Source organism: Oncorhynchus masou, unplaced genomic scaffold, assembly GCF_036934945.1.
Source record: "Oncorhynchus masou masou isolate Uvic2021 unplaced genomic scaffold, UVic_Omas_1.1 unplaced_scaffold_1450, whole genome shotgun sequence".
In the NCBI taxonomy this organism is placed as follows: domain Eukaryota; kingdom Metazoa; phylum Chordata; class Actinopteri; order Salmoniformes; family Salmonidae; genus Oncorhynchus; species Oncorhynchus masou.
In genome coordinates, this window is record NW_027004476.1 from 67238 (window position 1) to 139326 (window position 72089).

General features: G+C 45.7%; 1 protein-coding gene across 3 annotated transcripts; it reads left to right on the forward strand.

The window, feature by feature from the left end:
• The first annotated feature begins 4195 nt into the window (after window positions 1-4195).
• On the forward strand, window positions 4196-51209 carry LOC135530885 (serine hydroxymethyltransferase, cytosolic-like). 3 transcript variants are annotated; one of them, XM_064959057.1, is made up of 12 exons: window positions 4196-4266; window positions 10275-10389; window positions 18640-18785; window positions 21307-21422; window positions 25481-25641; window positions 36626-36707; window positions 38034-38246; window positions 40200-40313; window positions 43941-44063; window positions 47669-47785; window positions 49863-49973; window positions 50084-51209. In XM_064959057.1, exons 2-12 carry the CDS (start codon window positions 10291-10293, stop codon window positions 50254-50256), a joined length of 1455 nt encoding a protein of 484 aa, XP_064815129.1. In that variant the 5' UTR covers window positions 4196-4266; window positions 10275-10290; the 3' UTR covers window positions 50257-51209. The 3 variants fall into 3 exon arrangements, with proteins under 3 accessions (XP_064815129.1, XP_064815131.1, XP_064815130.1); XM_064959059.1 differs by lacking the exons at window positions 4196-4266; window positions 10275-10389; window positions 18640-18785 and adding an exon at window positions 19117-19135; XM_064959058.1 differs by lacking the exons at window positions 4196-4266; window positions 10275-10389; window positions 18640-18785; window positions 21307-21422 and adding an exon at window positions 22723-22780.
• The last annotated feature ends 20880 nt before the right edge of the window (window positions 51210-72089 follow it).

Below are 72089 nucleotides of genomic sequence, written 5' to 3' on the forward strand. Positions count from 1 at the left end.
CCACCATCTGACTGCTATAGTCTACCACCATCTGAATGGTTATGGTTATGGGTCTGAATTAATAACTGCTATAGTCTACCACCATCTGAATGGTTATGGGTCTGAATGCTTATGGGTCTGAATTAATAACTGCTATAGTCTACCACCATCTGAATGGTTATGGGTCTGAATTAATAACTGCTATAGTCTACCACCATCTGAATGGTTATGGGTCTACCACCATCTGAATGGTTATGGGTCTGAATTAATAACTGCTATAGTCTACCACCATCTGAATGGTTATGGGTCTGAATTAATAACTGCTATAGTCTACCACCATCTGAATGGTTATGGGTCTGAATTAATAACTGCTATAGTCTACCACCATCTGAATGGTTATGGGTCTGAATTAATAACTGCTATAGTCTACCACCATCTGAATGGTTATGGGTCTGAATTAATAACTGCTATAGTCTACCACCATCTGAATGGTTATGGGTCTGAATTAATAACTGCTATAGTCTACCACCATCTGAATGGTTATGGGTCTGAATTAATAACTGCTATAGTCTACCACCATCTGAATGGTTATGGGTCTGAATGGTTATGGGTCTGAATTAATAACTGCTATAGTCTACCACCATCTGAATGGTTATGGGTCTGAATGGTTATGGGTCTGAATGGTTATGGGTCTGAATTAATAACTGCTATAGTCTACCACCATCTGAATGGTTATGGGTCTGAATGGTTATGGGTCTGAATTAATAACTGCTATAGTCTACCACCATCTGAATGGTTATGGGTCTGAATTAATGGTTATGGTTATGGGTCTGAATTAATAACTGCTATAGTCTACCACCATCTGAATGGTTATGGGTCTGAATGGTTATGGGTCTGAATTAATAACTGCTATAGTCTACCACCATCTGAATGGTTATGGGTCTGAATGGTTATGGGTCTGAATTAATAACTGCTATAGTCTACCACCATCTGAATGGTTATGGGTCTGAATGGTTATGGGTCTGAATTAATAACTGCTATAGTCTACCACCATCTGAATGGTTATGGGTCTGAATTAATAACTGCTATAGTCTACCACCATCTGAATGGTTATGGGTCTGAATTAATAACTGCTATAGTCTACCACCATCTGAATGGTTATGGGTCTGAATGGTTATGGGTCTGAATTAATAACTGCTATAGTCTACCACCATCTGAATGGTTATGGGTCTGAATTAATAACTGCTATAGTCTACCACCATCTGAATGGTTATGGGTCTGAATTAATAACTGCTATAGTCTACCACCATCTGAATGGTTATGGGTCTGAATTAATAACTGCTATAGTCTACCACCATCTGAATGGTTATGGGTCTGAATTAATAACTCTATAGTCTACCACCATCTGAATGGTAATGTGTCTGAATGGTTATGGGTCTGAATTAATAAGTCTACCACCATCTGAATGGTTATGGGTCTGAATTAATAACTGCTATAGTCTACCACCATCTGAATGGTTATGGGTCTGAATGGTTATGGGTCTGAATTAATAACTGCTATAGTCTACCACCATCTGAATGGTTATGGGTCTGAATGGTTATGGGTCTGAATTAATAACTGCTATAGTCTACCACCATCTGAATGGTTATGGGTCTGAATTAATAACTGCTATAGTCTACCACCATCTGAATGGTTATGGGTCTGAATGGTTATGGGTCTGAATTAATAACTGCTATAGTCTACCACCATCTGAATGGTTATGGGTCTGAATTAATAACTGCTATAGTCTACCACCATCTGAATGGTTATGGGTCTGAATGGTTATGGGTCTGAATTAATAACTGCTATAGTCTACCACCATCTGAATGGTTATGGGTCTGAATTAATAACTGCTATAGTCTACCACCATCTGAATGGTTATGGGTCTGAATGGTTATGGGTCTGAATTAATAACTGCTATAGTCTACCACCATCTGAATGGTTATGGGTCTGAATTAATAACTGCTATAGTCTACCACCATCTGAATGGTTATGGGTCTGAGTTAATAACTGCTATAGTCTACCACCATCTGAATGGTTATGGGTCTGAGTGGTTATGGGTCTGAATTAATAACTGCTATAGTCTACCACCATCTGAATGGTTATGGGTCTGAATGGTTATGGGTCTGAATGGTTAGGGGTCTGAATTAATAACTGCTATAGTCTACCACCATCTGAATGGTTATGGGTCTGAATGGTTATGGGTCTGAATTAATAACTGCTATAGTCTACCACCATCTGAATGGTTATGGGTCTGAATGGTTATGGGTCTGAATTAATAACTGCTATAGTCTACCACCATCTGAATGGTTATGGGTCTGAATGGTTATGGGTCTGAATTAATAACTGCTATAGTCTACCACCATCTGAATGGTTATGGGTCTGAATGGTTATGGGTCTGAATTAATAACTGCTATAGTCTACCACCATCTGAATGGTTATGGGTCTGAATTAATAACTGCTATAGTCTACCACCATCTGAATGGTTATGGGTCTGAATTAATAACTGCTATAGTCTACCACCATCTGAATGGTTATGGGTCTGGGTCTGAATTAATAACTGCTATAGTCTACCACCATCTGAATGGTTATGGGTCTGAATTAATAACTGCTATAGTCTAACACCATCTGAATGGTTATGGGTCTGAATTAATAACTGCTATAGTCTACCACCATCTGAATGGTTATGGGTCTGAATTAATAACTGCTATAGTCTACCACCATCTGAATGGTTATGGGTCTGAATTAATAACTGCTGAATGGTTAGCCTACCACCATCTGAATGGTTATGGGTCTGAATTAATAACTGCTATAGTCTACCACCATCTGAATGGTTATGGGTCTGAATGGTTATGGGTCTGAATTAATAACTGCTATAGTCTACCACCATCTGAATGGTTATGGGTCTGAATGGTTATGGGTCTGAATTAATAACTGCTATAGTCTACCACCATCTGAATGGTTATGGGTCTGAATTAATAACTGCTATAGTCTACCACCATCTGAATGGTTATGGGTCTGAATGGTTATGGGCTGAATTAATAACTGCTATAGTCTACCACCATCTGAATGGTTAGTCTACCACCATCTGAATGGTTATGGGTCTGAATTAATAACTGCTATAGTCTACCACCATCTGAATGGTTATGGGTCTGAATTTAACTGGGTATAGTCTACACCACCATCTGCTATAGTCTACCACCATCTGAATGGTTATGGGTCTGAATTAATAACTGCTATAGTCTACCACCATCTGAATGGTTATGGGTCTGAATTAATAACTGCTATAGTCTACCACCATCTGAATGGTTATGGGTCTGAATTAATAACTGCTATAGTCTACCACCATCTGAATGGTTATGGGTCTGAATTAATAACTGCTATAGTCTACCACCATCTGAATGGTTATGGGTCTGAATGGTTATGGGTCTGAATTAATAACTGCTATAGTCTACCACCATCTGAATGGTTATGGGTCTGAATTAATAACTGCTATAGTCTACCACCATCTGAATGGTTATGGGTCTGAATTAATAACTGCTATAGTCTACCACCATCTGAATGGTTATGGGTCTGAATGGTTATGGGTCTGAATTAATAACTGCTATAGTCTACCACCATCTGAATGGTTATGGGTCTGAATTAATAACTGCTATAGTCTACCACCATCTGAATGGTTATGGGTCTGAATTAATAACTGCTATAGTCTACCACCATCTGAATGGTTATGGGTCTGAGTGGTTATGGGTCTGAATTAATAACTGCTATAGTCTACCACCATCTGAATGGTTATGGGTCTGAATTAATAACTGCTATAGTGGGACCTAAGGTACAATAACTGATCCTATTGGTCTGTTATAACCGTCTGTCTTTGACAGGGTGGGACCAAAGGTACTATAGTATCTATCATATCACTATAACAATTTAAATACTGTTCTGAATGTTCCATGTTGTATCATAATAATAATTTCATAATTCAACTATTTATAGGCACTTTAATCAATATATTTGTACAGTACGGTATTATTTCATCACTGTCTATCAGTTTCATTGGACAGTTCAGATGTTTCTGTTATGTGTTTTTATTGGCTAACAGCGAGAAAGGGGGCGTGGACATCACGTCTCTCTGTACACTGATTGGTTTCTAGGTTTCGCGGACTTTGTATTCCTAGTAAACTCAATTTGCATGTTTGTCTTTCTCCAAACGTCCGATTTCCGACGGTGACAGCTGCACAGCCGAGCGACCCGGTGGGTACCCAGCAAAATAACTATTTCGTTGTTATATTTACGCTTTTTGTACACTATTCACTAATAAAATAGCTCGATTAGCGTGTGGTTTTTGGGGTGACGTTTGACACTTTGGCTAGCTAGAAACTCATAGCTAAGTTAGCTATGATACAATGTGTAACTTTTTCTTGAATATGTGAGTAACTATTTTTGTTTAAATGTATTATGCATTAACTCAAAAATGTTCTATTTAGTCAAATCGGCTCGTAATATCGGAAATGTAGTGAAACCGCATGTCACAAGACAGCTGAACCTGCGGGCTGACTTTAGGGTCAGTGCTATGCGGGATCCTCGGGACGGTCGTACTCTGTTATAATTATTTAAGAATTACAGGAATAGATTTGTTCATCGCTCTCTGCTTAGTTTGGCAGCCGCTCTCTGCTCAGTTTGGCATCCGCTCTCTGCTCAGTTTTGTAGCCGCTCTCTGCTCAGTTTGGCAGCCGCTCTCTGCTCAGTTTTGTAGCCGCTCTCTGCTCAGTTTGGCAGCCGCTCTCTGCTCAGTTTGGCAGCCGCTCTCTGCTCAGTTTGGCAGCCGCTCTCTGCTCAGTTTTGTATCCGCTCTCTGCTCAGTTTTGTAGCCGCTCTCTGCTCAGTTTGGCAGCCGCTCTCTGCTCAGTTTGGCAGCCGCTCTCTGCTCAGTTTGGCAGCCGCTCTCTGCTCAGTTTGGCAGCTGCTCATGTGGGAGTTACCGGTGTACTTCACGGTTTTACACGCGACGCAGCGCTGTGGTTCGACACGCGACGCAGCGCTGTCCGTTACCTACTTGTTATTCACACTCTACGGTAGCCGACTGGTAAGAGCGTTGGACTTGGAACTGAAAGGTTGCAAGTTCGAATCCCCGAGCTGACAAGGTACAAATCTGTCGTTCTGCCCCTGAACAGGCAGTTAACCCACTGTTCCTAGGCCGTCATTGAAAATAAGAATTTGTTCTTAACTGACTTGCCTCGTTAAATAAAGGTACACAAAAAAAACTCGCAGTCACTCACCGCTGTCATCAAACTAACCACAAGTTCTCATCAAATGGACTCATGTTAACCACAAGTTCTCATCAAATGGACTCATGTTAACCACAAGTTCTCACTGAGCTCAATTGTCATGAAACCCAAAGACAGCGATGAGTTTCTCTCTTTCATACAGATGTGAGGAGCGTCCACACTGTGTTTTGTGTGCCGGGAAGTGCTTAGTAATGAGTCTCTGATAACGAACACATTTAATAAAACGACACGTCCTGATCAAACATCCACACCATGATGGTAAACCCAGAGAGTTATTTCAGAACAGGACAGAATGATTCAGGAAACTGGGCTTCGACTGTGGACCAGTCAGTCAACTAGCAAGACATTGTCATTTTATAACGGGTGATGATCAGCAGAAATAAGGGACTAACTAACTAACTCTCAGTAGAGGTGACTTCCTCTTTCTAACAATCCCCTGGTCTTGTACACAGATAATATCTAACATTCACCGACGCCAGCTGCTGATAGTTCAACCCTTAGTAACAGAACAGATATAATATGATCAGGCCTACTGTACATCTGACTGTAGAAATGACTGTTGAAAACTAGTCTCGGTTGGAACTGTTGCTGTTAAAATACAATAATAATTGTTATTCTGAACTGGAATAAACTGATTGAAGCAAGATGCTTCTTGAGGCAAACACGAAGTTTGAGAGATCTCCAGGGTTATCTATCCCTGAGAGAATGGGTTTGGAGACCAGATAGATCTCCAGGGTTATCTATCCCTGAGAGAATGGGTTTGGAGACCAGAGATCTCCAGGGTTATCTATCCCTGAGAGAATGGGTTTGGAGACCAGAGATCTCCAGGGTTATCTATCCCTGAGAGAATGGGTTTGGAGACCAGAGATCTCCAGGGTTATCTATCCCTGAGAGAATGGGTTTGGAGACCAGAGATCTCCAGGGTTATCTATCCCTGGGAGAATGGGTTTGGAGACCAGAGATCTCCAGGGTTATCTATCCCTGAGAGAATGGGTTTGGAGACCAGAGATCTCCAGGGTTATCTATCCCTGAGAGAATGGGTTTGGAGACCAGAGATCTCCAGGGTTATCTATCCCTGAGAGAATGGGTTTGGAGACCAGAGATCTCCAGGGTTATCTATCCCTGAGAGAATGGGTTTGGAGACCAGAGATCTCCAGGGTTATCTATCCCTGAGAGAATGGGTTTGGAGACCAGAGATCTCCAGGGTTATCTATCCCTGAGAGAATGGGTTTGGAGACCAGAGATCTCCAGGGTTATCTAATGGGTTTGGAGACCAGAGATCTCCAGGGTTATCTAATGGGTTTGGTTGTGGAGACCAGAGATCTCCAGGGTTATCTATCCCTGAGAGAATGGGTTTGGAGACCAGAGATCTCCAGGGTCATCTATCCCTGAGAGAATGGGTTTGGAGACCAGAGATCTCCAGGGTTATCTAATGGGTTTGGAGACCAGAGATCTCCAGGGTTATCTACCCCTGAGAGAATGGGTTTGGAGACCAGAGATCTCCAGGGTTATCTATCCCTGAGAGAATGGGTTTGGAGACCAGAGATCTCCAGGGTTATCTATCCCTGAGAGAATGGGTTTGGAGACCAGAGATCTCCAGGGTTATCTATCCCTGAGAGAATGGGTTTGGAGACCAGAGATCTCCAGGGTTATCTAATGGGTTTGGTTGTGGAGACCAGAGATCTCCAGGGTTATCTAATGGGTTTGGTTGTGGAGACCAGAGATCTCCAGGGTTATCTAATGGGTTTGGTTGTGGAGACCAGAGATCTCCAGGGTTATCTAATGGGTTTGGTTGTGGAGACCAGAGATCTCCAGGGTTATCTAATGGGTTTGGTTGTGGAGACCAGAGATCTCCAGGGTTATCTAATGGGTTTGGTTGTGGAGACCAGAGATCTCCAGGGTTATCTAATGGGTTTGGTTGTGGAGACCAGAGATCTCCAGGGTTATCTAATGGGTTTGGTTGTGGAGACCAGAGATCTCCAGGGTTATCTAATGGGTTTGGTTGTGGAGACCAGAGATCTCCAGGGTTATCTATCCCTGGGAGAATGGGTTTGGAGACCAGAGATCTCCAGGGTTATCTAATGGGTTTGGTTGTGGAGACCAGAGATCTCCAGGGTTATCTATCCCTGAGAGAATGGGTTTGGAGACCAGAGATCTCCAGGGTTATCTATCCCTGAGAGAATGGGTTTGGAGACCAGAGATCTCCAGGGTTATCTAATGGGTTTGGTTGTGGAGACCAGAGATCTCCAGGGTTATCTAATGGGTTTGGTTGTGGAGACCAGAGATCTCCAGGGTTATCTATCCCTGAGAGAATGGGTTTGGAGACCAGAGATCTACAACAGGAAGTTTTTTATTTTTCCTGACTGACTGAGAACCCACTCACACAGTTCTGGGTTGTTTGTCTACAACAGGAAGTGGTCTCCTGACTGAGAACCCACTCACACAGTTCTGGGTTGTTTGTCTACAACAGGAAGTGGTCTCCTGACTGAGAACCCACTCACACAGTTCTGGGTTGTTTGTCTACAACAGTTCCAACCTAGACAGATATGTAAGAGTGTTTTTAATGGGGGAAACTAAACACGTATAGATATTTATATGGATATTTAATGTAATTGTTATTTGTTTTAGGCATAAGGGCAATGAAATGTACCGAAATGTATGTATAGTTGCATATTTTACTAAGCTTGGGTCCCAGAAAAACAGAACTTCTAATTTGGGTGCCAGGCTGAAGAAGTTAAAGAACCCCCTGCTTTACACGCTACCACACAGAATGGGTGACTTTATCCAGCGAGGTCAGTTAGCTGACGGGCCTCTGTAAGTTGGACAAACAAGATAACAGAAGTCATGAGTCCAGCTGCTGTTGCATCAGACACAGAGTGGCAGTGACAGCACCCTATTCCCTACATAGTCCACTACTTCCACCAGGACCACACCAAATGGCACCCTATTCCCTACATAGTGCACTACTTCCACCAGGACCACACCAAATGGCACCCTATTCTCTACATAGTCCACTACTTCCACCAGGACCATACCAAATGGCACCCTGTTCCCTACATAGTGCACTACTTCCACCAGGACCACACCAAATGGCACCCTGTTCCCTACATAGTGCACTACTTCCACCAGGACCACACCAAATGGCACCCTGTTCCCTACATAGTCCACTACTTCCACCAGGATCACACCAAATGGCACCCTGTTCCCTACATAGTCCACTACTTCCACCAGGACCACACCAAATGGTACCCTATTCCCTACATAGTCCACTACTTCCACCAGGACCATACCAAATGGCACCCTATTCCCTACATAGTCCACTACTTCCACCAGGACCATACCAAATGGCACCCTATTCCCTACATAGTCCACTATTTCCACCAGGACCATACCAAATGGCACCCTATTCCCTACATAGTGCACTACTTCCACCAGGACCATACCAAATGGCACCCTATTCCCTACATAGTCCACTACTTCCACCAGGATCACACCAAATGGCACCCTATTCCCTACATAGTGCACTATTTCACCAGGATCACACCAAATGGCACCCTATTCCCTACATAGTCCACTATTTCACCAGGACCATACCAAATGGCACCCTATTCCCTACATAGTGCACTATTTCACCATAACCATACCAAATGGCACCCTATTCCCTACATAGTGCACTATTTCACCATAACCATACCAAATGGCACCCTATTCCCTACATAGTCCACTACTTCCACCAGGACCATACCAAATGGCACCCTATTCCCTACATAGTCCACTATTTCACCAGGATCACACCAAATGGCACCCTATTCCCTACATAGTCCACTATTTCACCAGGACCATACCAAATGGCACCCTATTCCCTACATTGTCCACTACTTCCACCAGGACCACACCAAATGGCACCCTATTCCCTACATAGTCCACTACTTCCACCAGGACCACACCAAATGGCACCCTATTCCCTACATTGTCCACTACTTCCACCAGGACCACACCAAATGGCACCCTATTCCCTACATTGTCCACTACTTCCACCAGGACCACACCAAATGGCACCCTATTCCCTACATAGTCCACTACTTCCACCAGGACCATACCAAATGGCACCCTATTCCCTACACACTGTTCTAGTGATAACCTGTCTAATTAAAGCCCTGAATACCAGATAACCTGACTAAATATAGCCCTGAATACCAGATAACCTGACTAAATATAGCCCTGAATACCAGATAACCTGACTAAATGTAGCCCTGAATACTAGATAACCTGACTAAATATAGCCCTGTTGGTTTAAACATGGCTGTTCTAGTGATAACCTGACTAATTAAAGCCCTGAATACCAGATAACCTGACTAAATGTAGCCCTGAATACTATATTTTCCCAACAACTGATATTTAGAGGGGTTGACAAAAGATACTGTTGAATCTTATTTGGTATAGCTTAACTAACTAACTAACTAACTAACTGACTGACTGACTGCCTGCCTGCCTGCCTGTCTGTAGATCAGTACCAGTGGTCATGTCTCATAGCTTAACTAACTAACTAACTAACTAACTGTCTGTCTGTCTGTAGATCAGTTCCAGTGGTCATGTCTCATAGCTTAACTAACTAACTAACTAACTAACTAACTGTCTGTCTGTCTGTAGATCAGTACCAGTGGTCATGTCTCATAGCTTAACTAACTAACTAACTAACTAACTAACTAACTAACTGTCTGTCTGTCTGTAGATCAGTACCAGTCGTCATGTCTCATAGCTTAACTAACTAACTAACTAACTAACTAACTAACTAACTGTCTGTCTGTCTGTAGATCAGTTCCAGTGGTCATGTCTCATAGCTTAACTAACTAACTAACTAACTGTCTGTCTGTCTGTAGATCAGTACCAGTGGTCATGTCTCATAGCTTAACTAACTAACTAACTAACTAACTAACTAACTAACTAACTAACTAACTGTCTGTCTGTCTGTAGATCAGCACCAGTCGTCATGTCTCATAGCAACGGTACCAGTCACCATGTCAGTAAGGAAGTGTGGGAGTCTCACAACAAGATGATGCAGGAGCCACTCAGCTCCAACGACTCTGAGGTACGTCACACAGGTGTGTGTGTGTGTGTGTGTGTGTGTGTGTGTGTGTGTGTGTGTGAGGCTGACTCGTTGCTGTTGATGACATCGCTTTTATGTTTCCTCGTTCCGAATATACATCTAAAGGGGTTAATATACATCTAAAGGGGGTTTCAGCCAGGTACTACAGGCTGGGTTAATATACATCTAAAGGGGTTTCAGCCAGGTACTACAGGCTGGGTTAATATACATCTAAAGGGGTTTCAGCCAGGTACTACAGGCTGGGTTAATATACATCTAAAGGGGTTTCAGCCAGGTACTACAGGCTGGGTTAATATACATCTAAAGGGGTTTCAGCCAGGTACTACAGGCTGGGTTAATATACATCTAAAGGGGTTTCAGCCAGGTACTACAGGCTGGGTTAATATACATCTAAAGGGGTTTCAGCCAGGTACTACAGGCTGGGTTAATATACATCTAAAGGGGTTTCAGCCAGGTACTACAGGCTGGGTTAATGTACATCTAAAGGGGTTTCAGCCAGGTACTACAGGCTGGGTTAATATACATCTAAAGGGGTTTCAGCCAGGTACTACAGGCTGGGTTAATATACATCTAAAGGGGTTTCAGCCAGGTACTACAGGCTGGGTTAATATACATCTAAAGGGGTTTCAGCCAGGTACTACAGGCTGGGTTAATATACATCTAAAGGGGTTTCAGCCAGGTACTACAGGCTGGGTTAATATACATCTAAAGGGGTTTCAGCCAGGTACTACAGGCTGGGTTAATATACATCTAAAGGGGTTTCAGCCAGGTACTACAGGCTGGGTTAATATACATCTAAAGGGGTTTCAGCCAGGTACTACAGGCTGGGTTAATATACATCTAAAGGGGTTAATATACATCTAAAGGGGTTTCAGCCAGGTACTACAGGCTGGGTTAATATACATCTAAAGGGGTTTCAGCCAGGTACTACAGGCTGGGTTAATATACATCTAAAGGGGTTTCAGCCAGGTACTACAGGCTGGGTTAATATACATCTAAAGGGGTTTCAGCCAGGTACTACAGGCTGGGTTAATATACATCTAAAGGGGTTTCAGCCAGGTACTACAGGCTGGGTTAATATACATCTAAAGGGGTTTCAGCCAGGTACTACAGGCTGGGTTAATATACATCTAAAGGGGTTTCAGCCAGGTACTACAGGCTGGGTTAATATACATCTAAAGGGGTTTCAGCCAGGTACTACAGGCTGGGTTAATATACATCTAAAGGGGTTTCAGCCAGGTACTACAGGCTGGGTTAATATACATCTAAAGGGGTTTCAGCCAGGTACTACAGGCTGGGTTAATATACATCTAAAGGGGTTTCAGCCAGGTACTACAGGCTGGGTTAATATACATCTAAAGGGGTTTCAGCCAGGTACTACAGGCTGGGTTAATATACATCTAAAGGGGTTTCAGCCAGGTACTACAGGCTGGGTTAATATACATCTAAAGGGGTTTCAGCCAGGTACTACAGGCTGGGTTAATATACATCTAAAGGGGTTTCAGCCAGGTACTACAGGCTGGGTTAATATACATCTAAAGGGGTTTCAGCCAGGTACTACAGGCTGGGTTAATATACATCTAAAGGGGTTTCAGCCAGGTACTACAGGCTGGGTTAATATACATCTAAAGGGGTTTCAGCCAGGTACTACAGGCTGGGTTAATATACATCTAAAGGGGTTTCAGCCAGGTGTACTACAGGCTGGGTTAATATACATCTAAAGGGGTTTCAGCCAGGTACTACAGGCTGGGTTAATATACATCTAAAGGGGTTTCAGCCAGGTACTACAGGCTGGGTTAATATACATCTAAAGGGGTTTCAGCCAGGTACTACAGGCTGGGTTAATATACATCTAAAGGGGTTTCAGCCAGGTACTACAGGCTGGGTTAATATACATCTAAAGGGGTTTCAGCCAGGTACTACAGGCTGGGTTAATATACATCTAAAGGGGTTTCAGCCAGGTACTACAGGCTGGGTTAATATACATCTAAAGGGGTTTCAGCCAGGTACTACAGGCTGGGTTAATATACATCTAAAGGGGTTTCAGCCAGGTACTACAGGCTGGGTTAATATACATCTAAAGGGGTTTCAGCCAGGTACTACAGGCTGGGTTAATATACATCTAAAGGGGTTTCAGCCAGGTACTACAGGCTGGGTTAATATACATCTAAAGGGGTTTCAGCCAGGTACTACAGGCTGGGTTAATATACATCTAAAGGGGTTTCAGCCAGGTACTACAGGCTGGGTTAATATACATCTAAAGGGGTTTCAGCCAGGTACTACAGGCTGGGTTAATATACATCTAAAGGGGTTTCAGCCAGGTACTACAGGCTGGGTTAATATACATCTAAAGGGGTTTCAGCCAGGTACTACAGGCTGGGTTAATATACATCTAAAGGGGTTTCAGCCAGGTACTACAGGCTGGGTTAATATACATCTAAAGGGGTTTCAGCCAGGTACTACAGGCTGGGTTAATATACATCTAAAGGGGTTTCAGCCAGGTACTACAGGCTGGGTTAATATACATCTAAAGGGGTTTCAGCCAGGTACTACAGGCTGGGTTAATATACATCTAAAGGGGTTTCAGCCAGGTACTACAGGCTGGGTTAATATACATCTAAAGGGGTTTCAGCCAGGTACTACAGGCTGGGTTAATATACATCTAAAGGGGTTTCAGCCAGGTACTACAGGCTGGTTTCAGCCAGGTTAATATACATCTAAAGGGGTTTCAGCCAGGTACTACAGGCCGGGTTAATATACATCTAAAGGGGTTTCAGCCAGGTACTACAGGCGGGTTAATATACATCTAAAGGGGTTTCAGCCAGGTACTACAGGCTGGGTTAATATACATCTAAAGGGGTTTCAGCCAGGTACTACAGGCTGGGTTAATATACATCTAAAGGGGTTTCAGCCAGGTACTACAGGCTGGGTTAATATACATCTAAAGGGGTTTCAGCCAGGTACTACAGGCTGGGTTAATATACATCTAAAGGGGTTTCAGCCAGGTACTACAGGCTGGGTTAATATACATCTAAAGGGGTTTCAGCCAGGTACTACAGGCTGGGTTAATATACATCTAAAGGGGTTTCAGCCAGGTACTACAGGCTGGGTTAATATACATCTAAAGGGGTTTCAGCCAGGTACTACAGGCTGGGTTAATATACATCTAAAGGGGTTTCAGCCAGGTACTACAGGCTGGGTTAATATACATCTAAAGGGGTTTCAGCCAGGTACTACAGGCTGGGTTAATATACATCTAAAGGGGTTTCAGCCAGGTACTACAGGCTGGGTTAATATACATCTAAAGGGGTTTCAGCCAGGTACTACAGGCTGGGTTAATATACATCTAAAGGGGTTTCAGCCAGGTACTACAGGCTGGGTTAATATACATCTAAAGGGGTTTCAGCCAGGTACTACAGGCTGGGTTAATATACATCTAAAGGGGTTTCAGCCAGGTACTACAGGCTGGGTTAATATACATCTAAAGGGGTTTCAGCCAGGTACTACAGGCTGGGTTAATATACATCTAAAGGGGTTTCAGCCAGGTACTACAGGCTGGGTTAATATACATCTAAAGGGGTTTCAGCCAGGTACTACAGGCTGGGTTAATATACATCTAAAGGGGTTTCAGCCAGGTACTACAGGCTGGGTTAATATACATCTAAAGGGGTTTCAGCCAGGTACTACAGGCTGGGTTAATATACATCTAAAGGGGTTTCAGCCAGGTACTACAGGCTGGGTTAATATACATCTAAAGGGGTTTCAGCCAGGTACTACAGGCTGGGTTAATATACATCTAAAGGGGTTTCAGCCAGGTACTACAGGCTGGGTTAATATACATCTAAAGGGGTTTCAGCCAGGTACTACAGGCTGGGTTAATATACATCTAAAGGGGTTTCAGCCAGGTACTACAGGCTGGGTTAATATACATCTAAAGGGGTTTCAGCCAGGTACTACAGGCTGGGTTAATATACATCTAAAGGGGTTTCAGCCAGGTACTACAGGCTGGGTTAATATACATCTAAAGGGGTTTCAGCCAGGTACTACAGGCTGGGTTAATATACATCTAAAGGGGTTTCAGCCAGGTACTACAGGCTGGGTTAATATACATCTAAAGGGGTTTCAGCCAGGTACTACAGGCTGGGTTAATATACATCTAAAGGGGTTTCAGCCAGGTACTACAGGCTGGGTTAATATACATCTAAAGGGGTTTCAGCCAGGTACTACAGGCTGGGTTAATATACATCTAAAGGGGTTTCAGCCAGGTACTACAGGCTGGGTTAATATACATCTAAAGGGGTTTCAGCCAGGTACTACAGGCTGGGTTAATATACATCTAAAGGGGTTTCAGCCAGGTACTACAGGCTGGGTTAATATACATCTAAAGGGGTTTCAGCCAGGTACTACAGGCTGGGTTAATATACATCTAAAGGGGTTTCAGCCAGGTACTACAGGCTGGGTTAATATACATCTAAAGGGGTTTCAGCCAGGTACTACAGGCTGGGTTAATATACATCTAAAGGGGTTTCAGCCAGGTACTACAGGCTGGGTTAATATACATCTAAAGGGGTTTCAGCCAGGTACTACAGGCTGGGTTAATATACATCTAAAGGGGTTTCAGCCAGGTACTACAGGCTGGGTTAATATACATCTAAAGGGGTTTCAGCCAGGTACTACAGGCTGGGTTAATATACATCTAAAGGGGTTTCAGCCAGGTACTACAGGCTGGGTTAATATACATCTAAAGGGGTTTCAGCCAGGTACTACAGGCTGGGTTAATATACATCTAAAGGGGTTTCAGCCAGGTACTACAGGCTGGGTTAATATACATCTAAAGGGGTTTCAGCCAGGTACTACAGGCTGGGTTAATATACATCTAAAGGGGTTTCAGCCAGGTACTACAGGCTGGGTTAATATACATCTAAAGGGGTTTCAGCCAGGTACTACAGGCTGGGTTAATATACATCTAAAGGGGTTTCAGCCAGGTACTACAGGCTGGGTTAATATACATCTAAAGGGGTTTCAGCCAGGTACTACAGGCTGGGTTAATATACATCTAAAGGGGTTTCAGCCAGGTACTACAGGCTGGGTTAATATACATCTAAAGGGGTTTCAGCCAGGTACTACAGGCTGGGTTAATATACATCTAAAGGGGTTTCAGCCAGGTACTACAGGCTGGGTTAATATACATCTAAAGGGGTTTCAGCCAGGTACTACAGGCTGGGTTAATATACATCTAAAGGGGTTTCAGCCAGGTACTACAGGCTGGGTTAATATACATCTAAAGGGGTTTCAGCCAGGTACTACAGGCTGGGTTAATATACATCTAAAGGGGTTTCAGCCAGGTACTACAGGCTGGGTTAATATACATCTAAAGGGGTTTCAGCCAGGTACTACAGGCTGGGTTAATATACATCTAAAGGGGTTTCAGCCAGGTACTACAGGCTGGGTTAATATACATCTAAAGGGGTTTCAGCTAGGTACTACAGGCTGGGTTAATATACATCTAAAGGGGTTTCAGCCAGGTACTACAGGCTGGGTTAATATACATCTAAAGGGGTTTCAGCCAGGTACTACAGGCTGGGTTAATATACATCTAAAGGGGGTTTCAGCCAGGTACTACAGGCTGGGTTAATATACATCTAAAGGGGTTTCAGCCAGGTACTACAGGCTGGGTTAATATACATCTAAAGGGGTTTCAGCCAGGTACTACAGGCTGGGTTAATATACATCTAAAGGGGTTTCAGCCAGGTACTACAGGCTGGGTTAATATACATCTAAAGGGGTTTCAGCCAGGTACTACAGGCTGGGTTAATATACATCTAAAGGGGTTTCAGCCAGGTACTACAGGCTGGGTTAATATACATCTAAAGGGGTTTCAGCCAGGTACTACAGGCTGGGTTAATATACATCTAAAGGGGTTTCAGCCAGGTACTACAGGCTGGGTTAATATACATCTAAAGGGGTTTCAGCCAGGTACTACAGGCTGGGTTAATATACATCTAAAGGGGTTAATATACATCTAAAGGGGTTAATATACATCTAAAGGGGTTAATATACATCTAAAGGGGTTAATATACATCTAAAGGGGTTAATATACATCTAAAGGGGTTTCAGCCAGGTACTACAGGCTGGGTTAATATACATCTAAAGGGGTTAATATACATCTAAAGGGGTTAATATACATCTAAAGGGGTTTCAGCCAGGTACTACAGGCTGGGTTAATATACATCTAAAGGGGTTTCAGCCAGGTACTACAGGCTGGGTTAATATACATCTAAAGGGGTTTCAGCCAGGTACTACAGGCTGGGTTAATATACATCTAAAGGGGTTTCAGCCAGGTACTACAGGCTGGGTTAATATACATCTAAAGGGGTTTCAGCCAGGTACTACAGGCTGGGTTAATATACATCTAAAGGGGTTTCAGCCAGGTACTACAGGCTGGGTTAATATACATCTAAAGGGGTTTCAGCCAGGTACTACAGGCTGGGTTAATATACATCTAAAGGGGTTTCAGCCAGGTACTACAGGCTGGGTTAATATACATCTAAAGGGGTTTCAGCCAGGTACTACAGGCTGGGTTAATATACATCTAAAGGGGTTTCAGCCAGGTACTACAGGCTGGGTTAATATACATCTAAAGGGGGTTTCAGCCAGGTACTACAGGCTGGGTTAATATACATCTAAAGGGGTTTCAGCCAGGTACTACAGGCCTGGTTAATATACATCTAAAGGGGTTTCAGCCAGGTACTACAGGCTGGGTTAATATACATCTAAAGGGGTTTCAGCCAGGTACTACAGGCTGGGTTAATATACATCTAAAGGGGTTTCAGCCAGGTACTACAGGCTGGGTTAATATACATCTAAAGGGGTTTCAGCCAGGTACTACAGGCTGGGTTAATATACATCTAAAGGGGTTTCAGCCAGGTACTACAGGCTGGGTTAATATACATCTAAAGGGGTTTCAGCCAGGTACTACAGGCTGGGTTAATATACATCTATAGGGGTTTCAGCCAGGTACTACAGGCTGGGTTAATATACATCTAAAGGGGTTTCAGCCAGGTACTACAGGCTGGGTTAATATACATCTAAAGGGGTTTCAGCCAGGTACTACAGGCTGGGTTAATATACATCTAAAGGGGTTTCAGCCAGGTACTACAGGCTGGGTTAATATACATCTAAAGGGGTTTCAGCCAGGTACTACAGGCTGGGTTAATATACATCTAAAGGGGTTTCAGCCAGGTACTACAGGCTGGGTTAATATACATCTAAAGGGGTTTCAGCCAGGTACTACAGGCTGGGTTAATATACATCTAAAGGGGTTTCAGCCAGGTACTACAGGCCAGGTAACTACAGTCCAGGTAACTCCAGGCCGGGTTGAGGCCAGGTACCTACAGGCCAGGTAACTACAGGCTGGGTTGTGTTAAGTGTATTATAATGAAACGGTGTATTGTCTAGGTGTATTATAATGAAACGGTGTATTGTCTAGGTGTATTATAATGAAACGGTGTATTGTCTAGGTGTATTATAATGAATCTGTGTATTGTCTAGGTGTATTATAATGAAACGGTGTATTGTCTAGGTGTATTATAATGAAACGGTGTATTGTCTAGGTGTATTATAATGAATCGGTGTATTGTCTAGGTGTATTATAATGAATCGGTGTATTGTATAGGTGTATTAAAATGAAACGGTGTATTGTCTAGGTGTTTTATAATGAAACGGTGTATTGTCTAGGTGTATTATAATGAAACGGTGTATTGTCTAGGTGTATTATAATGAATCGGTGTATTGTATAGGTGTATTATAATGAAACGGTGTATTGTCTAGGTGTATTATAATGAAACGGTGTATTGTCTAGGTGTATTATAATGAAACGGTGTATTGTCTAGGTGTATTATAATGAAACGGTGTATTGTCTAGGTGTATTATAATGAATCTGTGTATTGTCTAGGTGTATTATAATGAAACGGTGTATTGTCTAGGTGTATTATAATGAAACGGTGTATTGTCTAGGTGTATTATAATGAATCGGTGTATTGTCTAGGTGTATTATAATGAATCGGTGTATTGTATAGGTGTATTAAAATGAAACGGTGTATTGTCTAGGTGTATTATAATGAATCGGTGTATTGTCTAGGTGTATTATAATGAATCGGTGTATTGTGTTAGGTGTATATTATAATAAATCGGTGTATTGTGTGTATTATAATGAATCGGTGTATTGTCTAGGTGTTCTCCATCATCAAGAGAGAGAAGCACCGTCAGACCTTCGGCCTGGAGCTGATCGCATCAGAGAACTTCACCTCCAGAGCTGTTCTAGAAGCCCTGGGCTCCTGTATGAACAACAAGTACTCAGAGGGGTATCCTGGACAGAGGTAGGCACAATGAAGCTTTATGAACCTGTATTTAAACAGAGAGTCACTCAGAGGGGTATCCTGGACAGAGGTAGGCACAATGAAGCTTTATGAACCTGTATTTAAACAGAGAGTCACTCAGAGGGGTATCCTGGACAGAGATAGGCACAATGAAGCTTTATGAACCTGTATTTAAACAGAGAGTCACTCAGAGGGGTATCCTGGACAGAGATAGGCACAATGAAGCTTTATGAACCTGTATTTAAACAGAGAGTCACTCAGAGGGGTATCCTGGACAGAGGTAGGCACAATGAAGCTTTATGAACCTGTATTTAAACAGAGAGTCACTCAGAGGGGTATCCTGGACAGAGGTAAGAAAAGCAATCGCATTTATCTATCCCTGAGAGAATGGGTTTGGAGACCAGATAGATCTCCAGGGTTATCTATCCCTGAGAGAATGGGTTTGGAGACCAGATAGATCTCCAGGGTTATCTATCCCTGGGAGAATGGGTTTGGTTGTGGAGACCAGAGATCTCCAGGGTTATCTATCCCTGGGAGAATGGGTTTGGAGACCAGAGATCTCCAGGGTTATCTATCCCTGAGAGAATGGGTTTGGAGACCAGAGATCTCCAGGGTTATCTAATGGGTTTGGTTGTGGAGACCAGAGATCTCCAGGGTTATCTAATGGGTTTGGTTGTGGAGACCAGAGATCTCCAGGGTCATCTATCCCTGAGAGAATGGGTTTAGAGACCAGAGATCTCCAGGGTTATCTAATGGGTTTGGTTGTGGAGACCAGAGATCTCCAGGGTTATCTAATGGGTTTGGTTGTGGAGACCAGAGATCTCCAGGGTTATCTAATGGGTTTGGTTGTGGAGACCAGAGATCTCCAGGGTTATCTATCCCTGAGAGAATGGGTTTGGAGACCAGAGATCTCCAGGGTTATCTATCCCTGAGAGAATGGGTTTGGAGACCAGAGATCTCCAGGGTTATCTAATGGGTTTGGTTGTGGAGACCAGAGATCTCCAGGGTTATCTATCCCTGAGAGAATGGGTTTGGAGACCAGAGATCTCCAGGGTTATCTATCCCTGGGAGAATGGGTTTGGAGACCAGAGATCTCCAGGGTTATCTATCCCTGGGAGAATGGGTTTGGAGACCAGATAGATCTCCAGGGTTATCTATCCCTGAGAGAATGGGTTTGGAGACCAGAGATCTCCAGGGTTATCTAATGGGTTTGGTTGTGGAGACCAGAGATCTCCAGGGTTATCTAATGGGTTTGGTTGTGGAGACCAGAGATCTCCAGGGTTATCAATCCCTGAGAGAATGGGTTTGGAGACCAGAGATCTCCAGGGTCATCTATCCCTGGGAGAATGGGTTTGGAGACCAGAGATCTCCAGGGTCATCTATCCCTGAGAGAATGGGTTTGGAGACCAGAGATCTCCAGGGTTCTCTATCCCTGAGAGAATGGGTTTGGTTGTGGAGACCAGAGATCTCCAGGGTTATCTAATGGGTTTGGTTGTGGAGACCAGATATCTCCAGGGTCATCTATCCCTGAGAGAATGGGTTTGGAGACCAGAGATCTCCAGGGTCATCTATCCCTGAGAGAATGGGTTTGGAGACCAGATATCTCCAGGGTCATCTATCCCTGAGAGAATGGGTTTGGAGACCAGAGATCTCCAGGGTTATCTATCCCTGGGAGAATGGGTTTGGAGACCAGAGATCTCCAGGGTTATCTATCCCTGAGAGAATGGGTTTGGAGACCAGAGATCTCCAGGGTTATCTATCCCTGGGAGAATGGGTTTGGAGACCAGAGATCTCCAGGGTTATCTATCCCTGAGAGAATGGGTTTGGAGACCAGAGATCTCCAGGGTTATCTATCCCTGAGAGAATGGGGTTGGAGACCAGAGATCTCCAGGGTTATCTATCCCTGAGAGAATGGGTTTGGAGACCAGAGATCTCCAGGGTTATCAATCCCTGGGAGAATGGGTTTGGAGACCAGAGATCTCCAGGGTTATCTATCCCTGAGAGAATGGGTTTGGAGACCAGAGATCTCCAGGGTCATCTATCCCTGAGAGAATGGGTTTGGAGACCAGAGATCTCCAGGGTTATCTAATGGGTTTGGAGACCAGAGATCTCCAGGGTTATCTATCCCTGAGAGAATGGGTTTGGAGACCAGAGATCTCCAGGGTTATCTAATGGGTTTGGAGACCAGAGATCTCCAGGGTTATCTATCCCTGGGAGAATGGGTTTGGAGACCAGAGATCTCCAGGGTTATCTATCCCTGGGAGAATGGGTTTGGAGACCAGAGATCTCCAGGGTTCTCTATCCCTGAGAGAATGGGTTTGGTTGTGGAGACCAGAGATCTCCAGGGTTATCTAATGGGTTTGGTTGTGGAGACCAGAGATCTCCAGGGTTATCTATCCCTGAGAGAATGGGTTTGGTTGTGGAGACAAAGAGAGATCTAGGTGAGAACACACACACCGCAACACACAACATATTGTTGAGATGTTTCCGTGTGTGTGTGTGTGTGTGTGTGTGTGTGTAGGTACTACGGTGGTACAGAACATGTCGATGAGTTGGAGCGCCTGTGTCAGAGGAGAGCTCTGGAGGCCTACGGACTGGACGCTGACAAGTGGGGAGTTAACGTACAGCCATACTCAGGTAGTACCCCCCCCCCACTACACAGAGCTCTGGAGGCCTACGGACTGGACGCTGACAAGTGGGGAGTTAACGTACAGCCATACTCAGGTAGTACCCCCCCCCCACTACACAGAGCTCTGGAGGCCTACGGACTGGACGCTGACAAGTGGGGAGTTAACGTACAGCCATACTCAGGTAGTACCCCCCCCCCCCACTACACAGAGCTCTGGAGGCCTACGGACTGGACGCTGACAGGTGGGGAGTTAACGTACAGCCATACTCAGGTAGTACCCCCCCCCCCCACTACACAGAGCTCTGGAGGCCTACGGACTGGACGCTGACAAGTGGGGAGTTAACGTACAGCCATACTCAGGTAGTACCCCCCCCCCCCCCACTACACAGAGCTCTGGAGGCCTACGGACTGGACGCTGACAAGTGGGGAGTTAACGTACAGCCATACTCAGGTAGTACCCCCCCCCACTACACAGAGCTCTGGAGGCCTACGGACTGGACGCTGACAAGTGGGGAGTTAACGTACAGCCATACTCAGGTAGTACCCCCCCCCCCCCCACTACACAGAGCTCTGGAGGCCTACGGACTGGACACTGACAAGTGGGGAGTTAACGTACAGCCATACTCAGGTAGTACCCCCCCCCCCCCCACTACACAGAGCTCTGGAGGCCTACGGACTGGACACTGACAAGTGGGGAGTTAACGTACAGCCATACTCAGGTAGTACCCCCCCCCCCCCCCCCCCCACTACACAGAGCTCTGGAGGCCTACGGACTGGACGCTGACAAGTGGGGAGTTAACGTACAGCCATACTCAGGTAGTACCCCCCCCCCCCACTACACAGAGCTCTGGAGGCCTACGGACTGGACACTGACAAGTGGGGAGTTAACGTACAGCCATACTCAGGTAGTACCCCCCCCCCCCCCCCCACTACACAGAGCTCTGGAGGCCTACGGACTGGACTCTGACAAGTGGGGAGTTAACGTACAGCCATACTCAGGTAGTACCCCCCCCCCCCCCCCCCCCCACTACACAGAGCTCTGGAGGCCTACGGACTGGACTCTGACAAGTGGGGAGTTAACGTACAGCCATACTCAGGTAGTACCCCCCCCCCCCCCACTACACAGAGCTCTGGAGGCCTACGGACTGGACGCTGACAAGTGGGGAGTTAACGTACAGCCATACTCAGGTAGTACCCCCCCCCCCCACCCCACTACACAGAGCTCTGGAGGCCTACGGACTGGACGCTGACAAGTGGGGAGTTAACGTACAGCCATACTCAGGTAGTACCCCCCCACTACACAGAGCTCTGGAGGCCTACGGACTGGACGCTGACAAGTGGGGAGTTAACGTACAGCCATACTCAGGTAGTACCCCCCCCCCACTACACAGAGCTCTGGAGGCCTACAGACAGCTCTGTAGGGTCTAACTAGGTGTAACCAGGCCATCCCAGTACAGCTCTGTAGGGTCTAACTAGGTGTAACCAGGCCATCCCAGTACAGCTCTGTAGGGTCTAACTAGGTGTAACCAGACCATCCCAGTACAGCTCTGTAGGGTCTAACTAGGTGTAACCAGACCATCCCAGTACAGCTCTGTAGGGTCTAACTAGGTGTAACCAGGCCATCCCAGTACAGCTCTGTAGGGTCTAACTAGGTGGAGGTGTAACCAGACCATCCCAGTACAGCTCTGTAGGGTCTAACTAGGTGTAACCAGACCATCCCAGTACAGCTCTGTAGGGTCTAACTAGGTGTAACCAGGCCATCCCAGTACAGCTCTGTAGGGTCTAACTAGGTGTAACCAGGCCATCCCAGTACAGCTCTGTAGGGTCTAACTAGGTGTAACCAGGCCATCCCAGTACAGCTCTGTAGGGTCTAACTAGGTGTAACCAGGCCATCCCAGTACAGCTCTGTAGGGTCTAACTAGGTGGAGGTGTAACCAGACCATCCCAGTACAGCTCTGTAGGGTCTAACTAGGTGTAACCAGGCCATCCCAGTACAGCTCTGTAGGGTCTAACTAGGTGTAACCAGACCATCCCAGTACATCTCTGTAGGGTCTAACTAGGTGGAGGTGTAACCAGACCATCCCAGTACAGCTCTGTAGGGTCTAACTAGGTGTAACCAGACCATCCCAGTACAGCTCTGTAGGGTCTAACTAGGTGTAACCAGGCCATCCCAGTACAGCTCTGTAGGGTCTAACTAGGTGTAACCAGGCCATCCCAGTACAGCTCTGTAGGGTCTAACTAGGTGGAGGTGTAACCAGACCATCCCAGTACAGCTCTGTAGGGTCTAACTAGGTGTAACCAGGCCATCCCAGTACAGCTCTGTAGGGTCTAACTAGGTGTAACCAGGCCATCCCAGTACAGCTCTGTAGGGTCTAACTAGGTGTAACCAGGCCATCCCAGTACAGCTCTGTAGGGTCTAACTAGGTGGAACCAGGCCATCCCAGTACAGCTCTGTAGGGTCTAACTAGGTGGAGGTGTAACCAGACCATCCCAGTACAGCTCTGTAGGGTCTAACTAGGTGGAGGTGTAACCAGGCCATCCCAGTATAGCTCTGTAGGGTCTAACTAGGTGGAGGTGTAACCAGACCATCCCAGTACAGCTCTGTAGGGTCTAACTAGGTGGAGGTGTAACCAGACCATCCCAGTACAGCTCTGTAGGGTCTAACTAGGTGTAACCAGGCCATCCCAGTACAGCTCTGTAGGGTCTAACTAGGTGTAACCAGACCATCCCAGTACAGCTCTGTAGGGTCTAACTAGGTGTAACCAGGCCATCCCAGTACAGCTCTGTAGGGTCTAACTAGGTGTAACCAGGCCATCCCAGTACAGCTCTGTAGGGTCTAACTAGGTGGAGGTGTAACCAGACCATCCCAGTACAGCTCTGTAGGGTCTAACTAGGTGTAACCAGACCATCCCAGTACAGCTCTGTAGGGTCTAACTAGGTGTAACCAGGCCATCCCAGTACAGCTCTGTAGGGTCTAACTAGGTGTAACCAGGCCATCCCAGTACAGCTCTGTAGGGTCTAACTAGGTGGAACCAGGCCATCCCAGTACAGCTCTGTAGGGTCTAACTAGGTGTAACCAGACCATCCCAGTACAGCTCTGTAGGGTCTAACTAGGTGTAACCAGGCCATCCCAGTACAGCTCTGTAGGGTCTAACTAGGTGTAACCAGACCATCCCAGTACAGCTCTGTAGGGTCTAACTAGGTGTAACCAGGCCATCCCAGTACAGCTCTGTAGGGTCTAACTAGGTGGAGGTGTAACCAGACCATCCCAGTACAGCTCTGTAGGGTCTAACTAGGTGTAACCAGGCCATCCCAGTACAGCTCTGTAGGGTCTAACTAGGTGGAGGTGTAACCAGACCATCCCAGTACAGCTCTGTAGGGTCTAACTAGGTGGAGGTGTAACCAGACCATCCCAGTACAGCTCTGTAGGGTCTAACTAGGTGGAGGTGTAACCAGACCATCCCAGTACAGCTCTGTAGGGTCTAACTAGGTGGAGGTGTAACCAGACCATCCCAGTACAGCTCTGTAGGGTCTAACTAGGTGTAACCAGGCCATCCCAGTACAGCTCTGTAGGGTCTAACTAGGTGGAGGTGTAACCAGGCCATCCCAGTACAGCTCTGTAGGGTCTAACTAGGTGTAACCAGGCCATCCCAGTACAGCTCTGTAGGGTCTAACTAGGTGTAACCAGGCCATCCCAGTACAGCTCTGTAGGGTCTAACGAGGTGTAACCAGACCATCCCAGTACAGCTCTGTAGGGTCTAACTAGGTGTAACCAGGCCATCCCAGTACAGCTCTGTAGGGTCTAACTAGGTGGAACCAGGCCATCCCAGTACAGCTCTGTAGGGTCTAACGAGGCGTAACCAGACCATCCCAGTACAGCTCTGTAGGGTCTAACGAGGCGTAACCAGACCATCCCAGTATAGCTCTGTAGGGTCTAACTAGGTGTAACCAGGCCATCCCAGTACAGCTCTGTAGGGTCTAACTAGGTGTAACCAGGCCATCCCAGTACAGCTCTGTAGGGTCTAACTAGGTGTAACCAGGGTCTAACGAGGCGATGTGTTTGTAGGCTCCCCTGCTAACTTTGCTGTGTACACGGCGATCGTGGAGCCTCATGGGAGGATCATGGGTCTGGACCTCCCTGATGGAGGTCACCTGACGCACGGCTTCATGACCAACAAGAAGAAGATCTCTGCCACGTCCGTCTTCTTTGAGTCCATGCCCTACAAGGTAAACAACAACAACAACAATAACACACACACTGAGACACAACAACACATCCGTCTTCTTTGAGTCCATGCCCTACAAGGTAAACAACAACAACAACAACACACACGCTGAGACACAACAACACATCAGTCTTCTTTGAGTCCATGCCCTACAAGGTAAACAACAACAACAACAACAACAATAACAACACACACACTGAGACACAACAACACATCAGTCTTCTTTGAGTCCATGCCAACAAGGTAAACAACAACAATACACACACTGAGACACAACAACACATCCATCTTCCTTGAGTCCATGCCAACAAGGTAAACAACAGCAACAGGAGGAGGAGCCGGGGCACAGAGAGAGGAGCACAGAGAGAGGAGCCGGGGCACAGAGAGAGGAGCCGGGGCACAGAGAGAGGAGCCGGGGCACAGAGAGAGGGGCATAGAGAGAGGAGCCGGGGCACAGAGAGAGGAGCCGGGGCACAGAGAGAGGGGCATAGAGAGAGGAGCCGGGGCACAGAGAGAGGAGCCGGGGCACAGAGAGAGGAGCCGGGGCACAGAGAGAGGAGCCGGGGCACAGAGAGAGGAGCCGGGGCACAGAGAGAGGAGCCGGGGCACAGAGAGAGGAGCCGGGGCACAGAGAGAGGAGCCGGGGCACAGAGAGAGGAGCCGGGGCACAGAGAGAGGAGCCGGGGCACAGAGAGAGGAGCCGGGGCACAGAGAGAGGAGCATAGAGAGAGGAGCCGGGGCACAGAGAGAGGAGCACAGAGAGAGGAGCCCAGAGAGAGGAGCCCAGAGAGAGGAGCCCAGAGAGAGGAGCCCAGAGAGAGGAGCCCAGAGAGAGGAGCCCAGAGAGAGGAGCACAGAGAGAGGAGCACAGCGAGAGGAGCACAGAGGGAGGAGCACAGAGGGAGGAGCCGGGGAGCACAGAGGGAGGAGCCGGGGAGCACAGAGGGAGGAGCCGGGGAGCACAGAGGGAGGAGCCGGGGAGCACAGAGGGAGGAGCCGGGGAGCACAGAGGGAGGAGCCGGGGAGCACAGAGGGAGGAGCCGGGGAGCACAGAGGGAGGAGCCGGGGCGCACAGAGGGAGGAGCCGGGGCACAGAGAGAGGAGAGAGGAGCATAGAGAGAGGAGCACAGAGAGAGAGGAGCCGGGGCACAGAGAGAGGGGCACAGAGAGAGAGGAGAGGAGCAGAGAGACACACCACACAGTTTATTTGAGATCAACGTCCTTCTGCCTGCCTAGCCAAGGTAACCACGGGGAGAACAGAGCTGTCTGACGCACCGTTCTGTCATCACACCAGAGATGGGCCCTGACACGGTTGGTTGTGTCAGTGTTGTCTTTATGTTGCAACAATGTTGCTGTGCAAAGGCCTTGAGTTGTCTCACTGACCTTTACCCATCCTCAACACCTGATTGGCTGATTTAAACGATGTGGTAAAGGGCTGGATAGGATGGAGGTACTGTGCAGCCCTCTTTATTGACCTATCGAAGGCTTTCCATACTGTAGACCAAAGATCTAAGATCGTCTGCAGTCGTTCTGGATCGGGCCTCATTTTATTGGTAAGTCAGGTTTCCGGGTCGAGAGCTTCCTTGGTGTTCAAATCACTAAGGACTTAAAGTTCCCGGAGTGTTCCGTAAAGTTCCCGGAGTGTTCTTATAAAGTTATTCTAAAAGTTGAGTTAGATTTTTTTTTCTCCAAATCTGTTTGAATTTCAGAGATCACGTGATCAAAGCCAACCAGCTGTAAACACGTCTACCATGTTGGTATTTAACTGCTGATGATGTCATAGATAGTACCAGCCTATGGGAAAGAGCCGTTTTCAAGGTGTTTATGGTGGCTGCGCGTGGTGCTAATTCGGTCGTTCTGTTGCTCTCGGGGGGGTTGTTTTCTATACAGCCTGCCCGAGTGCTGCCGAAAGGTGTTGGTGGTAATTCGGTTGTGCTGTGGCTCTCGGGGGGTTGTTTTCTATACAGCCCGAGTGCTGCCTAAAGGTGTTTGAAGTGGCTGTGCGTGGTGCTAATTCGGTCGTTCTGTGGCTCTCGGGGGGTTGTTTTCTATACAGCCCGAGTGCTGCCTAAAGGTGTTTGAAGTGGCTGTGCGTGGTGCTAATTCTGTCGTTCTGTTGCTCTCGGGGTTGTTTTCTATACAGCCCGAGTGCTGCCTAAAGGTGTTTGAAGTGGCTGTGCGTGGTGCTAATTCTGTCGTTCTGTTGCTCTCGGTGGGTTGTTTTCTATACAGCCCGAGTGCTGCCTAAAGGTGTTTGAGGTGGCTGCGCGTGGTGCAAATTCGGTCGTTCTGTGGCTCTCGGGGGGGTTGTTTTCTATACAGCCCGAGTGCTGCCTAAAGGTGTTTGAGGTGGCTGTGCGTGGTGCTAATTCGGTCGTTCTGTGGCTCTCGGGGGGTTGTTTTCTATACAGCCCGAGTGCTGCCTAAACAGAAATATGATGCTTCGGCCACGGGGATCGGGTGGCATTCCGGAGAAGCAGGGGACATGCTTTGGATTTTTATTTTTTTTTGGTCCGTGGGGGTGGGGGGAGTGTATATCTGGATCGTAGGATCAATGTGGCTTCTTGTTGAAGAGGCAGCAGATAACGGTAGCTTTATAGAGCTGTCTAGACATTTCTAGAGCTTTCTCTCCTCTTTCTACATTTCTGAATTGAGGGCCATTTTCTTTCTAGCTGACAAACAACACACTACTTTGTAGACAAAACAACGTGGACAACCCTTTTCAAATGAGTGGATTATGTTTCTGCCACGTCCGTTGCTGACTGGTGTATAAAGTCATGGACTCTATAAGGTGCCGAAAGAGTTACCCCAGATTAACGAACGTCACTGACCAGACACTGGTCTCATCGACTAGTGACGTTAATCTGTGTTGTATCAGGTGGCGACTACGACTAGTGACGTTAATCTGTGTTGTATCAGGTGGACCCAGACACTGGTCTCATCGACTAGTGACGTTAATCTGTGTTGTATCAGGTAGACCCAGATACTGGTCTCATCGACTAGTGACGTTAATCTGTGTTGTATCAGGTGGACCCAGACACTGGTCTCATCGACTAGTGACGTTAATCTGTGTTGTATCAGGTGGACCCAGACACTGGTCTCATCGACTACGACTAGTGACGTTAATCTGTGTTGTATCAGGTGGACCCAGACACTGGTCTCATCGACTACGACTAGTGACGTTAATCTGTGTTGTATCAGGTGGACCCAGACACTGGTCTCATCGACTAGTGACGTTAATCTGTGTTGTATCAGGTGGACCCAGACACTGGTCTCATCGACTACGACTAGTGACGTTAATCTGTGTTGTATCAGGTGGATCCAGACACTGGTCTCATCGACTACGACTAGTGACGTTAATCTGTGTTGTATCAGGTGGATCCAGACACTGGTCTCATCGACTAGTGACGTTAATCTGTGTTGTATCAGGTGGACCCAGACACTGGTCTCATCGACTACGACTAGTGACGTTAATCTGTGTTGTATCAGGTGGACCCAGACACTGGTCTCATCGACTAGTGACGTTAATCTGTGTTGTATCAGGTGGCGACTACGACTAGTGACGTTAATCTGTGTTGTATCAGGTGGACCCAGACACTGGTCTCATCGACTACGACTAGTGACGTTAATCTGTGTTGTATCAGGTGGACCCAGACACTGGTCTCATCAACTACAACTAGTGACGTTAATCTGTGTTGTATCAGGTGGATCCAGACACTGGTCTCATCGACTAGTGACGTTAATCTGTGTTGTATCAGGTGGACCCAGACACTGGTCTCATCGACTACGACTAGTGACGTTAATCTGTGTTGTATCAGGTGGACCCAGACACTGGTCTCATTGACTACGACTAGTGACGTTAATCTGTGTTGTATCAGGTGGACCCAGACACTGGTCTCATCGACTACGACTAGTGACGTTAATCTGTGTTGTATCAGGTGGACCCAGACACTGGTCTCATCGACTAGTGACGTTAATCTGTGTTGTATCAGGTGGACCCAGACACTGGTCTCATCGACTAGTGACGTTAATCTGTGTTGTATCAGGTGGACCCAGACACTGGTCTCATCGACTACGACTAGTGACGTTAATCTGTGTTGTATCAGGTGGACCTAGACACTGGTCTCATCGACTACGACTAGTGACGTTAATCTGTGTTGTATCAGGTAGATCCAGACACTGGTCTCATCGACTACGACTAGTGACGTTAATCTGTGTTGTATCAGGTGGACCCAGACACTGGTCTCATCGACTACGACTAGTGACGTTAATCTGTGTTGTATCAGGTGGACCCAGACACTGGTCTCATCGACTACGACTAGTGACGTTAATCTGTGTTGTATCAGGTGGACCCAGACACTGGTCTCATCGACTACGACTAGTGACGTTAATCTGTGTTGTATCAGGTGGACCCAGACACTGGTCTCATCGACTAGTGACGTTAATCTGTGTTGTATCAGGTGGCGACTACGACTAGTGACGTTAATCTGTGTTGTATCAGGTGGACCCAGACACTGGTCTCATCGACTACGACTAGTGACGTTAATCTGTGTTGTATCAGGTGGATCCAGACACTGGTCTCATCGACTAGTGACGTTAATCTGTGTTGTATCAGGTGGACCCAGACACTGGTCTCATCGACTAGTGACGTTAATCTGTGTTGTATCAGGTGGACCCAGACACTGGTCTCATCGACTACGACTAGTGACGTTAATCTGTGTTGTATCAGGTGGACCCAGACACTGGTCTCATCGACTACGACTAGTGACGTTAATCTGTGTTGTATCAGGTGGACCCAGACACTGGTCTCATCGACTACGACTAGTGACGTTAATCTGTGTTGTATCAGGTGGACCCAGACACTGGTCTCATCGACTACGACTAGTGACGTTAATCTGTGTTGTATCAGGTGGACCTAGACACTGGTCTCATCGACTACGACTAGTGACGTTAATCTGTGTTGTATCAGGTGGACCCAGACACTGGTCTCATCGACTAGTGACGTTAATCTGTGTTGTATCAGGTGGACCCAGACACTGGTCTCATCGACTACGACTAGTGACGTTAATCTGTGTTGTATCAGGTGGACCCAGACACTGGTCTCATCGACTACGACTAGTGACGTTAATCTGTGTTGTATCAGGTGGACCCAGACACTGGTCTCATCGACTACGACTAGTGACGTTAATCTGTGTTGTATCAGGTGGACCCAGACACTGGTCTCATCGACTAGTGACGTTAATCTGTGTTGTATCAGGTGGCGACTACGACTAGTGACGTTAATCTGTGTTGTATCAGGTGGACCCAGACACTGGTCTCATCGACTACGACTAGTGACGTTAATCTGTGTTGTATCAGGTGGACCCAGACACTGGTCTCATCAACTACAACTAGTGACGTTAATCTGTGTTGTATCAGGTGGACCCAGACACTGGTCTCATCGACTACGACTAGTGACGTTAATCTGTGTTGTATCAGGTGGACCCAGACACTGGTCTCATTGACTACGACTAGTGACGTTAATCTGTGTTGTATCAGGTGGACCCAGACACTGGTCTCATCGACTACGACTAGTGACGTTAATCTGTGTTGTATCAGGTGGACCCAGACACTGGTCTCATCGACTAGTGACGTTAATCTGTGTTGTATCAGGTGGACCCAGACACTGGTCTCATCGACTAGTGACGTTAATCTGTGTTGTATCAGGTGGACCCAGACACTGGTCTCATCGACTACGACTAGTGACGTTAATCTGTGTTGTATCAGGTGGACCTAGACACTGGTCTCATCGACTACGACTAGTGACGTTAATCTGTGTTGTATCAGGTAGATCCAGACACTGGTCTCATCGACTACGACTAGTGACGTTAATCTGTGTTGTATCAGGTGGACCCAGACACTGGTCTCATCGACTACGACTAGTGACGTTAATCTGTGTTGTATCAGGTGGACCCAGACACTGGTCTCATCGACTACGACTAGTGACGTTAATCTGTGTTGTATCAGGTGGACCCAGACACTGGTCTCATCGACTACGACTAGTGACGTTAATCTGTGTTGTATCAGGTGGACCCAGACACTGGTCTCATCGACTAGTGACGTTAATCTGTGTTGTATCAGGTGGCGACTACGACTAGTGACGTTAATCTGTGTTGTATCAGGTGGACCCAGACACTGGTCTCATCGACTACGACTAGTGACGTTAATCTGTGTTGTATCAGGTGGATCCAGACACTGGTCTCATCGACTAGTGACGTTAATCTGTGTTGTATCAGGTGGACCCAGACACTGGTCTCATCGACTAGTGACGTTAATCTGTGTTGTATCAGGTGGACCCAGACACTGGTCTCATCGACTACGACTAGTGACGTTAATCTGTGTTGTATCAGGTGGACCCAGACACTGGTCTCATCGACTACGACTAGTGACGTTAATCTGTGTTGTATCAGGTGGACCCAGACACTGGTCTCATCGACTACGACTAGTGACGTTAATCTGTGTTGTATCAGGTGGACCCAGACACTGGTCTCATCGACTACGACTAGTGACGTTAATCTGTGTTGTATCAGGTGGACCTAGACACTGGTCTCATCGACTACGACTAGTGACGTTAATCTGTGTTGTATCAGGTGGACCCAGACACTGGTCTCATCGACTAGTGACGTTAATCTGTGTTGTATCAGGTGGACCCAGACACTGGTCTCATCGACTACGACTAGTGACGTTAATCTGTGTTGTATCAGGTGGACCCAGACACTGGTCTCATCGACTACGACTAGTGACGTTAATCTGTGTTGTATCAGGTGGACCTAGACACTGGTCTCATCGACTACGACTAGTGACGTTAATCTGTGTTGTATCAGGTAGATCCAGACACTGGTCTCATCGACTACGACTAGTGACGTTAATCTGTGTTGTATCAGGTGGACCCAGACACTGGTCTCATCGACTACGACTAGTGACGTTAATCTGTGTTGTATCAGGTGGCGACTACGACTAGTGACGTTAATCTGTGTTGTATCAGGTGGATCAGACACTGGTCTCATCGACTACGACTAGTGACGTTAATCTGTGTTGTATCAGGTGGACCCAGATACTGGTCTCATCGACTACGACTAGTGACGTTAATCTGTGTTGTATCAGGTAGATCCAGACACTGGTCTCATCGACTAGTGACGTTAATCTGTGTTGTATCAGGTGGACCTAGACACTGGTCTCATCGACTAGTGACGTTAATCTGTGTTGTATCAGGTGGACCCAGACACTGGTCTCATCGACTACGACTAGTGACGTTAATCTGTGTTGTATCAGGTGGACCCAGACACTGGTCTCATCGACTACGACTAGTGACGTTAATCTGTGTTGTATCAGGTGGACCCAGACACTGGTCTCATCGACTAGTGACGTTAATCTGTGTTGTATCAGGTGGACCCAGACACTGGTCTCATCGACTACGACTAGTGACGTTAATCTGTGTTGTATCAGGTGGACCCAGACACTGGTCTCATCGACTACGACTAGTGACGTTAATCTGTGTTGTATCAAGTGGACCTAGACACTGGTCTCATCGACTACGACTAGTGACGTTAATCTGTGTTGTATCAGGTAGATCCAGACACTGGTCTCATCGACTACGACTAGTGACGTTAATCTGTGTTGTATCAGGTGGACCCAGACACTGGTCTCATCGACTAGTGACGTTAATCTGTGTTGTATCAGGTGGACCCAGACACTGGTCTCATCGACTACGACTAGTGACGTTAATCTGTGTTGTATCAGGTGGCGACTACGACTAGTGACGTTAATCTGTGTTGTATCAGGTGGACCCAGACACTGGTCTCATCGACTACGACTAGTGACGTTAATCTGTGTTGTTTCAGGTGGACCCAGACACTGGTCTCATCGACTACGACTAGTGACGTTAATCTGTGTTGTATCAGGTGGACCCAGACACTGGTCTCATCGACTAGTGACGTTAATCTGTGTTGTATCAGGTGGACCCAGACACTGGTCTCATCGACTACGACTAGTGACGTTAATCTGTGTTGTATCAGGTGGACCCAGACACTGGTCTCATCGACTACGACTAGTGACGTTAATCTGTGTTGTATCAGGTGGACCCAGACACTGGTCTCATCGACTACGACTAGTGACGTTAATCTGTGTTGTTTCAGGTGGACCCAGACACTGGTCTCATCGACTACGACTAGTGACGTTAATCTGTGTTGTATCAGGTGGACCCAGACACTGGTCTCATCGACTAGTGACGTTAATCTGTGTTGTATCAGGTGGACCCAGATACTGGTCTCATCGACTACGACTAGTGACGTTAATCTGTGTTGTATCAGGTGGCGACTACGACTAGTGACGTTAATCTGTGTTGTATCAGGTGGACCCAGACACTGGTCTCATCGACTACGACTAGTGACGTTAATCTGTGTTGTATCAGGTGGACCTAGACACTGGTCTCATCGACTAGTGACGTTAATCTGTGTTGTATCAGGTGGCGACTACGACTAGTGACGTTAATCTGTGTTGTATCAGGTGGACCCAGACACTGGTCTCATCGACTAGTGACGTTAATCTGTGTTGTATCAGGTGGACCTAGACACTGGTCTCATCGACTAGTGACGTTAATCTGTGTTGTATCAGGTGGACCCAGACACTGGTCTCATCGACTAGGACTAGTGACGTTAATCTGTGTTGTATCAGGTGGACCCAGACACTGGTCTCATCGACTACGACTAGTGACGTTAATCTGTGTTGTATCAGGTGGACCCAGACACTGGTCTCATCGACTAGTGACGTTAATCTGTGTTGTATCAGGTGGACCCAGACACTGGTCTCATCGACTAGTGACGTTAATCTGTGTTGTATCAGGTGGACCCAGACACTGGTCTCATCGACTACGACTAGTGACGTTAATCTGTGTTGTATCAGGTGGACCCAGACACTGGTCTCATCGACTAGTGACGTTAATCTGTGTTGTATCAGGTAGACCCAGATACTGGTCTCATCGACTACGACTAGTGACGTTAATCTGTGTTGTATCAGGTGGACCCAGACACTGGTCTCATCGACTAGTGACGTTAATCTGTGTTGTATCAGGTGGACCCAGACACTGGTCTCATCGACTAGTGACGTTAATCTGTGTTGTATCAGGTGGCGACTACGACTAGTGACGTTAATCTGTGTTGTATCAGGTGGACCCAGACACTGGTCTCATCGACTACGACTAGTGACGTTAATCTGTGTTGTATCAGGTGGACCCAGACACTGGTCTCATCGACTAGTGACGTTAATCTGTGTTGTATCAGGTGGACCCAGACACTGGTCTCATCGACTACGACTAGTGACGTTAATCTGTGTTGTATTAGGTGGACCCAGACACTGGTCTCATCGACTACGACTAGTGACGTTAATCTGTGTTGTATCAGGTGGACCCAGACATTGGTCTCATCGACTACGACTAGTGACGTTAATCTGTGTTGTATTAGGTGGACCCAGACATTGGTCTCATCGACTACGACTAGTGACGTTAATCTGTGTTGTATCAGGTGGACCCAGACACTGGTCTCATCGACTAGTGACGTTAATCTGTGTTGTATCAGGTGGACCCAGACACTGGTCTCATCGACTAGTGACGTTAATCTGTGTTGTATCAGGTGGACCCAGACACTGGTCTCATCGACTAGTGACGTTAATCTGTGTTGTATCAGGTGGCGACTACGACTAGTGACGTTAATCTGTGTTGTATCAGGTGGACCCAGACACTGGTCTCATCGACTACGACTAGTGACGTTAATCTGTGTTGTATCAGGTGGACCCAGACACTGGTCTCATCGACTAGTGACGTTAATCTGTGTTGTATCAGGTGGACCCAGACACTGGTCTCATCGACTACGACTAGTGACGTTAATCTGTGTTGTATTAGGTGGACCCAGACACTGGTCTCATCGACTACGACTAGTGACGTTAATCTGTGTTGTATCAGGTGGACCCAGACATTGGTCTCATCGACTACGACTAGTGACGTTAATCTGTGTTGTATTAGGTGGACCCAGACATTGGTCTCATCGACTACGACTAGTGACGTTAATCTGTGTTGTATCAGGTGGACCCAGACACTGGTCTCATCGACTAGTGACGTTAATCTGTGTTGTATCAGGTGGACCCAGACACTGGTCTCATCGACTAGTGACGTTAATCTGTGTTGTATCAGGTGGACCCAGACACTGGTCTCATCGACTAGTGACGTTAATCTGTGTTGTATCAGGTGGACCCAGACACTGGTCTCATCGACTACGACTAGTGACGTTAATCTGTGTTGTATCAGGTGGACCCAGACACTGGTCTCATCGACTACGACTAGTGACGTTAATCTGTGTTGTATCAGGTGGACCCAGACACTGGTCTCATCGACTACGACTAGTGACGTTAATCTGTGTTGTATCAGGTGGACCCAGACATTGGTCTCATCGACTACGACTAGTGACGTTAATCTGTGTTGTATCAGGTGGACCCAGACACTGGTCTCATCGACTAGTGACGTTAATCTGTGTTGTATCAGGTGGACCCAGACACTGGTCTCATCGACTACGACTAGTGACGTTAATCTGTGTTGTATCAGGTGGACCCAGACACTGGTCTCATCGACTAGTGACGTTAATCTGTGTTGTATCAGGTGGACCCAGACACTGGTCTCATCGACTACGACTCAGTGACGTTAATCTGTGTTGTATCAGGTGGACCCAGACACTGGTCTCATCGACTACGACTAGTGACGTTAATCTGTGTTGTATCAGGTGGACCCAGACACTGGTCTCATCGACTACGACTAGTGACGTTAATCTGTGTTGTATCAGGTGGACCCAGACACTGGTCTCATCGACTACGACTAGTGACGTTAATCTGTGTTGTATCAGGTGGACCCAGACACTGGTCTCATCGACTACGACTAGTGACGTTAATCTGTGTTGTATCAGGTGGACCCAGACACTGGTCTCATCGACTACGACCGACTGGAGGAGAACGCCCGGCTGTTCCACCCTCGACTGATCATCGCAGGTAACACACACACACACACACACACACACACACACACACACACACACACACACACTACACACTACACACTACATCATCATCATATACACACCACCATCATCATCATCATATACACACCACCATCATCATCATCATCATTATCATCATCATGTACACACCACCACCACCACCATCATCATCATCATACACACACCACCATCATCATCATCATTATCATCATCATGTACACACACCACCATCATCATCATCATCTACACACATCACCACCATCATCATCATCATCATATACACATCACCACCATCATCATCATCATCATCATCTACACACATCACCACCATCATCATCATCATATACACACATCACCACCATCATCATCATCATCATATACACATCACCACCATCATCATCATCATCATATACACACATCACCATCATCATCATCATCATCATATACACATCACCACCAGCAGGTCCTGTCGCCAGCTGTATCACATTGTGTCCAATCAGACTATAGATCCTCTCTGTTCGGGGACAGATTCTCCTGTTGTATCATTTGGGCCTGGTTTCCCAGATACAGAATCTCCTGTTGTATCATTTGGGCCTGGTTTCCCAGATACAGATTCTCCTGTTGTATCATTTGGGCCTGGTTTCCCAGATACAGATTCTCCTGTTGTATCATTTGGGCCTGGTTTCCCAGATACAGAATCTCCTGTTGTATCATTTGGGCCTGGTTTCCCAGATACAGATTCTCCTGTTGAATCATTTGGGCCTGGTTTCCCAGATACAGATTCTCCTGTTGTATCATTTGGGCCTGGTTTCCCAGATACAGAATCTCCTGTTGTATCATTTGGGCCTGGTTTCCCAGGTACATAATCTCCTGTTGTATCATTTGGGCCTGGTTTCCCAGATACAGATTCTCCTGTTGTATCATTTGGGCCTGGTTTCCCAGATACAGATTCTCCTGTTGTATCATTTGGGCCTGGTTTCCCAGACTCATAATCTCCTGTTGTATCATTTGGGCCTGGTTTCCCAGATACAGAATCTCCTGTTGAATCATTTGGGCCTGGTTTCCCAGATACAGATTCTCCTGTTGTATCATTTGGGCCTGGTTTCCCAGATACAGATTCTCCTGTTGAAATATCTTGTCCAGGACTTTCCAATGTCATTATCTGTAAAAAAAAGAAACTTGTGCCATCGTTTGGTGTGCATCTTTTAACTACAAAACATCGAAATCTGTCATTTTCACAGTTGATGTTGGGAATGGTGCTGAAGATGAGGGTTAAAAACGAGACCGTTTCATGTTCATCGTTCCGTCTTCTCTCCAGGTACCAGCTGTTATTCCCGTAACCTCGACTATGCTCGGCTGCGTCGTATCGCCGATGAGAACGGAGCTTTCCTATTGGCCGACATGGCACACATCAGCGGACTGGTGGCGGCCGGGGTTGTCCCGTCTCCGTTCGAGTACTGTGACGTGGTCTCCACGACGACCCACAAGACGCTGCGGGGCTGTCGCTCTGGGGTCATTTTCTACAGAAAGGGTACGGAGAGGAGGGGGGGGGTATCATGTTGGTCTCTCTCTCTGTGGGGTTTAGTGTGTGTATCATGTTGGTCTCTCTCTCTGTGGGGTTTAGTGTGTGTCATGCTGGTCTCTCTCTGTGGGGTTTAGTGTGTGTGTGTCATGCTGGTCTCTCTCTGTGGGGTTTAGTGTGTGTGTCATGCTGGTCTCTCTCTGGGGTTTAGTGTGTGTGTATCATGTTGGTCTCTCTCTCTGTGGGGTTTAGTGTGTGTGTCATGCTGGTCTCTCTCTGTGGGGTTTAGTGTGTGTGTCATGCTGGTCTCTCTCTGTGGGGTTTAGTGTGTGTGTCATGCTGGTCTCTCTCTCTGTGGGGTTTAGTGTGGGTATCATGCTGGTCTCTCTGTGGGGTTTAGTGTGTGTGTCATGCTGGTCTCTCTCACTCTGTGGGGTTTAGTGTGTGTGTCATGCTGGTCTCTCTCTCTCTGTGGGGTTTAGTGTGTGTATCATGCTGGTCTCTCTGTGGGGTTTAGTGTGTATGTCATGCTGGTCTCTCTGTGGGGTTTAGTGTTTGTATCATGCTGGTCTCTCTGTGTGGGGTTTAGTGTGTGTATCATGCTGGTCTCTCTGTGGGGTTTAGTGTTTGTATCATGCTGGTCTCTCTGTGGGGTTTAGTGTTTGTATCATGCTGGTCTCTCTGTGGGGTTTAGTGTTTGTATCATGCTGGTCTCTCTGTGTGGGGTTTAGTGTGTGTATCATGCTGGTCTCTCTGTGTGGGGTTTAGTGTTTGTATCATGCTGGTCTCTCTGTGTGGGGTTTAGTGTGTGTGTGTCATGCTGGTCTCTCTGTGGGGTTTAGTGTTTGTATCATGCTGGTCTCTCTGTGTGGGGTTAGTGCGTATCATGCTGGTCTCTCTGTGGGGTTTAGTGTGTATGTCATGCTGGTCTCTCTGTGTGGGGTTAGTGCGTATCATGCTGGTCTCTCTGTGGGGTTTAGTGTGTGTCATGCTGGTCTCTCTCTCTCTGTGGGGTTTAGTGTGTATCATGCTGGTCTCTCTCACTGTGGGGTTTAGTGTGTGTATCATGTTGGTCTCTCTCTCTGTGGGGTTTAGTGTGTGTCATGCTGGTCTCTCTCTGTGGGGTTTAGTGGGGGTATCATGCTGGTCTCTCTCTGTGGGGTTTAGTGGGGGTATCATGCTGGTCTCTCTCTCTGTGGGGTTTAGTGTGTGTATCATGCTGGTCTCTCTCTCTGTGGGGTTTAGTGTGTGTATCATGCTGGTCTCTCTCTCTGTGGGGTTTAGTGTGTGTATCATGCTGGTCTCTCTCTCTGTGGGGTTTAGTGTGTATCATGCTGGTCTCTCTGTGGGGTTTAGTGTTTGTATCATGTTGGTCTCTCTCTCTGTGGGGTTTAGTGTGTGTATCATGCTGGCCTCTCTCTCTCTGTGGGGTTTAGTGTTTGTATCATGTTGGTCTCTTTCTGTGGGGTTTAGTGTGTATCATGCTGGTCTCTCTCTCTGTGGGGTTTAGTGTGTATCATGCTGGTCTCTCTCTGTGGGGTTTAGTGTGTGTCATGCTGGTCTCTCTCCGTGGGGTTTAGTGTGTGTCATGCTGGTCTCTCTCTGTGGGGTTTAGTGTGTGTATCATGTTGGTCTCTCTGTGGGGTTTAGTGTGTGTATCATGTTGGTCTCTCTCTCTGTGGGGTTTAGTGTGTGTATCATGCTGGTCTCTCTCTCTGTGGGGTTTAGTGTGTATCATGCTGGTCTCTCTGTGGGGTTTAGTGTTTGTATCATGTTGGTCTCTCTCTCTGTGGGGTTTAGTGTGTGTGTCATGCTGGTCTCTCTCTGTGTGGGGTTTAGTGTGTGTGTCATGCTGGTCTCTCTCTGTGGGGTTTAGTGTGTATCATGCTGGTCTCTCTCTGTGTGGGGTTTAGTGTGTGTGTCATGCTGGTCTCTCTCTCTCTCTGTGTCCCTGTCCTCCAGGAATACGTAGTGTGGACCCTAAGGGAAAGGAAACTCTGTATAATCTGGAGTCTCTCATCAACCAGGCAGTGTTCCCAGGACTACAGGGAGGACCCCACAACCATGCCATCGCAGGTACAGGCACTTCTCTGGACACCTATATTGGCTTTATATACAAGCACCTACACAGACATCTCTAAGGTGGATATTAACTAGGACACCTCACTACCTCGCTATGACAGGTAAAGTAGCCAGGACACCTCGCTATGACAGGTACAGTAGCCAGGACACCTCACTATGACAGGTACAGTAGCCAGGACACCTCACTACCTCACTATGACAGGTACAGTAGCCAGGACATCTCGCTATGACAGGTACAGTAGCCAGGACACCTCACTATGACAGGTACAGTAGCCAGGACACCTCACTATGACAGGTACAGTAGCCAGGACACCTCACTACCACACTATGACGGGTACAGTAGCCAGGACACCTCACTATGACAGGTACAGTAGCTAGGACACCTCACTATGACAGGTACAGTAGCTAGGACACCTCACTATGACAGGTACAGTAGCCAGGACACCTCACTATGACAGGTACAGTAGCCAGGACACCTCACTATGACAGGTAAAGTAACCAGGACACCTCACTATGACAGGTACAGTAGCTAGGACACCTCACTATGACAGGTACAGTAGCTAGGACACCTCACTATGACAGGTACAGTAGCTAGGACACCTCACTATGACAGGTACAGTAGCTAGGACACCTCACTATGACAGGTACAGTAGCCAGGACACCTCACTATGACAGGTACAGTAACCAGGACACCTCACTATGACAGGTACAGTAGCTAGGACACCTCACTATGACAGGTACAGTAGCCAGGACACCTCACTATGACAGGTAAAGTAACCAGGACACCTCGCTATGACAGGTACAGTAGCCAGGACACCTCACTATGACAGGTAAAGTAGCCAGGACACCTCACTATGACAGGTACAGTAACTAGGACACCTCACTATGACAGGTACAGTAGCCAGGACACCACACTATGACAGGTACAGTAGCCAGGACACCTCACTATGACAGGTAAAGTAGCCAGGACACCTCACTATGACAGGTACAGTAGCCAGGACACCTCACTATGACAGGTAAAGTAGCCAGGACACCTCACTATGACAGGTACAGTAGCTAGGACACCTCACTATGACAGGTACAGTAGCCAGGACACCTCACTATGACAGTAACCAGGACACCTCACTATGACAGTAACCAGGACACCTCACTATGACAGGTAAAGTAACCAGGACACCTCACTATGACAGGTAAAGTAGCTAGGACACCTCACTATGACAGGTACAGTAGCTAGGACACCTCACTATGACAGGTACAGTAGCCAGGACACCTCACTATGACAGGTACAGTAGCTAGGACACCTCACTATGACAGGTAAAGTAGCTAGGACACCTCACTATGACAGGTACAGTAGCCAGGACACCTCACTATGACAGGTACAGTAGCTAGGACACCTCACTATGACAGGTACAGTAGCCAGGACACCTCACTATGACAGGTACAGTAGCTAGGACACCTCACTATGACAGGTAAAGTAGCCAGGACACCTCACTATGACAGGTAAAGTAGCTAGGACACCTCCCTATGACAGGTAAAGTAGCCAGGACACCTCACTATGACAGGTACAGTAGCTAGGACACCTCACTATGACAGGTACAGTAGCTAGGACACCTCCCTATGACAGGTAAAGTAGCCAGGACACCTCACTATGACAGGTAAAGTAGCTAGGACACCTCACTTTGACAGGTAAAGTAGCCAGGACACCTCACTATGACAGGTAAAGTAGCCAGGACACCTCACTACCACACTATGACAGGTAAAGTAGCCAGGACACCTCACTATGACAGGTAAAGTAGCCAGGACACCTCACTATGACAGGTAAAGTAGCTAGGACACCTCCCTATGACAGGTAAAGTAGCCAGGACACCTCACTATGACAGGTAAAGTAGCTAGGACACCTCACTATGACAGGTACAGTAGCCAGGACACCTCACTATGACAGGTACAGTAACCAGGACACCTCACTACCACACTATGACAGGTAAAGTAGCTAGGACACCTCCCTATGACAGGTAAAGTAGCCAGGACACCTCACTATGACAGGTAAAGTAGCCAGGACACCTCACTATGACAGGTACAGTAGCCAGGACACCTCACTATGACAGGTACAGTAGCCAGGACACCTCACTATGACAGGTACAGTAGCCAGGACACCTCACTATGACAGGTAAAGTAGCCAGGACACCTCACTATGACAGGTACAGTAGCCAGGACACCTCACTATGACAGGTACAGTAGCCAGGACACCTCACTATGACAGGTAAAGTAGTTAGGACACCTCACTACCACACTATGACAGGTACAGTAGTTAGGACACCTCACTATGACAGGTACAGTAGCCAGGACACCTCACTATGACAGGTAAAGTAGTTAGGACACCTCACTACCACACTATGACAGGTAAAGTAGTTAGGACACCTCACTACCACACTATGACAGGTACAGTAACCAGGACACCTCACTATGACAGGTACAGTAGCTAGGACACCTCACTATGACAGGTACAGTAGCCAGGACACCTCAGTGTGTTTGGTGTTCTAATATACAGTGCCTTCGGAAAGTATTCAGACCCCTTGACTTTTTCCACATCTTGTTAAGTTACATCCTTTTTCTAAAATGTATTTAATGTAGCATCCCTACAGTGAAGCACGGTGGTGGCAGCATCATGCTGTGGGGACGTTTTTCAGCAGCAGGGACTGGGAGACTAATCAGGATCGATTGAAAGATGAACGGAGCAAAGTACAGAGACCTCATTGATGAAAACCTGCTCCAGAGCGCTCAGGACCTCAGACTGGGGTGAAGGTTCACCTTCCAACGGGACAACGACCCTAAGCACACAGCCAAGACAACGCAGGAGGGGTTTCGGGACAATCTCTGAATGTCCTTGAATGGCCCAGCCAGAGCCCGGACTTGAACCTGATCGAACATCTCTACAGAGACCTGAAAATAGCTATGCAGTGACACTCCCTGTCCAACCTGACAGAGCTTGAGAGGATCTGCAGAGAAGAATGGGAGAAACTCCCCAAATACAGGTGTGCCAAGCTTGTAGCGTCAAACCCAAGAAGACTAGAGGCTGTAATCGCTGCTTCAACAAAGTACTGAGTAAAGGGTCTGAATACTAATGTCAATGTGATGTTTCAGTTTTTTATTTTTTATACGTTTGCAAATAATTCCAAAAACCCGTTTTTGCTTTGTCATCATGGAGTATTGTGATGTCATTATGGGGTATTGTGATGTCATTGTGTTTAGATTGATAAGGGGAAAAAAAAATATTGAATCCACTTCAGAATGATGCTTCAGAAATGTGGGAAAAGCCAAGTTGGTCTCAATACTTTCTGAATGCACTGTATGTGTTTCTCCAGATGGAGCAGGCTCTGACCCCAGAGTTTAAGGGTTAGTGTTTCTCCAGGTGGAGCAGGCTCTGACCCCAGAGTTTAAGGGTTAGTGTTTCTCCAGGTGGAGCAGGCTCTGACCCCAGAGTTTAAGGGTTAGTGTTTCTCCAGGTGGAGCAGGCTCTGACCCCAGAGTTTAAGGGTTAGTGTTTCTCCAGGTGGAGCAGGCTCTGACCCCAGAGTTTAAGGGTTAGTGTGTGTGTGTTTATGTGTGTGAATGTTTCTCTAGGTGTGGCGGTGGCCCTGAAGCAGGCTCTGACCCCAGAGTTTAAGGCGTACCAGTACCAGGTGCTCTCTAACTGCAGAGCTATGGCCAACGCCCTCATCAACCACGGGTACAAGATCGTCACTGGTGAGACAATAATGTCATAGTTGTGGTTAACAGACTGTAACCTGTGTTAATGTTGTTAATGTTGCTGTAGGGTTGTGTTAATGTTGTTGTGTTAATGTTGCTGTAGGGTTGTGTTAATGTTGTTGTGTTAATGTTGCTGTAGGGTTGTGTTAATGTTGTTGTAGGGTTGTGTTAATGTTGCTGTAGGGTTGTGTTAATGTTGTTGTGTTAATGTTGCTGTAGGGTTGTGTTAATGTTGCTGTAGGGTTGTGTTAATGTTGCTGTAGGGTTGTTAATGTTGTTGTAGGGTTGTGTTAATGTTGCTGTAGGGTTGTGTTAATGGTGTTGTAGGGTTGTGTTAATGGTGTTGTAGGGTTGGGTTAATGTTGTTGTAGGGTTGGGTTAATGTTGCTGTAGGGTTGTGTTAATGTTGCTGTAGGGTTGTGTTAATGTTGCTGTAGGGTTGTGTTAATGTTGCTGTAGGGTTGTGTTAATGTTGCTGTAGGGTTGTGTTAATGTTGCTGTAGGGTTGTGTTAATGTTGCTGTAGGGTTGTGTTAATGTTGTTGTAGGGTTGCGTTAATGTTGTTGTAGGGTTGCGTTAATGTTGTTAATGTTGCGTTAATGTTGTTAATGTTGCTGTAGGGTTGTGTTAATGTTGCTGTAGGGTTGTGTTAATGTTGCTGTAGGGTTGTGTTAATGTTGTTGTGTAGGGTTGTGTTAATGTTGTTGTGTAGGGTTGTGTTAATGTTGCTGTAGAGTTGTGTTAATGTTGCTGTAGGGTTGTGTTAATGTTGTTGTGTAGGGTTGTGTTAATGTTGCTGTGTAGGGTTGTGTTAATGTTGCTGTGTAGGGTTGTGTTAATGTTGCTGTAGAGTTGTGTTAATGTTGCTGTAGGGTTGTGTTAATGTTGCTGTAGGGTTGTGTTAATGTTGCTGTAGGGTTGTGTTAATGTTGCTGTAGGGTTGTGTTAATGTTGCTGTAGGGTTGTGTTAATGTTGCTGTAGGGTTGTGTTAATGTTGCTGTAGGGTTGTGTTAATGTTGCTGTAGGGTTGTGTTAATGTTGCTGTATGGTTGTGTTAATGTTGTTGTAGGGTTGTGTTAATGTTGTTGTAGTGTTGTGTTAATGTTGTTGTAGTGTTGTGTTAATGTTGCTATAGGGTTGTTAATGTTGCTGTAGGGTTGTTAATGTTGTTGTAGGGTTGTGTTAATGTTGTTGTAGGGTTGTGTTAATGTTGCTGTAGGGTTGTGTTAATGTTGCTGTAGGGTTGTTAATGTTGTTGTAGGGTTGTGTTAATGTTGTTGTAGGGTTGTGTTAATGTTGCTGTAGGGTTGTGTTAATGTTGTTGTAGTGTTGTGTTAATGTTGTTGTAGGGTTGTGTTAATGTTGCTGTATGGTTGTTGATGTTGCTGTAGGGTTGTGTTAATGTTGCTGTAGGGTTGTGTTAATGTTGCTGTAGGGTTGTGTTAATGTTGCTGTAGGGTTGTGTTAATGTTGCTGTAGGGTTGTGTTAATGTTGCTGTAGGGTTGTGTTAATGTTGCTGTAGGGTTGTGTTAATGTTGTTGTAGGGTTGCGTTAATGTTGTTGTAGGGTTGCGTTAATGTTGTTAATGTTGCGTTAATGTTGTTAATGTTGCTGTAGGGTTGTGTTAATGTTGCTGTAGGGTTGTGTTAATGTTGCTGTAGGGTTGTGTTAATGTTGTTGTGTAGGGTTGTGTTAATGTTGTTGTGTAGGGTTGTGTTAATGTTGCTGTAGAGTTGTGTTAATGTTGCTGTAGGGTTGTGTTAATGTTGTTGTGTAGGGTTGTGTTAATGTTGCTGTGTAGGGTTGTGTTAATGTTGCTGTGTAGGGTTGTGTTAATGTTGCTGTAGAGTTGTGTTAATGTTGCTGTAGGGTTGTGTTAATGTTGCTGTAGGGTTGTGTTAATGTTGCTGTAGGGTTGTGTTAATGTTGCTGTAGGGTTGTGTTAATGTTGCTGTAGGGTTGTGTTAATGTTGCTGTAGGGTTGTGTTAATGTTGCTGTAGGGTTGTGTTAATGTTGCTGTAGGGTTGTGTTAATGTTGCTGTATGGTTGTGTTAATGTTGTTGTAGGGTTGTGTTAATGTTGTTGTAGTGTTGTGTTAATGTTGTTGTAGTGTTGTGTTAATGTTGCTGTAGGGTTGTGTTAATGTTGCTGTATGGTTGTGTTAATGTTGTTGTAGGGTTGTGTTAATGTTGTTGTAGTGTTGTGTTAATGTTGTTGTAGTGTTGTGTTAATGTTGCTATAGGGTTGTTAATGTTGCTGTAGGGTTGTTAATGTTGTTGTAGGGTTGTGTTAATGTTGCTGTAGGGTTGTTAATGTTGTTGTAGGGTTGTGTTAATGTTGTTGTAGGGTTGTGTTAATGTTGCTGTAGGGTTGTGTTAATGTTGTTGTAGTGTTGTGTTAATGTTGTTGTAGGGTTGTGTTAATGTTGCTGTATGGTTGTTGATGTTGCTGTAGGGTTGTGTTAATGTTGCTGTAGGGTTGTGTTAATGTTGCTGTAGGGTTGTGTTAATGTTGCTGTAGGGTTGTGTTAATGTTGCTGTAGGGTTGTGTTAATGTTGCTGTAGGGTTGTGTTAATGTTGCTGTATGGTTGTGTTAATGTTGCTGTAGGGTTGTGTTAATGTTGCTGTAGGGTTGTGTTAATGTTGCTGTAGGGTTGTGTTAATGTTGCTGTAGGGTTGTGTTAATGTTGCTGTAGGGTTGTGTTAATGTTGCTGTAGGGTTGTGTTAATGTTGCTGTATGGTTGTGTTAATGTTGTTGTAGGGTTGTGTTAATGTTGCTATAGGGTTGTTAATGTTGCTGTAGGGTTGTTAATGTTGTTGTAGGGTTGTGTTAATGTTGTTGTAGGGTTGTGTTAATGTTGCTGTAGGGTTGTGTTAATGTTGCTGTAGGGTTGTTAATGTTGTTGTAGGGTTGTGTTAATGTTGTTGTAGGGTTGTGTTAATGTTGCTGTAGGGTTGTGTTAATGTTGTTGTAGTGTTGTGTTAATGTTGTTGTAGGGTTGTGTTAATGTTGCTGTATGGTTGTTGATGTTGCTGTAGGGTTGTGTTAATGTTGCTGTAGGGTTGTGTTAATGTTGCTGTAGGGTTGTGTTAATGTTGCTGTAGGGTTGTGTTAATGTTGCTGTAGGGTTGTGTTAATGTTGCTGTAGGGTTGTTAATGTTGTTGTAGGGTTGTGTTAATGTTGTTGTAGGGTTGTGTTAATGTTGCTGTAGGGTTGTGTTAATGTTGTTGTAGTGTTGTGTTAATGTTGTTGTAGGGTTGTGTTAATGTTGCTGTATGGTTGTTGATGTTGCTGTAGGGTTGTGTTAATGTTGCTGTAGGGTTGTGTTAATGTTGCTGTAGGGTTGTGTTAATGTTGCTGTAGGGTTGTGTTAATGTTGTTGTAGGGTTGTGTTAATGTTGCTGTATGGTTGTTGATGTTGCTGTAGGGTTGTGTTAATGTTGCTGTAGGGTTGTGTTAATGTTGCTGTAGGGTTGTGTTAATGTTGCTGTAGGGTTGTGTTAATGTTGCTGTATGGTTGTGTTGCTGTGGGGTTGTGTTAATGTTGCTGTATGGTTGTGTTAATGTTGCTGTATGGTTGTGTTGTTGTTCTCCAGGGGGTTCTGATAACCATCTGATCTTACTGGACCTGAGGCCCAACGGGACGGACGGAGGACGAGCTGAGAAGGTTCTAGAAGCTGCTGCCATCGCCTGCAACAAGAACACCTGTCCAGGTAAGTAACAGACACAGTCCTCTGTAGGTGGTGAGAGTGCTCTGTGTCCCAGTTGTCTGTCCAGGTTAGTAACAGACACAGTCCTCTGTAGGTGGTGAGAGTGCTCTGTGTCCCAGTTGTCTGTCCAGGTTAGTAACAGACACAGTCCTCTGTAGGTGGTGAGAGTGCTCTGTGTCCCAGTTGTCTGTCCAGGTTAGTAACAGACACAGTCCTCTGTAGGTGGTGAGAGTGCTCTGTGTCCCAGTTGTCTGTATATGGTTAGTAACAGACACAGTCCTCTGTAGGTGGTGAGAGTGCTCTGTGTCCCAGTTGTCTGTCCAGGTTAGTAACAGACACAGTCCTCTGTAGGTGGTGAGAGTGCTCTGTGTCCCAGTTGTCTGTATATGGTTAGTAACAGACACAGTCCTCTGTAGGTGGTGAGAGTGCTCTGTGTCCCAGTTGTCTGTATATGGTTAGTAACAGACACAGTCCTCTGTAGGTGGTGAGAGTGCTCTGTGTCCCAGTTGTCTGTATATGGTTAGTAACAGACACAGTCCTCTGTAGGTGGTGAGAGTGCTCTGTGTCCCAGTTGTCTGTATATGGTTAGTAACAGACACAGTCCTCTGTAGGTGGTGAGAGTGCTCTGTGTCCCAGTTGTCTGTATATGGTTAGTAACAGACACAGTCCTCTGTAGGTGGTGAGAGTGCTCTGTGTCCCAGTTGTCTGTATATGGTTAGTAACAGACACAGTCCTCTGTAGGTGGTGAGAGTGCTCTGTGTCCCAGTTGTCTGTATATGGTTAGTAACAGACACAGTCCTCTGTAGGTGGTGAGAGTGCTCTGTGTCCCAGTTGTCTGTCCAGGTTAGTAACAGACACAGTCCTCTGTAGGTGGTGAGAGTGCTCTGTGTCCCAGTTGTCTGTATATGGTTAGTAACAGACACAGTCCTCTGTAGGTGGTGAGAGTGCTCTGTGTCCCAGTTGTCTGTATATGGTTAGTAACAGACACAGTCCTCTGTAGGTGGTGAGAGTGCTCTGTGTCCCAGTTGTCTGTCCAGGTTAGTAACAGACACAGTCCTCTGTAGGTGGTGAGAGTGCTCTGTGTCCCAGTTGTCTGTATATGGTTAGTAACAGACACAGTCCTCTGTAGGTGGTGAGAGTGCTCTGTGTCCCAGTTGTCTGTATATGGTTAGTAACAGACACAGTCCTCTGTAGGTGGTGAGAGTGCTCTATGTCCCAGTTGTCTGTCCAGGTTAGTAACAGACACAGTCCTCTGTAGGTGGTGAGAGTGCTCTGTGTCCCAGTTGTCTGTATATGGTTAGTAACAGACACAGTCCTCTGTAGGTGGTGAGAGTGCTCTGTGTCCCAGTTGTCTGTATATGGTTAGTAACAGACACAGTCCTCTGTAGGTGGTGAGAGTGCTCTGTGTCCCAGTTGTCTGTATATGGTTAGTAACAGACACAGTCCTCTGTAGGTGGTGAGAGTGCTCTGTGTCCCAGTTGTCTGTATATGGTTAGTAACAGACACAGTCCTCTGTAGGTGGTGAGAGTGCTCTGTGTCCCAGTTGTCTGTATATGGTTAGTAACAGACACAGTCCTCTGTAGGTGGTGAGAGTGCTCTGTGTCCCAGTTGTCTGTATATGGTTAGTAACAGACACAGTCCTCTGTAGGTGGTGAGAGTGCTCTGTGTCCCAGTTGTCTGTATATGGTTAGTAACAGACACAGTCCTCTGTAGGTGGTGAGAGTGCTCTGTGTCCCAGTTGTCTGTCCAGGTTAGTAACAGACACAGTCCTCTGTAGGTGGTGAGAGTGCTCTGTGTACCAGTTGTCTGTATATGGTTAGTAACAGACACAGTCCTCTGTAGGTGGTGAGAGTGCTCTGTGTCCCAGTTGTCTGTCCAGGTTAGTAACAGACACAGTCCTCTGTAGGTGGTGAGAGTGCTCTGTGTCCCAGTTGTCTGTATATGGTTAGTAACAGACACAGTCCTCTGTAGGTGGTGAGAGTGCTCTGTGTCCCAGTTGTCTGTATATGGTAAGAAAAGTAAATAAATAAAAACTGTATATACGTAATGTGTGTGTGTGTGTGTGTGTGTGTGTGTGTAGGTGATCAGAGTGCGTTGCGTCCCAGCGGTCTGAGGTTTGGCTCTCCTGCTCTGACCTCCAGAGGAATGGTTGAAGACGATTTCAGGAAGGTCGCAGAGTTCATCCACAGAGGTGACCCCTGACCTCTGTGTCTATAGACATAGTGCTGACCCTAGATGTCCAGCTAGCAGACCAAGGCCACCTCTAACCCCTTGACCTCTCACCCCTCGTTCTCCCTACAGGTATCCAGATGACCCTGGACATCCAGGCCTCTCTGCAGCCCAAGGCGACCCTGAAGGAGTTTAAGGAGGCCCTGGCAGGGGAGGGGAAGCCCCAGGAGAGGGTAGCAGAGCTGAGGGGGGAGGTGGAGGCTTTCGCTGGGGGGTTCCCCATGCCTGGTCTGGAGGAACTTTAAATACTCGTTTTCAAGATGAAATGTTTTCATGTCAATGCCTTACCGGTTTGACTGACTGTTTCCTTCTCTGGTGTCCTCTGGCTTACCGGTTTGACTGACTGTTTCCTTCTCTGGTGTCCTCTGGCTTACCGGTTTGACTGACTGGTTTGTCCCCTGCCTTAACGGTTTGACTGACTGTGTTTCTGAGTTTCCTTCTCTGCTGTCCTCTGACTTAACGGTTTGACTGACTGGTTTGTCCTCTGCCTTAACGGTTTGACTGACTGTGTTTCCTTCTCTGCTGTCCTCTGCCTTAACAGCTTGACTGACTGGTTTGTCCCCTGCCTTAACGGTTAGACTGACTGATTTGTCCCCTGCCTTAACGGTTAGACTGACTGATTTGTCCCCTGCCTTAACGGTTAGACTGACTGATTTGTCCCCTGCCTTAACGGTTAGACTGACTGGTTTGTCCCCTGCCTTAACGGTTTGACTGACTGATTTGTTATTATTATATTATTTATATTGATTTGTCCCCTGCCTTAACGGTTAGACTGACTGATTTGTCCCCTGCCTTAACGGTTTGACTGACTGTTTCCTTCTCTGCTGTCCTCTGCCTTAACGGTTAGACTGACTGATTTGTCCCCTGCCTTAACGGTTTGACTGACTGTTTCCTTCTCTGCTGTCCTCTGCCTTAACGGTTAGACTGACTGGTTTGTCCCCTGCCTTAACAGCTTGACTGACTGGTTTGTCCCCTGCCTTAATGGTTAGACTGACTGATTTGTCCCCTGCCTTAACGGTTTGACTGACTGATTTGTCCCCTGCCTTAACGGTTAGACTGACTGGTTTGTCCCCTGCCTTAACGGTTAGACTGACTGGTTTGTCCCCTGCCTTAACGGTTAGACTGACTGGTTTGTCCCCTGCCTTAACAGTTTAATGTAATGAAATCCAAGACAAATAAAACTCAGATGTTGAACACACCTCGGTCTCTACCGTCTCTTTTTCTTCAGGAGATGAACGATACTGTAGATAGCATATGTGAATCAATGGATGTGATTAGAGCGTGCATTGTGGGTAGATATAGAGCCCATCGGCCATTTAGGATTTGGTTCCAGATACACACATTTATCATGTTTCCGTTGAGAGAGAAAGATACACAACTGACTGGAGAGGAACCGGCTGGAGAGGAACCGGCTGGAGAGGAACGGGCTGGAGAGGAACGGGCTGGAGAGGAACCGGCTGTGGAGGAACCGGCTGTGGAGGAACGGGCTGTAGAGGAACGGGCTGGAGAGGAACGGGCTGGAGAGGAACGGGCTGGAGAGGAACGGGCTGGAGAGGAACGGGCTGGAGAGGAACCGGCTGGAGAGGAACCGGCTGGAGAGGAACCGGCTGGAGAGGAACGGGCTGGAGAGGAACGGGCTGGAGAGGAACGGGCTGGAGAGGAACGGGCTGGAGAGGAACCGGCTGTGTTTTATCTGACTGGAGAGGAACGGGCTGGAGAGGAACGGGCTGGAGAGGAACCGGCTGGAGAGGAACCGGCTGGAGAGGAACCGGCTGGAGAGGAACGAGCTGGAGAGGAACCGGCTGTGTTTTATCTGACTGGAGAGGAACGGGCTGGAGAGGAACGGGCTGGAGAGGAACCGGCTGTGTTTTATCTGACTGGAGAGGAACGGGCTGGAGAGGAACGGGCTGGAGAGGAACCGGCTGGAGAGGAACGGGCTGGAGAGGAACGGGCTGGAGAGGAACGGGCTGGAGAGGAACGGGCTGGAGAGGAACCGGCTGGAGAGGAACCGGCTGGAGAGGAACCGGCTGTGTTTTATCTGACTGGAGAGGAACCGGCTGGAGAGGAACCGGCTGGAGAGGAACGAGCTGGAGAGGAACCGGCTGTGTTTTATCTGACTGGAGAGGAACGGGCTGGAGAGGAACGGGCTGGAGAGGAACCGGCTGGAGAGGAACCGGCTGGAGAGGAACCGGCTGGAGAGGAACCGGCTGTGTTTTATCTGACTGGAGAGGAACGGGCTGGAGGAACCGGCTGGAGAGGAACGGGCTGTGTTTTATCTGACTGGAGAGGAACCGGCTGGAGAGGAACCGGCTGGGGAGGAACCGGCTGTGTTTTATCTGACTGGAGAGGAACCGGCTGTGGAGGAACCGGCTGGAGAGGAACCGGCTGTGGAGGAACCGGCTGGAGAGGAACCGGCTGTGTTTTATCTGTAATATTGATCATCAGGTTGGATCCGTCTCCGTCTCAACACCCAACAAATGACGGAGATTTCAAGAACTTCCAAATCGAAAGAAACATTCAACAATTTAATGTAATTATAACAACAATAAATCAGCATCAAAATGGTGTGAACCAGACATTCAGCTCTGTTTAACACTGGTCCTAGATCAGTCTAATATCACCCCTCTCATGGTGTGAACCAGACATTCAGCTCTGTTTAACACTGGTCCTAGATCAGTCTAATATCACCCCTCTAATGGTGTGAACCAGACATTCAGCTCTGTTTAACACTGGTCCTAGATCAGTCTTATGGTCAGTTATACATCACCCCTCTCATGGTGGTCATTAGGACTGGAGGGGAGGAAGCTGATTCTAGATCAGTCTTATGGTCAGTTATATATCACCCCTCTAATGGTGGCCGTTAGGAGTGGAGGGGAGGAAGCTGATTCTAGATCAGTCAGACAAAACACTCATCCGAGACTCATTCACACCTGTGGACATCGGGTGAGAGAAAGCAGAAATGTCTGGGCCAGAAGACAACTTCTACATTGAAACACAACAGCTATCCATAACTAGGTGAAACCAGACCTGATGAAACACAACAGCTATACATAACTAGGTGAAACCAGACCTGATGAAACACAACAGCTATCCATAACTAGGTGAAACCAGACCTGATGAAACACAACAGCTATCCATAACTAGGTGAAACCAGACCTGATGAAACACAACAGCTATACATAACTAGGTGAAACCAGACCTGATGAAACACAACAGCTATACATAACTAGGTGAAACCAGACCTGATGAAACACAACAGCTATCCATAACTAGATGAAACCAGACCTGATGAAACACAACAGCTATACATAACTAGGTGAAACCAGACCTGATGAAACACAACAGCTATCCATAACTAGGTGAAACCAGACCTGATGAAACACAACAGCTATCCATAACTAGGTGAAACCAGACCTGATGAAACACAACAGCTATCCATAACTAGGTGAAACCAGACCTGATGAAACACAACAGCTATCCATAACTAGGTGAAACCAGACCTGATGAAACACAACAGCTATCCATAACTAGGTGAAACCAGACCTGATGAAACACATGGTAAGGCTGGTAACAGGTTATAGATGGAATGGTCTGGTAACAGGTTATAGATGTGTAGATGGAATGGTCTGGTAACAGGTTATAGATGTGTAGATGGAATGGTCTGGTAACAGGTTATAGATGGAATGGTCTGGTAACAGGTTATAGACGGAATGGTCTGGTAACAGGTTGTAGATGGAATGGTCTGGTAACAGGTTATAGATGGAATGGTCTGGTAACAGGTTATAGATGGAATGGTCTGGTAACAGGTTGTAGATGGAATGGTCAGGTAACAGGTTATAGATGGAATGGTCTGGTAACAGGTTAGATGGAATAGATGTGTAGATGGAATGGTCTGGTAACAGGTTATAGATGGAATGGTCTGGTAACAGGTTATAGATGGAATGGTCTGGTAACAGGTTATAGATGGAATGGTCTGGTAACAGGTTATAGATGGAATGGTCTGGTAACAGGTTATAGATGGAATGGTCTGGTAACAGGTTATAGATGGAATGGTCTGGTAACAGGTTATAGATGGAATGGTCTGGTAACAGGTTGTAGATGGAATGGTCTGGTAACAGGTTATAGATGGAATGGTCTGGTAACAGGTTATAGATGGAATGGTCAGGTAACAGGTTATAGATGGAATGGTCTGGTAACAGGTTATAGATGGAATGGTAACAGGTTCTGGAATGGTCTGGTAACAGGTTATAGATGGAATGGTCTGGTAACAGGTTATAGATGGAATGGTCTGGTAACAGGTTATAGATGGAATGGTCTGGTAACAGGTTTATAGATGGAATGGTCTGGTAACAGGTTATAGATGGAATGGTCTGGTAACAGGTTATAGATGGAATGGTCTGGTAACAGGTTATAGATGGAATGGTCTGGTAACAGGTTATAGATGGAATGGTCTGGTAGATGGAATGGTCTGGTAACAGGTTATAGATAGATGGAATGGTCTGGTAACAGGTTATAGATGGAATGGTCTGGTAACAGGTTATAGATGGAATGGTCTGGTAACAGGTTATAGATGGAATGGTCTGGTAACAGGTTATAGATGGAATGGTCTGGTAACAGGTTATAGGTCTGTAACAGGTTATAGATGGAATGGTCTGGTAACAGGTTATATAGATGGAATGGTCTGGTAACAGGTTATAGATGGAATGGTCTGGTAACAGGTTATAGATGGAATGGTCTGGTAACAGGTTATAGATGGAATGGTCTGGTAACAGGTTATAGATGGAATGGTCTGGTAACAGGTTATAGATGGAATGGTCTGGTAACAGGTTATAGATGGAATGGTCTGGTAACAGGTTATAGATGGAATGGTCTGGTAGATGGAATGGTCTGGTAACAGGTTATAGATGGAATGGTCTGGTAAGTTATAGATGGAATGGTCTGGTAACAGGTTATAGATGGAATGGTCTGGTAACAGGTTATAGATGGAATGGTCTGGTAACAGGTTATAGATGGAATGGTCTGGTAACAGGTTATAGATGGAATGGTCTGGTAACAGGTTATAGATGGAATAGATGGAATGGTCTGGTAACAGGTTATAGATGGAATGGTCTGGTAACAGGTTATAGATGGAATGGTCTGGTAACAGGTTTAGATGGAATGGATGGAATGGTCTGGTAACAGGTTATAGATTGTAGATGGATGGAATGGTCTGGTAACAGGTTATAGATGGAATGGTCTGGTAACAGGTTATAGATGGAATGGTCTGGTAACAGGTTATAGATGGAATGGTCTGGTAACAGGTTATAGATGGAATGGTCTGGTAACAGGTTATAGATGGAATGGTCTGGTAACAGGTTATAGATGGAATGGTCTGGTAACAGGTTATAGATGGAATGGTCTGGTAACAGGTTATAGATGGAATGGTCTGGTAACAGGTTATAGATGGAATGGTCTGGTAACAGGTTATAGATGGAATGGTCTGGTAACAGGTTATAGATGGAATGGTCTGGTAACAGGTTATAGATGGAATGGTCTGGTAACAGGTTATAGATGGAATGGTCTGGTAACAGGTTATAGATGGAATGGTCTGGTAACAGGTTATAGATGTGTAGATGGAATGGTCTGGTAACAGGTTATAGATGGAATGGTCTGGTAACAGGTTATAGATGGAATGGTCTGGTAACAGGTTATAGATGTGTAGATGGAATGGTCTGGTAACAGGTTATAGATGGAATGGTCTGGTAACAGGTTATAGATGGAATGGTCTGGTAGTTATAGATGGAATGGTCTGGTAACAGGTTATAGATGGAATGGTCTGGTAACAGGTTATAGATGGAATGGTCTGGTAACAGGTTATAGATGGAATGGTCTGGTAACAGGTTATAGATGGAATGGTCTGGTAACAGGTTATAGATGGAATGGTCTGGTAACAGGTTATAGATGGAATGGTCTGGTAACAGGTTATAGATGGAATGGTCTGGTAACAGGTTATAGATGGAATGGTCTGGTAACAGGTTATAGAGATAGATGGAATGGTCTGGTAACAGGTTATAGATGGAATGGTCTGGTAACAGGTTATAGATGGAATGGTCTGGTAACAGGTTATAGATGGAATGGTCTGGTAACAGGTTATAGATGGAATGGTCTGGTAACAGGTTATAGATGGAATGGTCTGGTAACAGGTTATAGATGGAAGAATGGTCTGGTAACAGGTTATAGATGGAATGGTCTGGTAACAGATGGAAGATGTGTAGATGGAATGGTCTGGTAACAGGTTATAGATGGAATGGTCTGGTAACAGGTTATAGATGGAATGGTCTGGTAACAGGTTATAGATGGAATGGTCTGGTAACAGGTTATAGATGGAATGGTCTGGTAACAGGTTATAGATGGAATGGTCTGGTAACAGGTTATAGATGGAATGGTCTGGTAACAGGTTATAGATGGAATGGTCTGGTAACAGGTTATAGATGGAATGGTCTGGTAACAGGTTATAGAATGGTTATAGATGGTCTGGTAACAGGTTATAGATGGAATGGTCTGGTAACAGGTTATAGAATGGTCTGGTAACAGGTTAGATGATGGAATGGTCTGGTAACAGGTTATAGATGGAATGGTCTGGTAACAGGTTATAGATGGAATGGAATGGTCTGGTAACAGGTTATAGATGGAATGGTCTGGTAACAGGTTATAGATGGAATGGTCTGGTAACAGGTTATAGATGGAATGGTCTGGTAACAGGTTATAGATGGAATGGTCTGGTAACAGGTTATAGATGGAATGGTCTGGTAACAGGTTATAGATATAGATGGAATGGTCTGGTAACAGGTTATAGATGGAATGGTCTGGTAACAGGTTATAGATGGAATGGTCTGGTAACAGGTTATAGATGGAATGGTCTGGTAACAGGTTATAGATGGAATGGTCTGGTAGGTTATGGAATGGTCTGGTAACAGGTTATAGATGGAATGGTCTGGTAACAGGTTATAGATGGAATGGTCTGGTAACAGGTTAGATGTAGATGGAATGGTCTGGTAACAGGTTATAGATGGAATGGTCTGGTAACAGGTTATAGATGGAATGGTCTGGTAACAGGTTATAGATGGAATGGAATGGTCTGGTAACAGGTTATAGATGGAATGGTCTGGTAACAGGTTATAGATGGAATGGTCTGGTAACAGGTTATAGATGGAATGGTCTGGTAACAGGTTATAGATGGAATGGTCTGGTAACAGGTTATAGATGGAATGGTCTGGTAACAGGTTATAGATGGAATGGTCTGGTAACAGGTTATAGATGGAATGGTCTGGTAACAGGTTATAGATGGAATGGTCTGGTAACAGGTTATAGATGGAATGGTCTGGTAACAGGTTATAGATGGAATGGTCTGGTAACAGGTTATAGATGGAATGGTAACAGGTTATAGATGGAATGGTCTGGTAACAGGTTATAGATGGAAGGTTATAGATGGAATGGTCTGGTAACAGGTTATAGATGGAATGGTCTGGTAACAGGTTATAGATGGAATGGTCTGGTAACAGGTTATAGATGGAATGGTCTGGTAACAGGTTATAGATGGAATGGTCTGGTAACAGGTTATAGATGGAATGGTCTGGTAACAGGTTATAGATTATAGATGGAATGGTCTGGTAACAGGTTATAGATGGAATGGTCTGGTAACAGGTTATAGATGGAATGGTCTGGTAACAGGTTATAGATGGAATGGTCTGGTAACAGGTTAGATGGAATGGTCTGGTAACAGGTTATAGATGGAATGGTCTGGTAACAGGTTATAGATGGAATGGTCTGGTAACAGGTTATAGATGGAATGGTCTGGTAACAGGTTATAGATGGAATGGTCTGGTAACAGGTTATAGATGGAATGGTCTGGTAACAGGTTATAGATGGAATGGTCTGGTAACAGGTTATAGATGGAATGGTCTGGTAACAGGTTATAGATGGAATGGTCTGGTAACAGGTTATAGATGGAATGGTCTGGTAACAGGTTATAGATGTGTAGATGGAATGGTCTGGTAACAGGTTATAGATGGAATGGTCTGGTAACAGGTTATAGATGGAATGGTCTGGTAACAGGTTATAGATGGAATGGTCTGGTAACAGGTTATAGATGTGTAGATGGAATGGTCTGGTAACAGGTTATAGATGGAATGGTCTGGTAACAGGTTATAGATGGAATGGTCTGGTAACAGGTTATAGATAGATGGTAACAGGTTATGATCTGGTAACAGGTTATAGATGGAATGGTCTGGTAACAGGTTATAGATGTAGATGGAATGGTCTGGTAACAGGTTATAGAATGGTCTGGTAACAGGTTATAGATGGAATGGAATGGTCTGGTAACAGGTTATAGATGGAATGGTCTGGTAACAGGTTATAGATGGAATGGTCTGGTAACAGGTTATAGATGGAATGGTCTGGTAACAGGTTATAGATGGAATGGTCTGGTAACAGGTTATAGATGGAATGGTCTGGTAACAGGTTATAGATGGAATGGTCTGGTAACAGGTTATAGATGGAATGGTCTGGTAACAGGTTATAGATGGAATGGTCTGGTAACAGGTTATAGATGGAATGGTCTGGTAACAGGTTATAGATGTCTGGTAACAGGTTATAGATGGAATGGTCTGGTAACAGGTTATAGATGGAATGGTCTGGTAACAGGTTATAGATGGAATGGTCTGGTAACAGGTTATAGATGGAATGGTCTAGATGGAATGGTCTGGTAACAGGTTATAGATGGAATGGTCTGGTAACAGGTTATAGATGGAATAGGTAACAGGTTATAGATGGAATGGTCTGGTAACAGGTTATAGATGGAATGGTCTGGTAACAGGTTATAGATGGAATGGTCTGGTAACAGGTTATAGATGGAATGGTCTGGTAACAGGTTATAGATGGAATGGTCTGGTAACAGGTTATAGATGGAATGGTCTGGTAACAGGTTATAGATGGAATGGTCTGGTAACAGGTTATAGATGGAATGGTCTGGTAACAGGTTATAGATGGAATGGTCTGGTAACAGGTTATAGATGGAATGGTCTGGTAACAGGTGTAGATGGAATGGTCTGGTAACAGGTTATAGATGGAATGGTCTGGTAACAGGTTATAGATGGAATGGTCTGGTAACAGGTTATAGATGGAATGGTCTGGTAACAGGTTATAGATGGAATGGTCTGGTAACAGGTTATAGATGGAATGGTCTGGTAACAGGTTATAGATGGAATGGTCTGGTAACAGGTTATAGATGGAATGGTCTGGTAACAGGTTATAGATGGAATAGATGGAATGGTCTGGTAACAGGTTATAGATGGAATGGTCTGGTAACAGGTTATAGATGGAATGGTCTGGTAACAGGTTATAGATGGAATGGTCTGGTAACAGGTTATAGATGGAATGGTCTGTAACAGGTTATAGATGGAATGGTCTGGTAACAGGTTATAGATGTGTAGATGGAATGGTCTGGTAACAGGTTATAGATGGAATGGTCTGGTAACAGGTTATAGATGGAATGGTCTGGTAACAGGTTATAGATGGAATGGTCTGGTAACAGGTTATAGATGGAATGGTCTGGTAACAGGTTATAGATGTGTAGATGGAATGGTCTGGTAACAGGTTATAGATGGAATGGTCTGGTAACAGGTTATAGATGGAAGGTTATAGATGGAATGGTCTGGTAACAGGTTGTAGATGGAAGGTTATAGATGGAATGGTCTGGTAACAGGTTATAGGATGGAATGGTCTGGTAACAGGTTATAGATGGAATGGTCTGGTAACAGGTTATAGATGGAATGGTCTGGTAACAGGTTATAGATGGAATGGTCTGGTAACAGGTTATAGATGGAATGGTCTGGTAACAGGTTATAGATGGAATGGTCTGGTAACAGGTTATAGATGGAATGGTCTGGTAACAGGTTATAGATGGAATGGTCTGGTAACAGGTTATAGATGGAATGGTCTGGTAACAGGTTATAGATGGAATGGTAACAGGTAGATGGAATGGTCTGGTAACAGGTTATAGATGGAATGGTCTGGTAACAGGTTATAGATGGAATGGTCTGGTAACAGGTTGTAGATGGAATGGTCAGGTAACAGGTTATAGATGGAATGGTCTGGTAACAGGTTATAGATGGAATGGTCTGGTAACAGGTTATAGATGGAATGGTCTGGTAACAGGTTATAGATGGAATGGTCTGGTAACAGGTTATAGATGGAATGGTCTGGTAACAGGTTATAGATGGAATGGTCTGGTAACAGGTTATAGATGGAATGGTCTGGTAACAGGTTATAGATGGAATGGTCTGGTAACAGGTTATAGATGGAATGGTCTGGTAACAGGTTATAGATGGAATGGTCTGGTAACAGGTTATAGATGTAACAGGTAGATGGAATGGTCTGGTAACAGGTTATAGATGGAATGGTCTGGTAACAGGTTATAGATGGAATGGTCTGGTAACAGGTTATAGATGGAATGGTCTGGTAACAGGTTATAGATGGAATGGTCTGGTAACAGGTTATAGATGGAATGGTCTGGTAACAGGTTATAGATGGAATGGTCTGGTAACAGGTTATAGATGGAATGGTCTGGTAACAGGTTATAGATGGAATGGTCTGGTAACAGGTTATAGATGGAATGGTCTGGTAACAGGTTATAGATGTGTAGATGGAATGGTCTGGTAACAGGTTATAGATGGAATGGTCTGGTAACAGGTTATAGATGGAATGGTCTGGTAACAGGTTATAGATGGAATGGTCTGGTAACAGGTTATAGATGGAATGGTCTGGTAACAGGTTATAGATGGAATGGTCTGGTAACAGGTTATAGATGGAATGGTCTGGTAACAGGTTATAGATGGAATGGTCTGGTAACAGGTTATAGATGGAATGGTCTGGTAACAGGTTATAGATGGAATGGTCTGGTAACAGGTTATAGATGGAATGGTCTGGTAACAGGTTATAGATGGAATGGTCTGGTAACAGGTTATAGATGGAATGGTCTGGTAACAGGTTATAGATGTGTAGATGGAATGGTCTGGTAACAGGTTATAGATGGAATGGTCTGGTAACAGGTTATAGATGGAATGGTCTGGTAACAGGTTATAGATGGAACGGTCTGGTAACAGGTTATAGATGGAATGGTCTGGTAACAGGTTATAGATGGAATGGTCTGGTAACAGGTTATAGATGGTATGTGTAGATGGAATGGTCTGGTAACAGGTTATAGATGGAATGGTCTGGTAACAGGTTATAGATGGAATGGTCTGGTAACAGGTTATAGATGGAATGGTCAGGTAACAGGTTATAGATGGAATGGTCTGGTAACAGGTTATAGATGGAATGGTCTGGTAACAGGTTATAGATGGAATGGTCTGGTAACAGGTTATAGATGTGTAGATGGAATGGTCTGGTAACAGGTTATAGATGTGTAGATGGAATGGTCTGGTAACAGGTTATAGATGGAATGGTCTGGTAACAGGTTATAGATGGAATGGTCTGGTAACAGGTTATAGATGGAATGGTCTGGTAACAGGTTATAGATGGAATGGTCTGGTAACAGGTTATAGATGTGTAGAATGGTCTGGTAACAGGTTATAGATGGAATGGTCTGGTAACAGGTTATAGATGTGTAGATGGAATGGTCTGGTAACAGGTTATAGATGTGTAGATGGAATGGTCTGGTAACAGGTTATAGATGTGTAGATGGAATGGTCTGGTAACAGGTTATAGATGTGTAGATGGAATGGTCTGGTAACAGGTTATAGATGTGTAGATGGAATGGTCTGGTAACAGGTTATAGATGGAATGGTCTGGTAACAGGTTATAGATGGAATGGTCTGGTAACAGGTTATAGATGGAATGGTCTGGTAACAGGTTATAGATGGAATGGTCTGGTAACAGGTTATAGATGGAATGGTCTGGTAACAGGTTATAGATGGAATGGTCTGGTAACAGGTTATAGATGGAATGGTCTGGTAACAGGTTATAGATGGAATGGTCTGGTAACAGGTTACAGATGTGTAACAGGTTATAGATGTAGATGGAATGGTCTGGTAACAGGTTATAGATGGAATGGTCTGGTAACAGGTTATAGATGGAATGGTCTGGTAACAGGTTATAGATGTGTAGATGGAATGGTCTGGTAACAGGTTATAGATGGAATGGTCTGTTATAGATAACAGGTTATAGATGGAATGGTCTGGTAACAGGTTATAGATGTGTAGATGGAATGGTCTGGTAACAGGTTATAGATGGAATGGTCTGGTAACAGGTTATAGATGGAATGGTCTGGGATGTGTAGATGGAACTGGTAACAGGTTATAGATGGAATGGTCTGGTAACAGGTTATAGATGTGTAGATGGAATGGTCTGGTAACAGGTTATAGATGGAATGGTCTGGTAACAGGTTATAGATGGAATGGTCTGGTAACAGGTTATTGATGGAACGGTCTGGTAACAGGTTATAGATGGAACGGTCTGGTAACAGGTTATAGATGGAATGGTCTGGTAACAGGTTATAGATGGAATGGTCTGGTAACAGGTTATTGATGGAACGGTCTGGTAACAGGTTATAGATGGAATGGTCTGGTAACAGGTTATAGATGTGTAGATGGAATGGTCTGGTAACAGGTTATAGATGGAATGGTCTGGTAACAGGTTATAGAGGTTAGGTTAGATGGAATGGTCTGGTAACAGGTTATAGATGGAATGGTCTGGTAACAGGTTGTAGATGGAATGGTCTGGTAACAGGTTATAGATGGAATGGTCTGGTAACAGGTTATAGATGTGTAGATGGAATGGTCTGGTAACAGGTTATAGATGGAATGGTCTGGTAACAGGTTATAGATGGAATGGTCTGGTAACAGGTTATAGATGGAATGGTCTGGTAACAGGTTATAGATGTGTAGATGGAATGGTCTGGTAACAGGTTATAGATGTGTAGATGGAATGGTCTGGTAACAGGTTATAGATGGAATGGTCTGGTAACAGGTTGTAGATGGAACGGTCTGGTAACAGGTTATAGATGGAATGGTCTGGTAACAGGTTATAGATGTGTAGATGGAATGGTCTGGTAACAGGTTATAGATGGAATGGTCTGGTAACAGGTTGTAGATGGAATGGTCTGGTAACAGGTTATAGATGGAATGGTCTGGTAACAGGTTATAGATGGAATGGAATGGTCTGGTAACAGGTTATAGATGGAATGGTCTGGTAACAGGTTGTAGATGGAATGGTCTGGTAACAGGTTATAGATGGAATGGTCTGGTAACAGGTTATAGATGGAATGGTCTGGTAACAGGTTATAGATGGAATGGTCTGGTAACAGGTTATAGATGGAATGGTCTGGTAACAGGTTATAGATGGAATGGTCTGGTAACAGGTTATAGATGGAATGGTCTGGTAACAGGTTATAGATGTGTAGATGGAATGGTCTGGTAACAGGTTATAGATGGAATGGTCTGGTAACAGGTTATAGATGGAATGGTCTGGTAACAGGTTGTAGATGGAATGGTCTGGTAACAGGTTATAGATGGAATGGTCTGGTAACAGGTTATAGATGGAATGGTCTGGTAACAGGTTATAGATGGAATGGTCTGGTAACAGGTTGTAGATGGAATGGTCTGGTAACAGGTTATAGATGGAATGGTCTGGTAACAGGTTATAGATGGAATGGTCTGGTAACAGGTTATAGATGGAATGGTCTGGTAACAGGTTATAGATGGAATGGTCTGGTAACAGGTTATAGATGGAATGGTCTGGTAACAGGTTATAGATGGAATGGTCTGGTAACAGGTTATAGATGTGTAGATGGAATGGTCTGGTAACAGGTTATAGATGGAATGGTCTGGTAACAGGTTATAGATGGAATGGTCTGGTAACAGGTTATAGATGGAATGGTCTGGTAACAGGTTATAGATGGAATGGTCTGGTAACAGGTTATAGATGGAATGGTCTGGTAACAGGTTATAGATGGAATGGTCTGGTAACAGGTTATAGATGGAATGGTCTGGTAACAGGTTATAGATGGAATGGTCTGGTAACAGGTTATAGATGTGTAGATGGAATGTAACAGGTTATAGATGGAATGGTCTGGTAACAGGTTATAGATGTGTAGATGGAATGGTCTGGTAACAGGTTATAGATGGAATGGTCTGGTAACAGGTTATAGATGGAATGGTCTGGTAACAGGTTATAGATGGAATGGTCTGGTAACAGGTTATAGATGGAATGGTCTGGTAACAGGTTGTAGATGGAATGGTCTGGTAACAGGTTATAGATGGAATGGTCTGGTAACAGGTTATAGATGGAATGGTCTGGTAACAGGTTATAGATGGAATGGTCTGGTAACAGGTTATAGATGGAATGGTCAGGTAACAGGTTGTAGATGGAATGGTCTGGTAACAGGTTATAGATGGAATGGTCTGGTAACAGGTTATAGATGGAATGGTCTGGTAACAGGTTATAGATGTGTAGATGGAATGGTCTGGTAACAGGTTATAGATGGAATGGTCTGGTAACAGGTTATAGATGGAATGGTCTGGTAACAGGTTATAGATGGAATGGTACATGTTACTTCCAGGTTGAAATGTCACAATATTTAAGCATCGGGTTGAAATGTCACAATATTTAAGCATCAGGTTGAAATGTCACAATATTTAAGCATCAGGTTGAAATGTCACAATATTTAAGCATCAGGTTGAAATGTCACAATATTTAAGCATCAGGTTGAAATGTCACAATATTTAAGCATCGGGTTGAAATGTCACAATATTTAAGCATCGGGTTGAAATGTCACAATATTTAAGCATCGGGTTGAAATGTCACAATATTTAAGCATCGGGTTGAAATGTCACAATATTTAAGCATCGGGTTGAAATGGGGAAAATGTACCAGTGGAAGTAGCCGATATCGTCTGATGTACAGTTGAAGTAGGAAGTTTACATACACCTTCGCCAAATACATTTAAACTCAGTTTTTCACAATTCCTGACATTTAATCCTAGTAAAAATTCCCTGTCTTCGGTCAGTTAGGATCACCACTTTATTTTAAGAATGTGAAATGTCAGAATAATAGTAGAGAGTATGATTTATTTCAGCTTTTATTTCTTTCATCACATTCACAGTGGGTCAGAAGTTTACATACACTCAATTAGTATCTGGTAGCATTGCCTTTAAATTGTTTAATTTGGGTCAAACAATTGTTGGAGAAATGACTTGTGTCCTGCACAAAGTAACGTCCTAACTGACTTGCCAAAACTATAGTTTGTTAACAAGAAATTTGTGGAGTGGTTGAAAAACGAGTTTTAGTGACTCCAACCTAAGTGTATGTAAACTTCAGACTACAACTGTATGTATTTAATGTATTATATGAACGGTGACCATCTGAAAACACATTTAAATCCTGTTTTAAATTAGATTTTTTCCCAGCATGCTCCACGCATGCCATTTTAAATATGGCTTCCAGTACTGCTTTATCTTCAGGTTATTATGGTGCATCTGACAGTCCCTCCTCTGTAGAGTACCACGGTACAGTCATAGGACCCAATAACAGGGAAACGGTTCACATCTGACAGTCCCTCCTCTGTAGAGTACCACGGTACAGTCACAGGACCCAATAACAGGGAAATGGTTCACATCTGACAGTCCCTCCTCTGTAGAGTACCACGGTACAGTCATAGGACCCAATAACAGGGAAACGGTTCACATCTGACAGTCCCTCCTCTGTAGAGTAGGACGGTACAGTCATAGGACCCAATAACAGGGAAACGGTTCACATCAGAATACAGTTCAGGATCTTAAAATAAGGGCTGCGTAAATCTCTCTTGGACAAGGTGATCCTTTAAATCAAATATAGGTTGCCTTTATTTACCCCCCCCCCACATACACAGAAAAAAGAAATGCTAATTAGCTGCTAATGTGGCTATCATAAAGAACTACAAATACCATGATGATCTGGACAAGAGACTGACGAATAGAGACAAAGGTAAGAATCTCTGTATTAACTATCTAATGTTAGCTAAATGTAGTTATTAATACATTGGCTACATTTCATTTAAATGGACAATTCTGCTTACTGTCTTTTGTAAGTTTTTAATTGACACAATACCTGTTAGCAAGGTGTCAGCAAGAGATGACGTGCAGGAGCATGCTGGGATTTGTAGTTTTGCATGTCTACTTTGATGCTAATTAGTATTTTCAAATCAGAGTAAACAGAGCCGAATATATTGATAAAAGTCACCTTGTCTGAGAGAGATTAACATGGTGGAAAAATGATTGGAACCATTTCCATATTTGACCGCTAGGTTTTATGGGAATTATGACACCACTATGGGGCTCTATAAATCAATGATGTGTATAAACCCTGGATGGCTGACAGGGGGGTGCTGTATTGAAGCCACCGGCAGCCATCTTGGCTCTCCTTAATTATGTGTATAAAGCCTGGATGGCTGACAGGGGGGTGTGCTGTATTGAAGCCATCGGGCAGCCATTTTGGCTCTCCTTCATGATGTGTATAAACCCTGGATGGCTGTATTGAAGCCACCGGCAGCCATTTTGGCTCTCCTGAATGATGTGTATAAACCCTGGATGGCTGACGGGGGTGCTGTATTGAAGCCACCGGCAGCCATCTTGGCTCTCCTTAATGATGTGTATAAACCCTGGATGGCTGACAGGGGGGTGCTGTATTGAAGCAACCGGCAGCCATCTTGGCTCTCCCTAATGATGTGTATAAACCCTGGATGGCTGACAGGGGGTGCTGTGTTGCAGCCACCGGCAGCCATTTTGCTCTCCTTAATGATGTGTATAAACCCTGGATGGCTGTATTGAAGCCACCGGGCAGCCATTTTGGCTCTCCTTAATGATGTGTATAAACCCTGGATGGCTGACAGGGGGGTGCTGTATTGAAGCAACCGGCAGCCATCTTGGCTCTCCCTAATGATGTGTATAAACCCTGGATGGCTGACAGGGGGGTGCTGTATTGCAGCCACCGGCAGCCATTTTGGCTCTCCTTAATGATGTGTATAAACCCTGGATGGCTGTATTGAAGCCACCGGGCAGCCATTTTGGCTCTCCTTAATGATGTGTATAAACCCTGGATGGCTGACAGGGGGGTGTGCTGTATTGAAGCCATCGGGCAGCCATTTTGGCTCTCCTTAATGATGTGTATAAACCCTGGATGGCTGTATTGAAGCCACCGGGCAGCCATTTGGCTCTCCTTAATGATGTGTATAAACCCTGGATGGCTGACAGGGGGTGCTGTATTGAAGCCACCGGCAGCCATTTTGGCTCTCCTTAATGATGTGTATAAACCCTGGATGGCTGACGGGGTGCTGTATTGAAGCCACCGGCAGCCATTTTGGCTCTCCTTAATGATGTGTATAAACCCTGGATGGCTGACAGGGGTACTGTATTGAAGCCACCGGCAGCCATCTTGGCTCTCCTTAATTATGTGTATAAAGCCTGGATGGCTGACAGGGGGTGCTGTATTAAAGCCATCGGGCAGCCATTTTGGCTCTCCTTAATGATGTGTATAAACCCTGGATGGCTGACAGGGGGGTGCTGTATTGAAGCCACCGGCAGCCATTTTGGCTCTCCTTAATGTGTATAAACCCTGGATGGCTGACAGGGGGGTGCTGTATTGATGCCACCGGCAGCCATTTTGGCTCTCCTTAATGTGTATAAACCCTGGATGGCTGACAGGGGGGTGCTGTATTGATGCCACCGGCAGCCATCTTGGCTCTCAATTGTAAGTTGGAAGATATAGAAATCCATTTACTAATGTCACAACATTCATTTCTGACACGTTTATTCCATTATACATCTTAAATGTATAATTTTACACGTGAGCTACACTAAAAAAAATAAACGTCCCCCCGTCCCCCCTTAAAAATACTAATGTTACTGTCCCAAACTACAACAACAACAAATACTGAAATACATGTAATTTGGTCCTCGAAACCTTTAATTGAAATGCTGTAGAATTCCATTAAATCCTATGGAGGACTGTCAAAATGGCCGACCGGTGGCTTAAAGCCTCTAAATGGCCAAAACAAAGCATCAGCAGTCCAGAGTTTATATACACGTCGTTGGTCACAGATGCAGTAAATAGCTAAATCCAACTGAACAAAACAATGGGAACGCCGTTGCCATGGAAACACGTCGGGGTTAAGATCCCCAAGCTTCCTCATTGCCCCCCCCCCCACCCTAAAGCAAAATTAGCCTACATTTAAGCTATTGTCTATTTCACACGATGTTGAGGTATAATGCTTGTGTGGACGTTAACATCAACTCATGTCATCGTCAACCAATCAAGTGCATTAGTTTTTTTTTTTTTTAAACAACAAGACTACCATCAACGATTTCTGTATGCTAGCTATGCTACCAGCTTATACGGATGGGAGTTAGCATTTAGCGGTCACCTCCTCTTCTAAACCTGAAAAGGGGACAACTTCTACATGTTACGCAGGAAAACAGTCCAATATATCGGGACTTAAGTAACGACATCGTGGGTTTGTTACAAAACATCAATCGTGACAGATCCTCTTTTGTTAGATGAGATGTGTGGAATGGGCACCAATCTGATCTTTTTACAACGTCAACGTTCCTAAGCAACTGTAGTAGTACTGTGGTTCCGTGGACAACATGCAACGTCACGGGAGACAGACCGGCACGAACACACACAACATATTAACGTTTCACACACACACTTCTCGCTCAGATCAGAAGGACGGTTCATGGTTAGGGCATTCATCGGAAGGAGGACTTGATGGACAGCATGAGACGTCACTGACGTGAACACTGCTACATTACATTCACTAAACCCCCTCCGTCCCTCCTGGTTACCTAGGAGACAGAGACAGGCCCTCCGTCCCTCCTGGTTACCTAGGAGACAGAGACAGGCCCTCCGTCCCTCCTGGTTACCTAGGAGACAGAGACAGGCCCTCAGTCTCTCCTGGTTACCTAGGAGACAGAGACAGGCCCTTAGTCTCTCCTGGTTACCTAGGAGACAGAGACGGGCCCTCAGTCTCTCCTGGTTACCTAGGAGACAGAGACGGGCCCTCCCAGAGTGAATCTACAGCAGATCTGTCTCCTCCGGTGTTGTTTGGAGGTGAGTAGAGAGGACTTGAAGGCTCTCAGGAGATTTGACCCCCGTCAGTGTTTCAGATCTTGTATAGGAGACTGGTGGTGTAGTTAAAGGTGAAGCTGGGTGGAGCTCTGCTCCTAGTAGCAGACTGATGGATGGTAGGGTCTAGGTACTGCTCTGGGGTTATCGCGCCCCCAGTGGTAGGGTCTAGGTACTGCTCTGGGGTTATCGCGCCCCCAGTGGTAGGATCTAGGTACTGCTCTGGGGTTATAGCACCCCCAGTGGTAGGGTCTAGGTACTGCTCTGGGGTTATAGCGCCCCCAGTGGTAGGATCTAGGTACTGCTCTGGGGTTATAGCGCCCCCTGTGGTAGGCTCTACGCCCGTCTCTGGGGTTATAGCGCCCCCAGTGGTAGGGTCTAGGTACTGCTCTGGGGTTATAGCGCCCCCTGTGGCAGGGTCTAGTATGTTGTTAGCTTCCAGGTGCTGCTGTGTGGTTCCAGGCGTGTTGTCCTTCTCCAGGTGGGGTTGTGTAGTACCAGCTCCTCCAGAGGTACTGTCCAGGTGCTGCTGTGTGGTTCCAGGCGTGTTGTCCTTCTCCAGGTGGGGTTGTGTAGTACCAGCTCCTCCAGAGGTACTGTCCAGGTGCTGCTGTGTGGTTCCAGGCGTGTTGTCCTTCTCCAGGTGGGGTTGTGTAGTAACAGCTCTTCCTGAGGTACTGTCCAGGTAGTGCTGTGTGATCAGCTGACTCAGGTACATCAGGATGGAACAGTCATCTTCCCCAAGCCTGAGCTGATCCCTCAGGAAGCCTCTCGTCCTCTCCTCCACTTCCTGTCTCTGCTCCAGGGGCTGATGGGAAGGTGGAGGTGATGCGTAAAGCTAAGGAGGAAGGCCCGGGAAGCCAGTCCACTGAGCACGTTCTGGAGATGAAGGAAGTAGGTGGAACCTCGCGCAGATGGGTTCGGTGGTCCGCCACGTTGGCCAGGAGGTTCCCCGCGGTAGCCGGGGCAAGCGGAGGGTCTTCCGGTCGGCGTCCAGGACGGAGATGTAACGGCTGTAGCGAGACAGAGAGCAGAGCATGCTGGTCCCCACGGGAGACGCCATCCTGGGAGGTAAAGAGGGAGAACTTCAGTCTGAGTGAGATGCATAGCGCCTCGTGAAAGTCTAGACAGATTTTTATATTGATCAATGGGGGAAAACAATCCCAAATAAATCCCAAATAAATGCACTTTATACTTTAATTTAAGGCCGCAAAATGAGAACTATGCAAGGGGGGTGTAGACTTTAATTAGGCTGTCTGTATGAGTAGGAGCTAGGAGGCATGTCTACTGTATATAGGGTAGGAGGAGGAGGCATGTCTACTGTATATAGGGTAGGAGGAGGCATGTCTACTGTATATAGGGTAGGAGGAGACATGTCTACTGTATATAGGGTAGGAGGAGGAGGCATGTCTACTGTATATAGGGTAGGAGGAGGAGGCATGTCTACTGTATATAGGGTAGGAGGAGGAGGCATGTCTACTGTATATAGGGTAGGAGGAGGCATGTCTACTGTATATAGGGTAGGAGGAGGCCTGTCTACTGTATATAGGGTAGGAGAAGGCCTGTCTACTGTATATAGGGTAGGAGGAGGCCTGTCTACTGTATATAGGGTAGGAGGAGGCCTGTCTACTGTATATAGGGTAGGAGGAGGCATGTCTACTGTATATAGGGTAGGAGGAGGCATGTCTACTGTATATAGGGTAGGAGGAGGCATGTCTACTGTATATATAGGGTAGGAGGAGACATGTCTACTGTATATAGGGTAGGAGGAGGCATGTCTACTGTATATAGGGTAGGAGGAGGCATGTCTACTGTATATAGGGTAGGAGGAGGCATGTCTACTGTATATATAGGAGGAGACATGTCTACTGTATATAGGAGGAGGCATGTCTACTGTATATAGGGTAGGAGGAGGCATGTCTACTGTATATAGGGTAGGAGGAGACATGTCTACTGTATATAGGGTAGGAGGAGGCATGTCTACTGTATATAGGTAGGAGGAGGCATGTCTACTGTATATAGGGTAGGAGGAGCATGTCTACTGTATATAGGGTAGGAGGGGCATGTCTACTGTATATATAGGGTAGGAGGAGGCATGTCTACTGTATATAGGGTAGGAGGAGGCATGTCTACTGTATATAGGGTAGGAGGAGGCATGTCTACTGTATATAGGGTAGGAGGAGGCATGTCTACTGTATATAGGGTAGGAGGAGGCATGGAGGGTAGGAGGAGGCATGTCTACTGTATATAGGGTAGGAGGAGGCATGTCTACTGTATATAGGGTAGGAGGAGGCATGTCTACTGTATATAGGGTAGGAGGAGGCATGTCTACTGTATATAGGGTAGGAGGAGGCATGTCTACTGTATATAGGTAGTAGGAGGAGGCATGTCTACTGTATATAGGGTAGGAGGAGGCAGGGTAGGAGGAGGCATGTCTACTGTATATAGGGTAGGAGGAGGCATGTCTACTGTATATAGGGTAGGAGGAGGCATGTCTACTGTATATAGGGTAGGAGGAGGCATGTCTACTGTATATAGGGTAGGAGGAGGAGGCATGTCTACTGTATATAGGGTATAGGGTAGGAGGAGGCATGTCTACTGTATATAGGGTAGGGAGGAGGAGGAGGCATGTCTACTGTATATAGGGTAGGAGGAGGCATGTCTACTGTATATAGGGTAGTAGGAGGAGGCATGTCTACTGTATATAGGGTAGGAGGAGGCATGTCTACTGTATATAGGGTAGGAGGAGGCATGTCTACTGTATATAGCATGGTAGGAGGAGGAGGCATGTCTACTGTATATAGGGTAGGAGGAGGCATGTCTACTGTATATAGGCATGGTAGGAGGAGGCATGTCTACTGTATATAGGGTACATGTCTACTGTATATAGGTAGGAGGAGGCATGTCTACTGTATATAGGGTAGGAGGAGGAGGCATGTCT

Excerpts from the sequence above, each read along its gene's own strand:
- LOC135530885 (XM_064959057.1), top strand. The coding sequence starts at position 10,291 with ATGTCTCATAGCAACGGTACCAGTCACCATGTCAGTAAGGAAGTGTGG. Across the intron at positions 21,423-25,480 it reads TAACGTACAGCCATACTCAG|GCTCCCCTGCTAACTTTGCT; the intron begins GTAGTACCCCCC and ends ATGTGTTTGTAG. Across the intron at positions 36,708-38,033 it reads CCCTCGACTGATCATCGCAG|GTACCAGCTGTTATTCCCGT; the intron begins GTAACACACACA and ends TCTTCTCTCCAG.